This window comes from Oncorhynchus mykiss, chromosome 16 (genome assembly GCF_057628025.1).
Source record: "Oncorhynchus mykiss isolate SJ-2025 chromosome 16, ASM5762802v1, whole genome shotgun sequence".
NCBI lineage: Eukaryota > Metazoa > Chordata > Actinopteri > Salmoniformes > Salmonidae > Oncorhynchus > Oncorhynchus mykiss.
In genome coordinates, this window is record NC_143037.1 from 14,750,354 (window position 1) to 14,822,442 (window position 72,089).

At 42.8% G+C, this 72,089-nt stretch overlaps 2 protein-coding genes across 2 annotated transcripts; one reads left to right on the forward strand and one right to left on the reverse strand.

Annotated features, from left to right (window-relative positions):
- The first annotated feature begins 6,557 nt into the window (after positions 1-6,557).
- On the forward strand, positions 6,558-7,380 carry LOC110491418 (uncharacterized). The gene has a single exon (XM_021564849.3). The coding sequence runs from the start codon at positions 6,610-6,612 to the stop codon at positions 7,258-7,260; it is 651 nt and encodes a 216-aa protein (XP_021420524.1). The 5' UTR covers positions 6,558-6,609; the 3' UTR covers positions 7,261-7,380.
- A 151-nt stretch (positions 7,381-7,531) lies between these two features.
- Positions 7,532-55,671, reverse strand: LOC110491419 (wings apart-like protein homolog). Its single transcript, XM_036946263.2, has 20 exons — positions 55,135-55,671; positions 53,242-53,735; positions 43,016-43,724; positions 42,383-42,726; positions 39,423-39,547; positions 34,523-34,615; positions 33,398-33,568; positions 31,627-31,763; positions 31,345-31,456; positions 30,980-31,213; positions 27,035-27,146; positions 21,627-21,724; positions 21,117-21,193; positions 18,347-18,525; positions 17,924-18,039; positions 17,656-17,820; positions 13,934-14,153; positions 13,632-13,720; positions 10,462-10,557; positions 7,532-9,825 (listed from the first exon to the last, which is right to left on the reverse strand). The coding sequence occupies exons 2-20, from the start codon at positions 53,711-53,713 to the stop codon at positions 9,760-9,762; spliced, it is 3,615 nt and encodes a 1,204-aa protein (XP_036802158.1). The 5' UTR covers positions 53,714-53,735; positions 55,135-55,671; the 3' UTR covers positions 7,532-9,759.
- Between the last annotated feature and the right edge of the window lie 16,418 nt (positions 55,672-72,089).

Sequence of the window (72,089 nt, forward strand, 5' to 3'; positions counted from 1 at the left end):
AAACTAGCCTTGACTTCTTTGTGCATAAAAATATCAAAGTCTGGTTTTCAAACGTGAAATGTCTCTTAATCTTCTTCATTTGGTTTTCAAAGAAAACCTATTTTAGTATCAATAAAAGGTATTTGATAAATGCATGGAAGTGAAAACAAGAGCTAGTAACATAAGCATTTCACTGCACCTGCGATAAAATCTGCTAAATATCTGGACCTGACAAACATTTTTTTATTTGATTTGTGAAGACTCTACTGTGTAAGTAAGACCTTCAACTGGCAATGTCATTTTTATTTCTCTCTCTCTCTCTCTCTCTGAATTGTTCTCTCTTTCCCGAAAGGTTGTCATAACAGTTGAGGTTCATGATGTTCTGAGAGAGAACTGAGGTGCTTTTCTACCTTCAGAGTATTCTCATCCTCACCTCTACTGTTAAAATAATTATGCCCTTTCGAAAAGTGCATAAATAAAAATGTTTTCATGTAGGCCTACCAGATCTTGGAATTTTAACAGCAATGCTGAGAAAAATCTCCAGTATTCTGATTTGAAACCCTGTATCCAAGCCATTGGTTGCATCCCAAATGGCACTCCATTCCCTATTTAGTGCACTACGTTTGACCAGGGCCATTGGAACTGGTTAAAAGCAGTGAACTATATGGGGAATAGGGTCCCATTTGTGGCTAATCCATCTTTTAGAATATTCATGAGAGTCATCCCATTCAATCCCTATTTCTTTGGCACACTGATAGCTCAGTAGTTGATATTTGTTAGAGGCGTGTTTCACACATCAAGCTCACAGATAGCAACAGGAGGGAATCAGTGGAGGCCACTGAGGGAAGGACGGCTCATAGTAATCGCTGGACTGGAGTCCCTGAAATGGTATCAACCACATTTAAACCACAAGTCCATTGACTAAATTCCAGACATCATTATGAGCTGTCCTCTCCTCACCAGCCTCCACAGGAGGGAATGCTGTGCATGTGTGTCCTCTGCTTAGCCTAATGCCCTAAAATTCAACTCTGGACATCAAAGCTAGTTCCACTGTTTTTTTTATCGTTCCCCTCTAACCAGGGACTGATTTAGACCTGGGACACCAGGTGGGTGCAATTAATTATCAGGTAGAACAGAAAACCAACGGGCTCTGGACCTCGTAGGGTCAGAGTTGAATACCACTGGTCTATATATTCTAGTCACCCAAACCCTTCTGGCCTGCTATATTGAACACGGTAATGATAGAAAGAGATATTGACAAAATTTCAGAGAGAGGGAACTGTTAGATGTAATAAAAGGCTTCCATACAAAATGCATTTGCTTGGATCGCCTCCCATCTGTACCAGTCTGATTGGGCTTCATTCACTGCGGTGAAGATGGATAAAAACACATCTCATCTCCCAGCGCGGAGGACTTGGCCAAGGCCAGCCAAACTGTTTCTTAGAAGCTGTTTCAAAGTGTAAGTCCTGGCCTCTGCACACAATTTAGCGTCATTTAACTTTGATTTAGTTAGTTCAATTGATGGGCTTTGCCAAAACAGAGTCAGATACTGTATGTTCAAATATACTGGATGGAGGGATGGAGTGATATGGACTGGTAAAAAAGGAAGATTGCACATTAGATTGAACCTACTGACTGTGCAGTGCAGTTATAAAACACATGAACTCTGTAGCCAATATATAAACACTATTATAAACTGGATGGTTTGAGCCCTGAATGCTGATTGACTGACAGCCGTGGAATATCAGACCATATGCCACAGGTATGACAAATAATATTCATTTTATTATGTTGGTAATCAATTTATAATAGCAATAAGGCACCTTGGGGTTTGTGGTATATGGCCAATATACCACGGCTAATGGCTGTATCCAGGTACTCTGCGTTGCGTTGTGCATATGAACAATCCTTAGCTGTGGTATATTGGCCATATACCACACACCTCTGGCCTTATTGCTTAATTATAGTGTACCATAGACTCCACACAGACAGAGCACTGATTACTTGACATTACACATTCACTTGTTAAGAGGCTAACCTATTACCACTATTTTGGGGGCTTTTGTGGGATGTTGTGTCATGGTCCGCTGGAGAATTTTGTCTATTTACTGGTTTGTCCCAGGGACACCACCTGATGGTTGCAAAGAACCCCCCCCCCCCCCCATTTTTATTCTACCTAGGACTTACACACCCTAGTTTCATTACACAGCACCCCTAGTTACTGTTGCCAAGCCCATCATCAAGACCCGTATTGGTAAACCACTGATCCAGTCACAGCTCTTTGTCTTTTGGCAATGCTAGGGAAACCCACACGCAATGCTTTTAACATAGTGTTTTCAATTGACATATTTGACGTACATGATTACATTGTGTATGTTCATTCATACATAAACTGTTATTTTATAGTGTCCTCGCCTGGGATTTGAACTCACAACTTCTTTGTTGTCTGATCTTCCTGCTACGTATCAATTACTTATTTCACCTGTTGGCGTTGCACTTCAATGTAAATCTCAGATCTGTTAAAAAAATACCCTGAAGAAAAACTACTATATTTATCATAGTGATTTAGGAGTTTGATTAAAATCGAATAACATCCAACAACATTAGGAAACTATACTGAAAATCCAAACGCTGAAATAAGTCAATTAAATCAATAGAGAATAGTCAGATTAATTTATAATTAAAATAGCAGGGCAGATGGCACTATTTCGCTAAGTGCAGAGATATATTATAGGTAATGAACATGCAGGGGACTTCTGTAATTCGACACTACAGCCAAACTACACCGTCTTTACGCAACCGCAGAAGAATAAAAAACAGGAAGTAGTTGGTTGTTGTTAGCTAGCTACTATTTTTGACAATCCCTAATGTAACATCTTACATCCTTTGTCATCCCGTCTTTCATAGCCCTTATGCTGGCATTATCTGTTTAACTTTCCTTTATGTTTTATAACTACTTTGATGCTTAGCTGTTTACTATCCCCATTGAAATGTAGCTATAAAGCTTCTGTTTTTGTCATGTTAGCTAAAAGGTATATGTGCTTGTAGGATGTTCATAATGGTATACTTACCCATTCTACTTACCTCTTTTGACCTGTTGCCAAGGACTCCCTCGACTTAAGACTGAAAACTGGAGGCCATTGTTGGAAAGATTAACATTGTTTATCAAATGTTTTTCTGTGTTGTCTTATGTCAGCTCTGTTAGTAGAAGATTGATAATGGCTTTTAATTGGTTTTCTCTTGTGCTTGTCTTTATTTTCTAAAAGGTTACGTGGTGGAGAAATGTGGCTGCAACAAAAAAAGAGGATCTGAAGATCTGTGGAGGCTCCTCAGAGGAGGAAGGAAAGGACCATCCTCCTCAGTGAATTTAGGGGGGGGGGGGAATAGTGAAACATTAAAAAAGTGATGTTACTGAAACACATGGCTCAAACAGAGAGGGATGCTATGTTAGCTAGCTGGCTATGGCTACCCAACATTGGAACTCTTCCAAGTCCAGGTAAGCTTTTGGTTTGATTAATTTACTGCCACCGGGGCCCAGCGGTGTGAGTGCTAAACTGCTTGCTGACTGTACAATGTACTGCATGATTATAGCAGGTTTACTAACACTTTAGTTCTATTAGCTACTGCATGTTGACTATGACGTTAGCTAATATGGTGGCAACGGTGTAGGCTGTGTGTAGTGGTTAGCAGTTATGATATGAAGGTTTGGCTTGGAAAGGTTTTTTCACCTGGTCCCAGACAGCTGATGTGTTTTCCACAAGAGAAGGGAAATGGTGAGAGGAGGAGAGCGTGTAGATGCGAGAAGGAATTGTGTAGCCTCTGGAGGCACGCGAAGACTCAATTGAGCTCAGTACCGCATCACTGTGCTTCTCTTAGTATGTGTAACAATGTGGAGGGCTCCATATAGCTTGTATTGACATGACTGGTTGACGGTAGGTGGGGGCGCGAGGTCCTGTATCAACACAAATTAACTTCCTTGACAACAGCTCTGCACAACTAAGCGCAAGTATGAATGATTGCCCTGACCGCTGCAGAGGCCATATCACCGTAAATGCCGCACGGTCAATGCAGACGTCGGATTGACCACGCAGAGCCTTTTATGGTGGTGCACATCTGTCTGTGCCTAGAGGATGGTTTTGACTAGATGGGATGCTGCTAATGTCACAAGTGACTTTTCCTAGCATGTTTGGATAATTTACGCAGTAGGTTAGAGAATTAACGTAGCAGGTTAGAATAATTAGGTTAAGGTTAGGACAAGGGTTAAGGTTTGCTAAAATTATAGGTGACGTCTAGAAGGGTTGTTCCTAATGTGAAAGTGACGAGACCCTAGATGATGGCGAGGGCTTGCTACCGCAGCCAGCACGGTAGCCTCAAACAGGTGCAAGGTTAGAAATCAACTCGGCGCCGGATTATAGACGGAATGTAGTTTACAATATTTTTACACTATTTTATACAAAATTATCAAGCAATAGCCTGGCTAGCCAATATTTGAGGAATATACTATATAATGACCAGTGGTGGAAGAAGTACCCAATTGTCATACTTGAGTAAAAGTATAGATACGTTGATAGAAAATTACTCAAGTAAAAGTGAGTTACCCAGTAAAATACTACTTAAAGTAAAAGTTTAAAAGTATTTGGTTTTAAATATACTTAAGTATCAAATGGAAATGGAATTGATCAAATGTACTTAAGTATCAAAAGTAAAAGTATAAATCATTTCAAATTACTTATATTAAGCAAACCAGACGGCACCATTTCTTGTTTTTTTTTATTTATGGATAACCAGGGGCACGCTCCAACAGTCAGACATAATTTACAAACAAAGCATGTGTTTAGTGAGTCTGCCAGAACCGAGGCAGGAATGTACTCTTTACATGTGCTTGAATTTGACAATTTTCCTGTCCTTCTAAGCATTCAAAATGTAAGGAGTACTTTAAGGTGTCAGGGGAAATGTATGAAAAAAAGTACATTATTTTCTTTAGGAATGTAGCAAAGTAAATTGTCATGAAATAAAAATAGTAAAGTAAAGTATACCAAAAAAACTCCTTAAGTAGTACTTTAAAGTATTTTTACGTAAGTACTTTACATCACTGATGATGACCATGGGTTCTGTTTCCTCTGCTGTTATGAACTAAGTGTATTTCCAATAGGCCTAGATGAATGCCCTCTTTTTCTTCTCCCAGTAAAATGCTAATTAGGTTTCAAATTAGGCTAATTTGTGAAAATAACGGATATAGTGATGTTTTACTTCTTCGCTAAAAGCAATGGTTTATTAGCAATCTACCATGACACAATTATTTTTCAGATTTGATCCGTCTTAAATCAGATAGGCCTACTAATTTCATCAAGTGAATTGTTTTAGGCCTATTAAAATCCGCATATCAGGAATAACTCGAATAATTTGATTATAATTTCCAGGTAAATCCCTTTTCATTAGAATGCGCTTGTTTCATTACTTTACTCGATGCGCAGCCGAATTTAATGACTTCTGACAAGTGTGAGCCTCTCTCCAACACTTGGCTCGTGCGTCCGGTTTGCGTCTTTTGTTGGTGATGGCAAACACTGAAAAGAAGAAGCTTTTCCCCTTTTACCCTCCACGGCTAATCCCGTCAGTGAAATTTGGCCTCATTTCTTCTTGTCTTGCTCTGACAGACATGTATGCACTCCAATTTACCCTCGTCATGGGGGGGGGGGGGGGGGGGGGCTCTAATCTACTCGTCCGGCGGGGTTTGATCGCAGGCCTGCCTCCTCGGTTCAATGAGACGCTTCATTAAGTTTAATATGAGGAGTGTGCCAACAACTGTCAGGACCTCCTACCACGTGTTGCTGGAGCTCGCCAACTATCCAACTCTGAGACCACTCTACAATATGTGTGTATTATTCATTTACAGATTTTTGAAGAGGCAGATGCCAGAGTAGGGAAAGCGTGGGTTACCGCAGTGTTGATGTGCGCAGAGAAAATAGGGCCCACATCGCTTTAGTGGACAGCGCTAAATCGGATGAGATTATACACATTGCGTTTGTGTCTTGCCTGTCCGTTATCTTACTGTTCATTTATCTTTTTACATAAGTATAAATACATGTGACCCAAGGTTTTCCTCTCTCTCTTTTGTGAGCATAAGGCTACACCCTTGAATTAAATGATCCAGCCTAAAAAACAATTTGTGACTATGTAAATGAAGGCCTATGATATCTCTTAAAAGTCTATTTCATTTACGAAATTATGAAAACGTTGTTTTGGGAATTAGGGGGGGGGGGGGGGGAGAGAGAAGATATTAGCTATTAGCATATAGGATAAATCTTAATAAAATTATTAGACAACAAGCTCTAAAAAAGTGGCCTGATCGCACTTCTGCCCAGAGCCCAGCCAAGCCCCATGCGCAGAGTGATCACTCAGATGGACCTAATCCACTTTTGATGAACTTGGTTAATAAGACTTCCTGCTGACATTATCAAAGGGATCTAACTCTATTCATTACGCGCACACGACCCTTGCCACGCCCATAGCATCCTCACAAACTCTGGCGTTTGTCAATAAATTCTCCCCTCACACCAGAAACTTTTTTAAGCCACGGGTGTAGAAGTTCAGTTACGTCTGCACTGTTGAATCTATACCCTAGTCAGGACAATGCAACGCCGCAAAAGTCTATTTGCGCCATACATCTCCAGAAACGCAGACACTGTTGTGGATTTGAAAGTGCATCCTATAGACCTGCCACATGGAGCTCTTGTGCAGACCAGTTGGATAGAGGAGAGAGCAGAGCGCAGGAGCGAATGTGACACGTGCGCTATTGGGGAACTCAGATTGCCAGGGCTCGGATACATCGAACAGGACCAGAGCACCATCGACAGAGCGCAAAGGCGGCGGCGCATGGCTGCAAACGCCCGGGAGAGGAGGAGGATGCTCGGCCTCAATGTTGCCTTCGACCGGCTCAGGAGCGTTATCCCTAACCTGGAGAGCGACAAGAAGCTGTCCAAATCAGAGACTCTTCAGATGGCGCAGATATACATATCGACGCTCAGCGACTTGTTGCAGGACAGGCCCTCCGTAGCGGAATTCAGCACCACTGCATTTGAGAGCACGGCGAAGGTGGATACGGCCCCAACCGGAAGGTCAACAATGAACTCCACAGAAGACGCAACTGTAAAGCTACCTGGGCCAGGTACATTCAATATATGTAGAGACAGTGGAAACGTGATGCGCGCGCCTTTCGAAGAACAGAAGACAGAGCTGCGAGGGTTTATGAACCTGTGGGAGAGAACTAGTGGCACAAAATAACTGATTCTATTTGTTTGTGTTTACTAATGTTTTTTTTCTTCATACAAAACATGTTGATTCTTGTTTGAAACCTTATGTAGATTATCTGGCTGAAGTAAAAAAACATATTTACGCATCAATGTGAGCTTTATCTAAAGGCTTCGGCTTCTTTCGCATGCCTGAAAGTTATAGGGCCAGTTCATGCTCTGTAAAAACGGGCAATAGATTCTTCCAAAACATGATACAAACGTACAGAAGTGTACAAAAATACAAAAAGTATCAGACACCGGTATACTGAAAGTAGCAATTTTTATTCTAGTTAAAATTATATACAGGTAACCAAAGACATTCTTGAAATTGGTACAAAGATCATGTTCCTGCATTTGGCTTTGTATACCTTTTTAATCTGACTTTCAAATAACTGAGAAATGCTGTATAAAATAAAAATAGGGTTGGATTCAGAAAAGTAGTCTACAGTTTCTAATTTCCAATAGGCAATATTTACAAATGTATTTACATTATTCCATTCATTTCCAGATTTGTGAATAAAGCTCTTGTAAACTTTAGAAGTGTTGAAATAGCTTAGAAAGTACTGATGAGGGTGTGTGTCTTAGCACAGCCATGAGAAACAAAACAACACGGAAATACACACCAAATGAGAATAAATGCAACTTTAGAAAATTTAAATCTTAGCCTCAACAACCACAACATCCAAGGTAGGATAAAATGATATTAGTTTTATGGGAGAAATCTATGGGAAACAGCATATGACCAATGCAGTAGCTGACACTGTTCTAAAGCCGATAGCAGTCCTAATCTAGCCTGAAATTAACAAAATTGAGAGCCCCGGTTATGAAACTTAGATGGAGTATGGGTACAGCAACCACTAGAGGCTTGGTTCATGAATAGTCATCTTATCAGTTCTAGTGCTTCATTTTAAAAGTTTGAAATGCTACAAATATGGTAGGCTTCCAGTCCCGTTGATTTATTATGTTGAAATTAACTGAGAAACCTCAATAAAGCAATTGAAACATTGCAGAGAAAAGGGGACTGTTTTTTTATTTATTCAAAAACAGAAGTGTTGCTGGCGAGATTGGAAACCAACAATTTGTGAAATGTTCTACAGCCTTCAATTGGTAGGTGAAGCACTGTGGTCATTCAGACTAACAGAGGCTCTCCCATCCAAATTCAAAGGCACAAACATCCATACTTTCCTGTTGGCCATAACTAATAATGATGGGGGTAAGACTAAGTTAAATTATGCAGTTCTCGTACGTTAGTGAACACTACAGATGGGGACCATTTCAGGTCTGTCCTCGAAGAGCTAGAATCTCTGATAATATTGATTTGGACAGACCGAGAGGTGAGGGACTGACCAAACTAACAATTCTGTCTCACCCTCACCTCTTTGTGCACATTGAAAGAGAACTCAAATCTATTCGAACTGGACAAACACTGGTTGAATAAACGTCGTTGCCACATCATTTCAACAACAACAAAATGTATGTGATGACGATGAATCAACGTGGAAAACTGATTGGATTTGCAAAAACTCATCAACGTATTTAATCAAATTGTTCACCCAACTTTGAACCTAAATCCAATGACCTAGTGAAATCTTTTTGATTTCACATTAGTTGATAACTCAACCAAATGTAACAGATATCCATTAACGTCTGTGCCTGGTGGGTTCGACACCCCTCACTCAACTACAAAGAGGTTTTTAGAACACAAAAAAGCAGAACAGTCGTGAAAGCAATACAATGGCATCAGTGCAGCGGGTCAATGGGGCTCTGGAGGCTTTCAGCATTTCAAAGAAGGCTGAGAGCTCTGGCTCCTATTCCAGTTCTGTGGGTCACTGCCCAACTCTTTCTATGGATTCAGAGGGGGGAATTCAGGCACTTCGATGACAATTGAAAGTTAACAGAGGAAGAAGGCAGGGAAAGAGCCATCTTTTACAGCAGACAGAAAACAAAACCCAAAACAAAGGAGGAAATTATGTCACAGTCTGGCCCTTCCACAAAAACATGTCGAGGCAGATAGCTGTAATAAGGAGGGGAAATATTGATTTGGAATACAAGGAGTTTTTATATAAATGTACAACCTGAATAGAACAAGTGGGGAAATCAATTAAAGAAAAAAAATCATATTGAATGAATATCAATGAGTCAATCATAAATTATATTTTCACGAGGGAACAGAACAACCCAACGTTGAGAACAAAGTCAAGAATTTAACGGGAGTTTTATTGGATTTACTTCTCTGGTTATTCCAAGCAGACGTCATAATAATAGGAGTGGTGGAATGCTGAAACAGTGCTTCAGGCCTCACGTGTGTGAGGGGAGACCATCACAGTTTGTATAGTGAACGTGGGGATGACAATGATGGGTGGTCGTTATTAGCAGGCTGTGTGGGTGGTCTCTGGGGTAGGGTCCACCCAACTGTCCTGGTCTCTATGTGAGGCGAGCAGTAAGTCCCCAGTGTGACCAGTGTGGGCCCTTTCTGCAGAGCCAGGCCTCTCTAACAGTGCTCTAGATAGTCAATGACCCGAGAGATGGACTTCTGCCCTGCGGTGCCCACATCACACTATGGAGAGAGAGGGGGGGGGGGGTGAAAGAGAGAGAGAGAAAGCAGAGGTCAGTTACCACACACTGAAGCACTCTCCACACAACATCCCTATTTAAACATAAGGCTACAGGAACCAGAGAGGGATACTACTCATGAGCCTATACAAGCTCAATGACACAATGAAGAAGCCACAATAAAGACATTTAAAAACAGACATTTTGCCTCCCGAGTGGCACAGTGGTTTAAGGCACTGCATCGCAGTGCTTGAGGCATCACTACAGACCCGTTACGTCCGGGTTAGGGGAGGGTTTGGCTGGCCGAGATTTCCTTGTCCCATCGCACTCTAGCGGCTCCCTGTGGCAAGCTGGGCACATGCAAGTCGACTTTGGTCGCCAGCTGGATGGCGTTTCCTCCGACACATTGGTGCGGCTGGCTTCCGGGTGAAACAAGCAGTGTGTCAAGAAGCAGTGTGGCTTGGCAGGGTCGTGTTTCGGAGGACGCATGGCTCTCGATCTTCGCATCTCCCGAGTGCGTAGGGGAGTTGCAGCAATGGGACAAGACTAACTACAAATTGGATATCACGAAATTGGGGAGAAAAAGTAGTTTTAAAAAAAGTTATAAAAACTGACATTTTTTTTATGTGAGAGAACTTACTGTAAGATTCATGAAATTGAGGAACTTCTTGAGCATTTCTGTCATTATTGAGAAATCTCCTTTGGGCAGGCTTTCCCTCACAGTAGTCACATTCATCTGAAAGAGAAGACTATGAATCAGCATTGAAACCATTGTTAGTTCTACTCATGTCCAATCTCTGATGATATTCAATCACAACAGGCAGATATAGAATGTCAGCGAACAGTAATTCTAGTGATAAACTAATCTCCATGTCCAAATCATCTCTTCGAGGGAAGACGCACCAGAACTGTAGCCACCATAACCAAGGTTAGTCATGCGCAGTGGATTACATGCTGGGTGTCAACGAACGGTGGTGATACAACATGTAGAATCGTCGAGAAAAGAAAATGATGGCCGATGTTCTGTGGTCAGAGGCGCTAGAATGGCCGGTCCACTCAGCCATCCATCTCTCTGATGCGATTCCTCCATTAAAAGCCGTATTCAGTTAGTTTAGGCTAAAACTTAGGAATTCAGTCATTGGAACTTGTCCAGTCCTTCTAGTGTACCCAACTAGTTATTTTGTTTGATATATGTTTTTGTTTTATTACAGATGACAGAGGTAGCGAGTAAAAGTTGGAGGGCGCTGAAAGAACAATGAGCCGGGTTTGGAACCATTCTGGCAGCAGTATGTATTCTACAGGCCGCTAGACCAGCCAGGCCACAGTCATTTTGTTTTAAGACAAAAGTCTTGTTTAAAGTCTGAGGCGTGACCTTTATGAGATAGAACACAGAGCCCTGTCCAGATAAAAGCCACAGCCTGGGACTGGTACAGGTTTATCAGAGAGGGATAACGTCCATGGCACATCAATCACAACCTAGCTGCCCTATGGGAGACTCAGCGAGAGAGAGTCCATTACTGCAGATGTACTGAGCTCTCAAGGCATCATTGGATCACTAATAACATCTTCAAAAGATTAAAGCCAGAATAACATTATCACAGCTTTTATTTTCCTTTTCCACAGTCGGGCCGTGAAACTTTTAAGATGGCAATTTTGAAGGAAACCATTGATGGTCCCTGAGAGAGGCTTTAAAATGACACAGATGACGGATGTTTATTGCAGCCGTTCGAACGAGCCATCGCAGACGAGTCAACTTGTCTAAATGGTGATGTGGGTATTTGAAGTGAACGTTGGGTACATGAGGAAACGACAGTCTAGTTTAACATGCATAATGGGGTGACCTCGGCACTAGCTATGCTGTACACAATGGATTAGTTCGCCTTACCTACGTTAAGATAAATGGCCAAAATGTAATGTACAGTGCATTCAGAAAGTGTTCAGACCCCTTGACTTTTTATTTTCCACATTTCGTGACATTACAGCATTATTCTAAAATTGATTATTTCCACCCTCAATCTACACAATACCCCATAATGACAAAGCAAAAACCGGTTCTAGAAATTTTGGCTAATGTATTACAAGAAAATAAAAATATCACAAGTATTCAGACCCTTTACTCAGTACTTTGTTTAAGCACCTTTGGCAGCGATTATAGCATTGTAGCAAGTCTTCTTGGGTATGACGCTACAAGCTTGGTAAACCTGTATTTGGGGAGTTGGTCCCATTCTTCTCTGCCAATCCTCTCAGGCTCTGTCAGGTTGGATGGGGAGCATCGCTGCACAGCTATTTTCAGGTCTCTCCAGAGATGTTCAATCGGGTTCAAGTCCAGGACACTCTAGGACCTTGAGACTCGTCCTGAAGCAACTCCTGCGTTGTCTTAGCTGTGTGCTCAAGATCGTTGTCCTGTTGGAAGGTGAACTTTCGCCTTAGTCTGAGGTCCTGAGCAGTCTCAAGCAGGTTTTCATCAAGGATATGTGTACTTTGCTCCGTTCATCTTTCCCTCAATCCTGACAAGTCTCCCAGTCCCTGCCACTAAAAAATATCCCCACAGCATGATGCCGTCACCACCATGCTTCACTTTAGGGATGCTGCCAGGTTTCCTCCAGACATGACGCTTGGCATTCAGGCAAAAGAGTTCAATCTTGGTTTCATCAGACCAGAGAATCTTGTTTCTTATGGTCCGAGTCCTTTAGGTGCATTTTGGAAAACTCCAAGCGGGCTGTCATGTGCTTTTTACTGAGGAGTGGCTTCCGTCTGGTCACTCTACCATAAAGGCCTGGTTGGTGGAGTGCTGCAGAGATGGTTGTCCTTCTGGAAGGTTCTCCCATCTCCACAAAGGAACTCTGTCAGTGACCACCAGGTTCTTGGTCACCTCCCTGACCAAGACCCTTCTCCCCCGATTGCTCAGTTTAGCCGGGTGGCCAGCTCTAAGAATAGTCTTGGTGGTTCCAAACTTCTTCCATTTAAGAATGATAGACACCACTATGTTCTTGGGACCTTCAATGCTGCAGACATGTCTTGGTACCCTTCCCCAGATCTGTGCATCGACACAATCCTGTCTGGGACCTCTACGGACAATTCCTTCAACCTCATGGCTTGGTTTTTGCTCTGATATGACCTATATAGACAGGTGTGTCTTTCCAAATCATGTCCAATCAATAGAATTTATCACTGGTAGACTCCAATCAAGTTGTAGAAACATCAGAAGGATGACCACCGGAAACAGGATGCTCACTCATAGCAAAGGGTCTGAATACTTATGTAATTAAGTTTTGTTTTGAATTTTGTATAAATGTATAAAAATGTATACAAACCTGTTTTCAATGTCATTATGGGGTATTGCGTGTAGATTGATGAGGAAAACAAATCATTAAATCCATTTTAGAATAAGGCTCTAAACTTAAAATGTGCAAAAAGGGAAGGGGTCTGAATACTTCCCGAATGCACTGTAAACTGTAGCCTAAAGTCTGCATGTCTAATGAACAAGGCCAAACTAGGTCTATACAACCCATTATGTGATGTGACCTTGTCTCATTGCTTCAACATGAAGTTGCTGCATCGGTTCAGGGTTAAACAGTTGTGTCGAGAACGGATCAATGATTTCACTGTTATTATCGACATTCGTTATGTTTCTTTATTCATCTCTCATCTCGCCTATTGCTTGTGTTTTTATCATTTAAATGATTTTCTGTAAAGTGTGTTCCGGATTTGAACTGCAATTTAAATAACAGTTTATTTGATTATGTAGAGCAGCCATGCCACTCAGAGCTGGCAGTGTGAGTGTCAGGAGTGCAAGGAGAGTGTCCTTACCGGACTCCCCTGACAGAGACAGCCCAGTAGCAGTGCTGTGTAGGAGGCCACTATGCTGTCCTCCATGTGCTTCCCAGCATGCTGAAGAGCTGCAGCAGGAAGGGATGGAGGGAGAAGGGAGAAAGTGTCAGTCACCAAAATATTAATAGAATAACCAATACAGCTCCTAACCTATATTCCAAACATGGGTTCCTCCGAATCTCTTTTCAGAGTTACCTAGATGCCATTATGCATCTATTACATTACACTCGGTTATATTTTATTGACTTATTTTGCGTTTATTTAACCAAGTAGGTCATTACCTTTGGTAAGGTCTATCTCCTCATTCTCTTCCTCTTTCTTGGCCTTCTCTTTCTCGCTGACGGCATTGGCGTTGTTGTTCTCTGAGGCCACCCATTGGATCTCGCCACCAGACTCCTGCCACTCGCCGCTCTGGTCCAGCTTGGGCTTGGGCACATCATTGATGAAGTCATCAGTCTCCGCCTCTGCCGCTATGGCCGCTTGCTCCCGCTGGAGGAAGAGCTGAGGGCACAAACACAAATCGGGTCAGAAAAGGTCGCACGTACATGTAAATCAGTAATCAACCCACCCATAAAAAAAATCCAATCAAACGTTATTTGTCACATGCACCAAATACAACAGGTGTAGACTTCACCACAAAATACTTACTTACGAGCACTTTCCCAAAAATGCAGAGTTAAATAGTTTTTAAAAATGTAGAAAAGGGAAATAGTAACAATAATGAGGCTATATACAGTGGGGCAAAAAAGTATTTAGTCAGCCACCATTTGTGCAAGTTCTCCCACTTAAAAACATGAGAGAGGCCTGTAATTTTCAAAGGTACACTTCAACTATGACAGACAAAATGAGAAAAAAAATCCAGAAAATCACATTGTAGGATTTTTTATGAATTTATTTGCAAATTATGGTGGAAAATAAGCATTTGGTCACCTACAAACAAGCAAGATTTCTGGCTCTCAGACCTGTAACTTCTTCTTTAAGAGGCTCCTCTGTCCTCCACTCGTTACCTGTATTAATGGCACCTGTTTGAACTTGTTATCAGTATAAAAGACTCCCGTCCACAACCTCAAACAGTCACACTCCAAACTCTACTATGGCCAAGACCAAAGAGCTGTCAAAGGACACCAGAAACAAAATTGTAGACCTACACCAGGCTGGGAAGACAATCTGCAATAGGTAAGCAGCTTGGTTTGAAGAAATCAACTGTGGGAGCAATTATTAGGAAATGGAAGACATACAAGACCACTGATAATCTCCCTCGATCTGGGGCTCCACGCAAGATCTCACCCCGTGGGGTCAAGATGATCACAAGAACGGTGAGCAAAAATCCCAGAACCACACGTGGGGACCTAGTGAATGACCTGCAGAAAGCTGGGACCAAAGTAACAAAGCCTACCATCAGTAACACACTACGCCGCCAGGGACTCAAATCCTGCAGTGCCAGACGTGTCCCCCTGCTTAAGCCAGTACATGTCCAGGCCCGTCTGAAGTTGGCTAGAGAGCATTTGGATGATCCAGAAGAAGATTGGGAGAATGTCATATGGTCAGATGAAACCAAAATATAACTTTTTGGTAAAAACTAAACTCGTCGTGTTTGGAGGACAAAGAATGTTGAGTTTTATCCAAAGAACACCATACCTACTGTGAAGCATGGGGGTGAAAACATCATGCTTTGGGGCTGTTTTTCTGCAAAGGGACCAGGACGACTGATCCGTGTAAAGGAAAGAATGAATGGGGCCATGTATCGTGAGATTTTGAGTGAAAACCTCCTTCCATCAGCAAGGGCATTGAAGATGAAACGTGGCTGGGTCTTTCAGCATGACAATGATCCCAAACACACATCCCGGTCAACAAAGGAGTGGCTTCGTAAGAAGCATTTCAAGGTCCTGGAGTGGCCTAGCCTGTCTCCAGATCTCAACTCCATAGAAAATCTTTGGAGAGTGTTGAAAGTCTGTGTTGCCCAGCAACAGCCCCAAAACACCACTGCTCTAGAGGAGATTTGCATGGAGGAATGGGCCAAAATACCAGCAACAGTGTGTGAAAACCTTGTGAAGACTTACAGAAAACATTTGACCTCTGTCATTGCCAACAAAGGGTATATAACAAAGTATTGAGAAACTTTTGTTATTGACCAAATACTTATTTTCCACCGTAATTTGCAAATAAATTCATAAAAAAATCCTACAATGTGATTTTCTGAATTTTTTTCCCTCATTTTGTCTGTCATAGTTGAAGTGTACCTATGATGAAAATTACAGGCCTCGCCTTTTTAAGTGGAAGAACTTGCACAATTGGTGGCTGACTAAATACTTTTTTGCCCCACTGTACAAGGAGCACCGGTACCAATGTGCAGGGGTACGAGGTAGTTGAGTTAATATGTACATGCGGGTAGGGGTAAAAGTGACTAGGCAATCAGGATAGATAATAAAACAGTAGCAGCAGTGTAATGTGAAGAGTGAAATAGTGTGAAAGTGTGTTTGGCGTCAACATGCATGTGTGTGTGAGCGGAAGTAGTCTGTGTGTGTTGGAGTGTCAGTGTAGTATCTGAGCGTGGGTAGAGTTCAGTGAGTGTGCATAGAGCCATTGCAAGAAAGATAAAAAGGGGGTCAAAGCAAATAGTCTATGTAAGGGATAATCAACGAGGGGCTAGGAGTTCTCTGGAAAATAATGAACGGCGTGGAAGGTGTGTTCCACGACGAGCTAGCGGAGTGGAACTGACCTCCCACAGAGATGCATTATTTTCCAGACAACGCAGAGCCCCAAGCTGATTGTCCCTTTTATACCATGGCTATAATTTAACACATTTACTGCTGTTAATGTGTTTATTTTGCAGGTAGACGTGTTCAACATCCACTGAAGTAGCTAGCAAGTTTACTAGATAGCGACAGTAGTTGCCTAGACAACCAAAACCAGCACTAGCTATTATGAAAATCTAACTCAACAATGTTTTCAATTTGACTTTTGCTTTTCAAAAGCAGCTCAAAGAGCATAGCCATTGAATTCTACCGTGCAAATAAACCATGTGTTATAGAAATAATGCACGCTCTAGAATGCACATCAAGCCAATCAATATTCAACAATGCCATGGTATAAATCCATTTATAAACTGGGTAGGTCGAGCCCTGAAGGCTGATTGGCTTACAGCCGTGGTATATCAGGGGTATGACAAAACAATATTTGCGTATGTAACCAGTTTATAATAGTAATAAGGCACTCTGGATCTTCCTGTGGCGGTCCTCATGAGAGCCAGTTTCATCGTAGCACAGTTGGTTTTGGCGACTGCACTTAAAGACACTTGAAATGTTCCGGGTAGGGGTAAAAGTGACTAGGCAATCAGGATAGATAATAAAACAGAGTAGCAGCAGTGTAATGTGAAGAGTGAAATAGTGTGAAAGTGTGTTTGGCTGACCATGTCTTAAAGTAATGATGAACCGTCGTTTCTCTTTGCTTATTTGAGCTATTCTTGCCCTAATATGGACTTGGGTCTTTTACCAAATAGGGCTATCTTCAGTATACCACCCCTACCTTGTCACAACACAACTGATTGGCTCAAATGTATTAAGGAAAGAAATTCCACAAATTAACTTTTAACAAGGCACAACTGTTAATTGAAAAGCATTCCAGTTGACTAACGCATGATGCTGGTTGAGAGAATTCCAAGAGTGTGCAAAGCTGTCATCAAGGCCAAGGGTGGCTACTTTGAAGAATCTCAAATATAAAATATATTTTGACTTGTTAACTACATAATTCCAAATGTGTTATTTCATAGTTGTCATGTCTTCACTATTATTCTACAATGTAAGAAAACAGTACAAATAAAGAAAAACCCTTGAATGAGTAGGTGTGTCCAAACTTTTGACTGGTACTGAATATATAACTCCAATAAAATATATTATTCTATATCTATGCCTATGAGATCGCATTATTGCTCATTGAAGTGTATGAGACCTCAATACGACCTATGAGCCCACAAACACACACACCCTTCAGTTCTCTAACCCACCTGCACCAGGGCAGCGATGGCAGTGAGCGATCCTTCTGTCTTGAGCTCCTCTTTGTCAGCCACCAGGACAGAGTTGAAGGGAGCTCCTCCATCCATCGCCATCTCCACCAGGCAGTAGCGGTTCCTGGCACTGTACTCCACCAGGTTGATCAGCAGGCCCAGCCCCTGGAGAATCATCACACGTCAAATTGAAGAAATACACCCCCCCCCCCTCACACGCAAACCGAGCTATACAAACCCCTACAAATTCACACTACACCCCCCTCACCAGTACTCGGATGTCGAACCTCCTCTCCTGAGGAAGGTACTGTGGGACCCGGAGCACACAGTTCAACGATGTCATCATCATGTCCTCCTGCTCGCCTGTCTTGGTGCTTCCCCATTCTACACACACAGGGTAGAACACAGTCACTATGGGGCCTCATCAACAGTTATGTGCATAACACATTTTGGAAGCCGAATTTCTTTAGGGGTCAAATTAAAAAGCATTAACGCACTTCTGTGAATGAGAGGCGAGTGCTGCCCAGTGCCCAAGATGGTGTAGGTATGCTTATGTCCTCAATAACCATAATCATATACGACCACCACAGTGGCATTGGCACCATCTGCTCATTCTGTGTCCAGATGATACTTTGTGAGCCATGGAGTGTGTGTGTCTCTATATTCAAGTGTGTGTGTGCGCACGCCTCACCATTGTCGTGGGTGAGGTTTAGCAGCACGCCGATGATGGCCCTCATGCAGTCCTCCACGGCTTTGCCCACATTGCTGTGGCTGGTGTAGGGCAGGGCGGTGCCCGCCAAACACAGGGCGCTGTTCACTCCCATCTCCCGGCTATAGCGCTGGATCATCTCCTCACAGTGCCACAGAGCCCTGTCAATACCCCCACACAGGGAAAATTGATTATTCATTAGTTTATGTACCAAGGACCAAGGAAGCACAACAGTATTGAACCAGAGGTAGTCAGCTATATAGCGCACTTCCATTTACGGCCCCTTACGTCCACTCAAGTTTGAAGATTCTCATATTTCAGCATTGAACTTTTAGCCTTCTGATGTTGTGCTGGGAGATAATAGTCTTAATATTTGATGGGAGGATTGTTTGGCTGACAGACTGGACTGAAAGGGTCTGGAAGACAGCTCTGGAGGGACTTGATACTGAATTAAACACTACCACAACGGCAGTGTGTGTCTGGCAAATAAGCTTCAACGATTTCTTCAGGGCAACAATTCTTCCTATTGGGTTTTTGTATTATTCAGACAACGCGGGAAAAGCTAGTGCTTGTAAACCAATGAAAAACTGGTATGAAATTATTTGAATGCAGTAACACACGTTTACATTGTGTCTCTTTACATATACAGTGGGGTCCGAAATGATAGATTAAGATGATTGATTAAGATGATTAAGATGAGCCATAATGACAAATCAAATAATGAGCTATATTACATGCAAAAAAAGGGGGACATTTTGTATACTAATACAATTGCCTAGATAGAGTTGAGAGAATTAAAAAAAATGTTTTTTAATTTTTTTTTAAAGGTATTGGGTCAAAATTAGACACCCCTACATATTCTCATCAACTAGTCAAATGTTTTGTATTTGATGTCATATTCCTAGCACCCAATGACTGCATCAAGCTTGTGACTCCACAAACTTGTTGGATGCATTTGCAGTTAGTTTTGGTTGTGTGTCAGATTATTTTGTGCCAAATAGAAATGGTAAATTTGTCATTTTTGAGTAACTTATTGTAAATAAGAATAGAATCTTTCTTGTGGATGCTGCCATGATTACAGATAATCCTGAACGATTGGTGAATAATGATGATTGAGCAAGAGGGTCAAAGACCATTACCCGCCAGAAACGCTAACCTCTCACCATTACCAATAACGGGACGGTTAGCATGACTTGGTGGTATCATCTTTCACCCTCTAATTTCCTCATGCATAATTCTTCACGATTCATTCAGGATTATCCGTAATGGTAGCATTCACATTAAATGTAGAAGAGTTTAGAAACATTCCATTCTTATTTACAATAAAAGTGACTACAAAATGACAATACAAAATGTATAACCAAAATTAACTGCAAATGCATCCAACAAGTTTGTAGAGTCACAAGATTGATGTATTCAATGCATGCTGGGAATATGGCATCAAATACTAAAAATGTTTGAGAACTTTAACAAATCTGAACAATTGTATTAGCATACAATATAGCTCAGTATATTTGGGGGTATATATTTATTTTCAATAGTCATTATTGCTCATCTTTATTAAGGGTGTCAATTTCGGACTCCACTTTAGACATACGCCTACACCATTAGGAAGACAGCATCCCCGACAATACATTTTAAAAAAGGCAGTGCGAAGCGGGAGAGAACGAAGGGTGAATTTAACCATAACAAAAGGTTAGCAACAGACGTGCATGACTGCAGCATGGCTAACCAGCAGCAAAACAGCTTCATGCAAAATAAAAACAATAATGAGATTTGAAATAATGGGGGATCATCCGTTAAGGCAGAGAGGAGAGCAAAGGCAGAGTTAATATATTATCTGGCGGAGGGGGCTGTTAATGAGGGCCTCTGCGCTGCTGTGTACTGCTGTGTGGCTCGACCCCTCCGATTTCTCCCCCCGTAATAGAATTAGCGCGGCCGGCTGAATGCGGCTAATCAAGCTGCTGTGTGCGATGTCAGAGCGGCTCTTTGTTGACCCAGTCGGAGAAGCCTCCTGGCTGGGGGTGCAAGGGGTGACGCAGGGGTTAGGAACCTGAGCAGAGCGACCAAGGCCCTGGCTGCAGGCAACGAACCCTGCCCGGGACAGGGCTAATTCAGGTATAAAGACAGAACAGTGGCTGTGGTGGGACGAGGGGTGGAGGGGTTGGGGCACTGGAACGATTGGGGGGTGGCTGAACCATACAAGGGGAGAGTGGGGGTATTGAAAGGGAGATGGTAGGTAAGGCAAACGTATACGGGGCAGAGTTAGCTTTACAGACCGGCATAGGAGCAGGATGAGGGGGGAATGCCGTGATTGACTATGTCAAAACAGAACCCAACACACAGCATAATGAAAACTGACATTTCCCAATACAGCTGCATACAGACACTTTTGTACATTAATTACTCTTGTAACACAATGTAGTGTCAGTGAGGAGTCCGGTGCATTTCTGTAGCCAAAGAAGACTGAATTGTGTGGGTGTTAGTGGCCCACTATATGGCATGCATCCAAAATGGCACCCTATTCCTTATAATGCTTATCAACTTTTGACCAGGGCCCCTATGTAGGGAACAAGATGACCCCTCAACCTCATGACCAGGGGCCCTATGTAGGGAACAGGATGACCCCTCAACCTCAATGAGATGCTGTCTGGCGATACAGGTGATAAATGCAATACACAGTCTGGAGCTTAATGCACAACACACAATGTGTGTGTGTGTGTGTGTGTGCGCATCCATACAGGCCACTTACTTGGCTGAAGAGCAGATAAGCTGGGAGTCCTTATAAGCGATCAGGTAGCCCTGGTTCTCTGGGTTGTGAACAGTTACCTGCACAGAGCAACAACAGAGTTACAGAGTAAATACAACACTTTATCTCAAATCAAGTGAATGCATTACTGCACACAGAGTCCCTTCTAGAAGACTCCCACTGGATTCACTGACTGAGTTGATCAATAAGCGCAGGCTTAGTGCCAGGTTTGCACGCACACACACACACACACACACACACACACACACACTAATCTAGCCTCAGCAGACCTGCAATCTAAACCTTCACTCTGTACTCGGGCTGAGATTGAAACCGAGCACAACTGTAGGCTTAGGAGGCATGAGCAGCTGTTACTAAGATCAATATTTTCCATGGATACTTTATAAATGACATTAAATAAGATCTAGGAAGCGCTATGAGCGGGGCCCCGATTAGGAATCCAGCCTTCTGGTGGCCAGAAGTGTTGTCCAAGACATTAGTATGTGTACTCACGCTCTCCAACACCCGTAGACACCTCTCAGCTCCCCACAGTGACGCCATCAGCTTCTCCTCATCATCCTCGTGGCGCAGGTTCTCCACACATTCTTTTACTGCAGAAACAAGGAAAGTTGGTTCAACCACAACCACCTAAATCAGGTAAGAGTTGGACCAAAACAATGGAAACGCCACGTCATGCCCACGTCCGCCCTTGGAGGACAGATCCAACATCTCCTCATTGCCTGCCATCAAAATGTGCCTACATTTAGGCTATCCTTTATTAGTGATTTAAAAAAAAAACATCAATATTATTTGATGATATCATAGCAATACCGTAACTCAATGTTAAAAAATTTGCTAAGTTGCAAGTTGTAGCTAGTGCCAGTCGGTTGTGCCTGCGCCAAAACACCGGTATTTATCATCCTATAGCTTGTTCTCCATCTTTTTAAATAGTGAGCCAACATGTTTTCAGCACTTTTATTTCCATGACTGACCAAAATGAAATTTCTCCTGCCCTCTCATCTCTGCAGCATACACAGTGAGCAATATGTTTGGAACATTGAATCGCAGTATCGAATCGCAACACATAGAGAATCGTGTGAATCTCAATACATATCGGCATCGAAGTATGGTAATAATATATTGTGAAGTCCTTGTCAACTCCCGGCTCCATTGTTTATATGTGTAATTCACATTACGTTGGGGTAAAAATCTGACTATAATGCTGGTATGGATGGCTCAGTCTCCATAGCAACGGCTCCGCTTGGGCTGCTCTGTTCAATGAAGAGACATAAGAGAGCAGTTAACGACTTGTCACTCAAAACTCAATGAACATTTTCTGTGAAATAATCTCCCTCTACATTTCACAAGGTTGAAGCACTTCTTGCATCATGTTCTGATCTTAATGAGACATGAAGATATCACTTAACCAGAGCAACTTGAACAGACCCTACCCGGCCCTAACCTGCTGTATAATGTCGGGGTCCGTTGGGCTCGGGGAGCAGAGCTCTAATGTCAACCCCAATACGTTCATGTCATCGCCACCAATCAACTGCATTACACCTAAGAAGGACTTCAAATACCACCAACGATTTCCAGTGGTGTAAAGTACTTAAGTAAAAAATGACTACTTAAGTCGTTTTTTGGGGTACCTGTACTTTATATTTGAAAATTTTACTTCACCAAATTCCTAAAGAAAATAATATACATTTTACTCCATACATTTTCCCGACACCCAAAAGTATGTTACATTTTGAATGCTTAGCAGGACAGGAAAATGGTTCAATCCACGCATTTATCAAGAGAACGTCCCTGGTCATCCCTTCTGCCTCTAATCTGACAGACAAGATTTTGGAGTGCGCCCCTGGCTATCCCAAAAAATTAAATTGCTTAATGTAAGAAATTTGAAATGATGTACAATTTTATTTTTGATACTTAAGAATAATTAAACACAAATCATTTCACTTTAGTAATATTGAGTCATTTTCTAATAAAAGGTATCTTTACTTTAAGTATGATAATTGGGTACTTTTTCCACCACTGCCGATGTCTATATTATAGCTATGCCACCAGCTTATCCGAAGAGGAGTTAGCATTTAGCAAAAAATGCTAAATCTGAAAATTACAACTTAGAAATATTATGGAGTGAAAACAGCCAAATAGGATTTTAACCAGACTGTGGGCCTCTAAAAATACAAATACAGTGGCTTGCGAAAGTATTCACCCCTTTGCCATTTTTCAGATTTTGTTGCCTTACAACCTGGAATTGAAATAGATTTTTGGGGGTTTGTATCATTTGATTTACACAACATGCCTACTACTTTAAAGACGCTAAATATTTTTTTATTGTGAAACAAACAAGAAGTAAGACACCAAAACAGAACTTGAGCATGCATAACTATTCACACCCGCAAAGTCAATACTGTAGAGCCACCTTTTGCAGCTGAAAATCTCTTGGGGTATGTCTCTATAAGCTTGGCACATCTAGCCACTGGGACTTTTGCCCATTCTTCATGGCAAAACTGCTCCAGCCCCTTCAAGTTGGATGGGTTCCGCTGGTTACAGCAATATTTAAGTCATGCCACAGATTCTCAATTGGATTGAGGTCTGGGCTTTGACTTGGCCATTCCAAGACATTTCAATGTTGACCCTTAAACCACTTGAGTGATGCTTGAGCAGTATGCTTAGGGTCATTGGCCTGCTGGAAGGTGAATGTTCATCCCAGTCTCAATTCTCTGGAAGACTGAAACAGGTTTACCTCAAGAAATTCCATGTATAAAGCGCCATTCATCATTGCTTAAATTCTGACCAGTTTCCCAGTCCCAACCGATTAAAAACATCCCCACCGCATGATGCTGCCACCACCATGCTTCACTGTGGGGATGCTATTCTTGGGCTGATGAGGTGTTGGGTTTACGCCAGACATAGCGTTTTCCATGATGGCCATAAAGCTCAATTTTAGTCTCATCTGACCAGAGTACCTTCTTCCATGTGTTTGGGGAGTCTCCCACATGCTTTTTGGCGAACACCAAATGTGTTTGCTTATTTTCTTTCTTTAAGCAATGGCGTTTTTTCTGGCCACTCTGTGGAGTGTACGGCTCAGTGGTCTTATGGACAGCTACTCCAATCTCCGCTCTGGAGCTTTGCAGCTCCTTCAGGGTTATCTTTGGTCTGTTGCCTCTCTGAATAATGCCCTCCTTGCCCGGTAAATGCGTTTTTGTGGGCGGCCCTCTCTTGGCAGGTTTGTTGTGGTGCCATATTCTTTCCATTTTTTAATAACGTATTTAATGGTGCTCCGTGGGACGTTCAAAGATTCAGATATTTCTTTTTATAACCCAACCCTGATATGTACTTCTCCACAACTTTGTCCCTGACCTGTTTGGAGAGCTCCTTGGTCTTCATGGTGCCGCTTGCTTGGTGGTACCACTTGCTTATTGGTGTTGTAGACCCTGGGGCTTTTCAGAACAGGTGTATATATACTGAGATCATGTGACAGAATGCACACAGGTGGACTAACTAATTATGTGTCTTCTGAAGGTAATTGGTTGCACCAGATCTAATTTAGGGGCTTCATAGCAAAGGGGTGAATACATATGCATGCACCACTTTTCCGTTTTTAAATTGAAATTTTAAAACAAGTTACTTTTTCATTTCACTTCGCCAATTGACTATTTTGTGTATGTCCATTACATGAAATCCAAATAAAAATCTAATTACAGATTGTTATGCAATAAAATAGGAAAAACGAAAAGGGGGATGAATACTTTGGCAAAGCACTGTAGCGACAGATTTGATTAATATCCACCTCATTTGACCGGCTTTGTTTTGAATAGGCACCAATCACTGCGTCCGTGTTCTATCCCCCAACAGTCTGTGTTCCATTGATCTCTTATCCCCATCCATTCTGGTATCGCTGAGCCAAAATGTCAACCCAGCTACAACTCCTTTTAAGAACATTGTTTCATTGTGTTATGGAATAGGTTAGGTAGATGGCAGACCACAGCTTACTACCACTTCCACACTCCATTTCCCCTGGTGGCAGCAGCAACCATGTCCAGACGTTGAGCCTGGTTGATAAGCACTTTAGGTGCTGCCAATTAGGGTGATCGTGACTAAGTGTCCAAGCTGTGGGTTTGTTTGGTGGCCATTTCATTCGATGTTCAGTCATGCATTGCTCTGATGCCGGAAAATGAAGGAAATTCACATGAGCACCACAATGTCTACTCCACCCATGCTCTACCAAGGTTTCCCAGCACACAGCTTTGACCCACTACAGTAGCTATGTTAGTCTATTGTACTTCAAACGATGTGTAGGCAGGTTGCGTAAGATAAAGTCTCAAACCATTGGTCTCTCAAGTCTCCACCGTTCTCTTCTCCGTAGAAGCAAGACGTGCACACTCGTACACACACACACCACACTCCCCGTCTATAGCCACTCAACAAAGCTCTTTTAAGAGCAATGTAATAAGTGAAAATAAGCACAGACCGTGTGTGCACTGGGGCTGGGAGCAGGGTGTCAAAAAAGGCAAACCCAGGACCTTCAGATCTCTGTGACACACACAAAAACAGTCACACAGCCAACCAGGTTACCATGCATGGCATCATCCTTTGAATCCTCAAAGGTCACGCAAGCAAGCAATGTTTGTGTTGTTTAACCTGGGTGCACAACCACCCCAAGGATACTTTTCACTTAGATGGCAACTTCAGGTTTTAGAGAACACATTGAAAAGTAACTTGACACTGATAGTCAGCGCAACACATGGATTACAATGACATTAAGAAAATTGCATTGACAGAGGGAGTGTACTGAATCAATGCATAAGGTAAGGGCTGTATAACATTAGCTAGCTACATGGCTAAGCAAGCCAAATTGACCAGTGTATGGAGTAACGTTAGCTAACATAAGATGAACAACACCCATTGCGTGTTTTATACATTAGCAGCGTGGCAGTTTCCCAAAGTTTGGTGTTGACTATGAACTTTACATACTTTAGCTAGCTGGGCTTTGTGGAAGAATGTCAAAATACAGCACGTGTTAGAGCCTTGTTGGTTTCTAGCTAGCTAACGTTCCTGGCTAATGTTAGTTGGCTACCTTACTGGCAATATAGCGAATATCCTTGGCTGCTCTTATTTGTGTTCGTGCTTTGATTACATGCAAGTGTCAAGGTCAACAGTTTAAACAGATGACTTCAGCCATGTGAAAAACCTTCCATAGCAAAATAAAGCTAGCTTCCTTTGCTTGTTGCTTGCCTCTCATCCAAATGGTGTTAGCTAGCTAATAGCACTGTTGCTGCGTAACCCAACTGCTTTCGTCCGGTTTTCGAACTCAGTTTCGGCTGAAAAGACCTTAGCATTGTCAGAAATGCTTTAGCATTGTCAGAAATGCTAAACAAAGGTAGCACCTCCTTGGTTCTTAAAGACAGAAATGAGCAAAGTTTGAGCTAAGCAGAGCGCAGAAAATACTAAATCGCTCAAAGTCTGATGTGTGGTTGTTGGTAACAGCAAGACTGCTCATGACGAGAGGCGTGTTGCGTCACTCCAATTCAATTGATTAGCAAATATTCAACATTGTGTCATATTGGCTTAGATATGATGGTAGGGAGATTTGAATTTAACATTGAGCTTCAACCAATGCCATATTGAACATTAGTATACTGCCACAGTGATTCCACCATTTGGGATCTCCTTGATTTCCCCACAGGTAGTCATGAGTGAGCTTCAACAGGGCTGTCTGTATCCAGACAAACACAATGAAAAAGTAACACATAAAATACTAATAACATTCAATACGAATACATTTTTTGTCATACCAACAATGCATTTTGAATTGTCAACTCCTAGGATCAGGGGAACCGCCCTTCGGGGTGTTTAGCCTAGACACAGAACACACAGTTTCAGGGTAACGTGGTGTAGGTCTAGCTCACCTTTATCCACTATGTGGTCCAGGCCTCCAAGAAGCCTTAGCTCCTCTTTAAACCAGTCCCCGGCCCGCTTGGAGGTCAGCGATAACAAGGTCTCCATGGCTAAATGCCCCGTCTGCGTTCGCAACAGATACACAGGGAGTAATGAAAACACATTTACATCACACATACAGGGTATAAAATGGACATTACTGACCGTGTACTGTGATTCAAAGAGGCCAACTATGACAGACAATAACAGGAGGAAAAACAGGAACAAAAATATGACTTCCGTCCTTCCAGTGAAGGAGGGTGCCAGGAGAAGCTAGTTTGCATGCAGGTGGCGTTTGAATCCAACCAAAACAATACTGCCGTCTCTAATTACATTGTCGATAAAAATAAGCTTTCTAACACTATTAAATATTTTAAAGCAAACTGTTGAGCTCAAACGATAAGAGAATCTAATGATTCATTCAACATGGAAGCTAACAGTCTAACAGTCAGAAATATTAAGAGTGCTTAAACGAATGAAAATAAGTTGGAGGCATTGAGGTGAATGGTCAGTCTGCTCTCTGAAGAATAGGGGCTGCATCCCAAATGGCACCCTACTTTTGACCGGAGCCCTATGGGCCCTTGTCAAAAGTAGTGCACTACATAGGGATTAGGTTGCCATGTAGGACACCGACTACAACATCAGCAGAGAGGATATTTATAGAGGATGGGAGTGAAAAAAGACAAACATCAAAAGGCCCTGTCATTACGTCATCAGACGTTCAAATTAATCAGATCAAACTGTTTAAACTCTGCAGTTTGCCAGACCCAATTCAAATACATGATTTCCATTGGCTCTACCGTGCAAAGCCATAGTGTCAGAGTCGACTGTTCATCCATTTCTACAAGGGGATAGGTCACCATTTTTTAAAAAATTTATACATACAGTATCAGTCAAAAGTTTGGACACCTACTCATTCAAGAGTTGTTTTTTTACCATTTTCTATATTGTAGAATAATAGTGAAGACATCAAAACTATGAAATAACACATATGGAATAATGTAGTAACCAAAAAAAGTGTTAAATCAAAATATATTTTAGATTGTTCAAAGTAGCCACACTTTGCCTTGACGACAGCTTTGCACTCTCTTGGCATTCTCTCAATCATCTTCACCTGGAGTTCCCACATATGCTGAGCACTTGTTGGCGGCTTTTCCTTCACTCTGCGATCCAACTCATCTCAATTGGGTTGAGTTTGGGTGGTTGTGGAGGCTAGGTCATCTGATGCAGCACTCCATCCCTCTCAATCTTGGTCAAATATCCCTTACACAGCCTGGAGGTATGCTTTGGGTCATTGTCCTGTTGAAAAACAAATTACATCCAATCTGGTTTGCGCTTAGTCGGACTGGTGTGTCGCTGCAGAATGCTGTGGTAGGCATGCTGGTTAAGTGTGTCTGGAATTCTAAATAAGTCACAGACAGTGTCACCAGCAAATCACCCCCATACCATCACACCACCTCCATGCTTCACGGTGAGAACCACATGCGGAGATCATCCGTTCACCTACTCTGTATCTCAAAGACACGGTGGTTGGAACCCAATAACTCAAATTTGGACTCATCAGAACAAAGGACAGATTTCCACCGGTCCAATGTCCATTGCTTGTGTTTCTTGGCCTAAACAAGTCTCTTCTTATTATTGGTGTCCTTTAGTAGTGGTTTCTTAGCAGCAATTCAACCATGAAGGCCTGATTCATGCTGAACACTTGATGTTGAGATGTGTCTGTTACTTGAACTCAGTGAAACACTTATTTGGGCTGCAATTTCTGAGGCTGGTAACTCCAATGAACTTATCCTCTGTGGCACAGGTAACTCTGGGTCTTCCTTTCCTGTAGCAGTCCTCATAAGAGCCTGTTTCATCATAGCGATTGATGGTGTTTGCGACAGCACTTGAAGAAACTTGAAATGTTCCGGATTGACTGACCTTCATGTCTTAACGTAATGATGGATTGACATTTCTCTTTGCTTATTTGAGCTGTTCTTGGCATAATATGGACTTGGTCTTTCACCAAATACACTACCGTTCAAAAGTTTGGGGTCACTTAGAAATGTCCTTGTTTTTTAAAAAAGCACATTTTTGGTCCATTAAAATAGCATCAAATTGATCAGAAATACAGTGTAGACATTGTTAACGTTGTAAATAATGACTATTGTAGCTGGAAACGGTTGATTTGTAACTGAATATCTACAGAGGCCCATTATCAGCAACCATCAGTCCTGTGTTCAAATAACACATTGTGTTAGCTAATCGAAGTTTAGCATTTTAAAAGGCTAATTGATCATTATAAAACCCTTTCACAATTATGTTACCACAGCTGAAAACAGTTGTTTTGATAAAATAAGCAATAAAACGGGCCTTCTTTAGACTAGTTGAATATCTGGAGCATCAGCATTTGTGGGTTCGATTACAGGTTCAAAATGGCCAGAAACAAAGAACTTTCTTCTGAAACTCGTCAGTCTATTCTTGTTCAGAGAAATGAAGGCTATTCCATGTGAGAAATTGCCAAGAAACTGAAGATCTCGTACAACGCTGTGTACTACTCTCTTCACAAAACAGAGCATACTGGCTCTAACCAGAATAGAAAGAGGTGCACAACTGAGCAAGAGGACAAGTACATTAGAGTGTCTAGTTTGAGAAACAGACACCTCACAAGTCCTCAACTGACAGCTCCATTAAACAGTACCCGCAAAACACCAGTCTCAAAGTCAACTCTGAAGAAGCGACTCCGGGATGCTGGCCTTCTAGGCAGAGTACCTCTGTCCAGTATCTGTTATTTTGCCCATCTTAATCTTTTATTGACCAGTCTGAGATATGGCATTTTCTTTGCAACTCTGCCTAGAAGGCCAGCATCCCGGAGTCGGCTCTTCACACCTATGTGAATAATCCAATAAAAATCCTTTGTTTCCAGCTACAATAGTCATTTACAATATTAACAATGTCTACACTGTATTTCTGATCAATTTCAAGACTCTTGAAATGTTCCGGATTGACTGACCATGTCTTAAAGTAATGATGAACCGTCGTTTCTCTTTGCTTATTTGAGCTATTCTTGCCCTAATATGGACTTGGTCTTTTACCAAATAGGACTATCTTCAGTATACCACCCCTACCTTGTCACAACACAACTGATTGGCTGAAACGCATTAAGGAAAGAAATTCCACAAATTAACTTTTAACAAGGTATACCTGTTAATTGAAAAGCATTCCAGGTGACTAAGCTGGTTGAGAGAATGCCAAGAGTGTGCAAAGCTGTCATCAAGGCAAAGGGTGGCTACTACAAATATATTTTGATTAGTTTAACACTTTTTTGGTTACAACATGTTTTAATATATGCTTCTTCATAGTTTTGATGTCTTCGCTATTATTCTACAATGTAGAAAGTAGTAAAAATAAAAATACTTGAATGAGTAGGTGTCCAAACATTTGACTGGTACTATCTATATAAAAATGTTATTATAAGTCATGTTTTTTTGTTAACGGTTACAGATACCTGACTGAGGGTTTTTCCACCCAACAACGCAGTGGTGGTTAGAGCGTTGGGCCAGTAACCGAAAGGTTGCTAGATCAAATCCCCGAGCTTACAAGTTAAAAATCTATCATTCTGCCCCTGAACAAGGCAGAATGACAGCGTAGACACTGTTCCTAGGCGGTCAAATAAGAATTTGTTCTTAACTGACTTGCTTAGTTAAATAAAGGTTAAACAAAAAGACAGGAGGACAGAGGGTTGCAGCTAGCCTCCATCCTCTAAGCAAAAACCAGGGTCGTATTCATTAGGGAACCAAATGGAAAAGAACAGACAAACCGAGAAGGACCACCTGAACTTGTCCAATAGGAAACAAAAAAAGTGTGTTTTCCTTTACATAACATTTGTAGTTGAATATGACCCAAGGAGGACTATCTCTACAGGAGACCCGTACCGTGATGTTCTCCAGGTCCAGGTGCTTGTTGTGCACCGTGTCGCACAGCTTGCGGATCTTCTCCTTGACCTTTGACATCTCCTTGGTGGTGAGCTGGTCGTCCTTGGCCACTGAGTGGTCCCCATCCAGCTCCAGCAGGCGGATCATCAGGTCTAGACTGGCCCGGTCCAGGTCCATGTTGAGTCTGTCTCGGCTCAGTATGTACATCAAGCTAGCTGTGCACAGGGACAGGTTCTAGAGGGGGGGAGGACAGAGAAAGGATATGTGAACCTGATATCCTGACTTTTTAAAGTGGTGTCCACAGATCTGACAGAAACCAAGTCAAGTCAGCCACCATCTCTGAAGAGGCAGGGGGCTTCACTTACCGGGTGCTGTGGGGCGTCGTTGAGTGTCTTGAAGACCTGGGCCACCTTCCCCCTGGCCCTCAGATGCATCCTGAAGCTGGGCATGGCACACCTGGTGGCCAGGCTAATGACACTGCAGGAGAGGACAGATAAATACTATTTTATTGAATTGAACAGAGAGGGGGGGGTCACTGCCTCTGCAAGATCATCAAGCTCTTTACTGCCATGAATCATTACCTTAACCATAATGAATATGCCAAAGAATGTGACCCTGTATCAGCAGTTAGTGGAAACTAGTCTTACCTAAGGCAGCGTGTGTTGAGGGGCTGGCCACTCTTCAGGCCGGTGGCCAGGTACTCGAAGTCGTCGGTGAACTCCTGGTTCTCTCCAAACTCCACCACGTCGTTGAAGTGCTTGACATGCTGGACTACCGTGTATAGCTGGGACAAAGAGTTGTTGGGTTCATCAAATCACATAACGTAGGTACTAGATCGAGCTTAGAGCCCAGTCCTGCTATTCCCAGCATCAGAGCTATGCACCCACCAACCGCCTGCCTTGTTGGTCAGGAGCCAAGACCACAAACACAAGACAGCAAATGAAACTGCAGATGGAATTTAAAGATGTGAGATACTCATTACACTGCTCCTGCCTATGGAACTGCCCACACTGCAGTTCCTAGAGGGGCTCACACTGCTTAGCATGCAAGACACCTCTGTAATAAGATAAATAACTACAGATGGTTACATTAACCACTGTTTAGCGATTCAAGGATCCTGCAGTACTGTCTTATAGGAGGTATGGAGTAATCGATACACAGCCTCAGAATTCACTGATTCGTTTCAAGAGGCTATTTCTAAATAAGATGAATTACACCTGACCAAACAAGATATGTCTGATCATTATCCTTTCAGTTGAATTGGTGCTTTTGTTTAACTACATTTTCAACATTGTAAACCAGGTCCCATATTCATTAGGTGATCAAGGATCAGGTCCCCCTGTCCAAATAAAACGTATTCATTATGATCTGGAAGGCAAAACTGATCATAGATCAGCATGTTTAATCCAAGATGATTGATACATACAGCCCCAGGACAATCGCTTGTGTTTTTATAGGCTGTACTTCATAGATACTGAGATCCAGACACAACCTGTGTTCGAATACCCATACTGACATACTACATACTTAATGAGCATATATACACACACACACACACACACACACACACACACAATGTACTAATTAGTTAATTTTAGTATACTGTAAACGAACGGTATTGTTTCAGTTGAGTGTACTAGCGCTACACCTCCCAGAAGTTGATGCTGTCGCTATGCAACCTCTTGTTAGCATAACAAATTACTAGCTAGACATTTTACAACTTCGGGTGCATTCTTCAATTCAATCTGGAGTGCCAGAGTGCGCTCTGGGCGTTAGTAAATTCATCAGTTATTCTGAGCTCTGGTACACTCGAGAGTGACGAGAGTGCTTTGAAATCAGAGTAGCTAGCCAGAGCGAATTTACGAACGCACACAAATGTCCATTGAGAACACACAACTATACCACTTAAGAATGACTGGAATAATCAATAAACGTTGGGTAGTAAGTTAGATAGCATATAGTTAATATACTGGCAAGTTAAATGCATTAATAGCAAACTAACGTTAGGTAGCTAGCTAAAATACCGGTACATACTGCTGTAATGATATGCTATGTGGCTAGTAACGATAGCCTAGCTAACAGATTGTTAGCAAACATAACGTGTAAGGTAATTTACTTGAAAAGTCATTCTTTTATTTGTCAATTATTGACAGCAAAGAATTTGTATCGGCTCTCGTTGGACTTCAGCTGCATATTTTACGCCGTTTTCTGAAGAATTACATTACAGGCACTAAAAACATGGAAATAGTGTCCACTGTTAGTATTTAATACGACATCCCGGAGCTTTTGGCATTCTAACTATATCCATTCTATGACCAATAAGCATACTACATACTAAATTTACCTCAAATAGTACGGTTAGTATGAGTATTCGAACACAGCTACAGTGATGGGCTGCCAGGTAGAACAGAAGCTCACCTCCTTGTGCTCTTTCCTACATTTCAGTGCAGTGACGATGTCCTGGTAGGGCTCAGTGGGGAACGACACAGACTTGATAACTTTGGGAGGCGGGCATGGCGGTGCCTTGAACAGGCCATCGTCTTTGTGAGAGTTAGTAGAGTCCTTGCTGCCCCCGCTTGACTGGCTAGCCTGGTAGATAGAACGAGAAAGAAACGAGAGAGAGAGAAACAAGAGAGGATAAGGAAGGTGTGTGTGTGTGTGAGAGAGAGTGAGAAGGGCAGAAGTAGAGAGTGGGTCAGAGGGAGACAAGCAGAACCACACAGCCACCTGCTCTCAGCTCAGTACACGGCGCTGCTGCTGATTCATGCTGTTGAATACCAGCCAACAGCCTCCTGCCCCTTACATAAGGCCAGATAAGGCCCAGTAAAAACACTCAGTTTCACACCACACACAGGCTCTGAGTCTCTTCTAGCAGTTTGAGGGAAGGCAAGGGATGAGGGAGTTAAAAGGACCTGTAATATATGGCTAACATTACGGATAAGGAGGAGCGTTCAGAGCGGTACTAACATCATTGGTAAGACGGAGGAGCGTTCAGAGCCGTCCTAACATTATCGGTAAAGAGCGTTCAGAGCTGTGATGCATTTTTAAAAGGATAATGAATTCCAGGAAATGGCACGGTGCCACACATGCATCTAATGACATATGGAAAATGAATCAGACGCAGGGTGCATCCTAAAATAGCACCCGAGTGCACTATAAAAAGGGAATAGGTGCCAATTGGGACACACCATAAAGTAGAGTGGCCTTAAGGTGGTAAACCACAGTGAAGAGGCCAACTGGAGCATCGTTTGTGGTGGAGGGAGGGTGAGAGTGAGGGTGGAAAGGGAGTGTCACATGGAAGTTATGGGTTGAGGGCATGGAAAATTGCATTAGTGTTCACCATGTTGCTGGTCCTTGAACAGAGAGAGCAAGAGAGAATGAGACAGAAAATGAGAGTTTGTGGTGCAGTGTTCACCAACTGCAGAAATCTCATACCTCTAGCTAGCTGGATAGGCAGGCTGATGGGAGTGCCAGGTCTAGTATTTGGCGTGGGGTTGGTGGGTGACACCCGTAACTAGGGTGGTGATTGGGGGGGTTACTCACGGGTGCAGTGGTTGAACGGAGTAAAGGTGGCGGGGGCAGCTCCTCTGGCTCTCTGTTCCAGTGTCTGGCATTGTACACAGCTTTAGTGGGAGACTACAGGTGAAACAGAAAAACACGAGGTAAGTCCATCAGGTTACTTCACATTCCATCACAGTTCAGCCCTTCCTGCTAGAACAGTGTTAGGTAGAATACATCAAATGAGAATCATTGATCACCACACACACTACATCCCAACTGCAACAGTATGCTGTGTTTAAAAACAACTAAGCTTATTCAAAGTATAGTCAATATCTCCTAATTCGAGGTGATTTCTGATACTAGACGTGATCTCAATGTCTTGGAACATAGCACCTCAATTCACTCGTCAAAGTAGAGCAGGGGTTCCCAAACTGTGTTGTGCAGTTTTAAAAAAAATACGGATAAGAAAGTATGTACGTTTTCATTAGAGTTTTATCTTTAAAAATATTTTGTAGCATAAACCGTTCAAAAGAGAGCCATATTTGTAGGAAGAAAACAGAAACCGCTGTTCACTATAACCGCATCTAGCGGCTACCGGAGGTGACTGATGTAACCCCGGTTCTATGAACCAAGGACAACTTTTCCCTCGCACCCCCATTTAGAGAGAGACGATAGAGAGAGAATATACAGAGAGCGGATTGGATACAAGACATCAGCCTTTGTTGGTTCCTATAACAAAGAAGCCCCAGGGAGAGAGAGAAACTAAATGAATGCCTATTAAACCACCAGAGGCAGTCAGGACTGCTCAAACAGCAGGACTGACTGGAGACAACAGCCAGCGCTGTGTACACACACACACAGGCATGGGTATGCACACAGTCACGTAAACCTCCTCTCTGCTTAAAGGGAGCCTATTGGCTCAGCCTGTTGCTGGGATATTAATAATGAATCAAAGAAAAAGGAGAAATAAAACAGACATTGTTGTCTGAGGACAGAGCACTGCAGGAAACAATGAACGGAGACGTTCATTTAGGCCCTCTACTCTTAACAATGATCCTAATCAAGAGGACACAGACAGGAAGATTCAACGCCCACCCCGCACCCCACCCCCATGGGAGTGTGAGCTCATGACAAAAGGCATTTTCTGTAAACATGGGCACTTATCGGTCACGCGCGCGCGCGCACACACACACACAAAAACACGAGAAGGTCAGATACAAGGAAATGAACACTTGAGCCCTCCCCAACACTGCCAAATTAAGTCATGTTTGACCAAAGCCCTCTGAGACTAGTGCAAGTAAACACAGACACAGACACTTAGCAGAAGACTGAGGAGCTGTCATTTACAGCTGTAGGTGGGGTTCAATTAAACCATTCAACCAGCCATCAGCTGTTGTGCTCCAGGACCACTCAAGACAGTAACAGCAGCCCTGCTCTGGTCTTATGAGAGATGGGCAATTCCATGATAACGGAAATACGCCGAGACTCCGATTTGTCACGTAAAAAAAAAAAATGTATACCAATCAAAAAACATTTAAATCAAAGTTTAACCATAGAACAAGGACTACTTTTAACAACTTCCACCACTGAATATTTTACAAAAACATTTACAGGAAGAACTGTGCAGATACAACGTTTGTCAATTGTCCAAAGTAGTCTTTGTGCATATAGTTGTATGCTTTGTTAAACTGAAATCAATCGTTTTTGTTTGGCATACATTGAAGTGAAAAATCGGAATCCCGGCTTAGTGATTCCGATTCCGTGGAACACACCACATGCAAACATACTTGTATGACTCATGACCACACCGTCTCACACACACGCCAATGCCGTTAAACCTCAAATGAGCCTCAGATTTAAAAGCTGTCGTTATAACACCAAAACAAATCTGTGAAAGAAAATAGAAAAAAATCCACTTAATGTTCCTGCCAGCCATCAGCCAACCCAACCCTGGAAACCAGTTGGTTTTGTTAAAGACAATCACAGAACGTGTGGAAACAGACAGAGGGCATTACTATGTATGAATCCAACATGACAACCTACACCACACATACTTGTGACCAGGGCCCCTAAAGTACTTCATATATAAGGGAATAGAGTGCCATTTGGAATGTACACTACCACCAGCAAGGTATCTGACGAGATTATTGCCTCGTTCTCTACCGTATTCAGCCCAGTCTTCTACGCCATGCTGTCGGTGAGCCACTGAAGTCATTAAGCCAGAGTGAGAATGATTATGATGAGGAGTGGGGGGAATGCTGGGACTTTAAACACCTGTGCATCTCTACCGAGGAGAGAATTGGGCTTGACACTATAAATAACCTGTGGCGCATTCTTAGGGCTCTGCAGGATATTTTAACAAGGTGATATGTCGAGAACGGCGTAACTGCCATATCCTGCAATATAGAGCAAAAAGGCCTTAAAAAGACAAAAAATATATATATTATTTGGGAAGAACCCTGATTCTAATTGAATTACTTTTAACTGTCTGAAATGAGTCACTACCAACCATCATTAACACCCACAACAATAAACCCCGTGAGGAGAATAGCACTCAAGGTAGGTTAAAAATGTTCTGAGTCTTCCTGCAATCCAATGCTGCTGTTTTAAATCGGGCCAGCACCACCCACCCAACCAACATGCATCCTGTTACCGATGCCTGGCCTGCAGAAATCATTTTCACGGCGCAATGAGAGCACACAAGCTCTCAGGTTCAACTGTTGCATGTATAAAAATGCCCAACATCCATCTTGTGCACAAACATTGGAGCTCAAAGCCAATCCAAGAGAAGGCAGGAGCCATAAGCCTCTCCTTAGGCAACAGGCACACAAACAGGAAGAGAGGTTGGTTCAGCAGAACCAGACACAATAACAGATTGAAAACAGGAAGAGGAATCCTAGAAAAATCTATAAAGCAATAATAGCAAGACTTTTAGGAGAGATATGGGCCAAATCACTGCCTGGGGACAACCACCAGGGAGATAGAGAAAAAACAGCCAAGTTAACTAGAGGACTGAGAGTGAGGAAGATGGACAGACAAAGAGAGTTGAAAAGAGTGTGGGCAAAATGAGAGAGACAGTAGATGTATTATATCCATGATTAATGTAGGAGAGCCAACCTGGCTCAGAGTCTAGAAGTGTGCTGTGAACAGAGGGGAGGGAAGGGCAGCCTTGGAAGGTCCATAAGCAGCAGACAGAGCCCTAACCAGCCTGACAGAGAGCTACTCAATAAACACAACACACTCGCTGTTCAGCCACATCCACTCATCCAGACTGGAGCAGTGCTAGGTGCCCATATACAGAACTGACATGAATTAGTCAGAGACCACATGATAATGATGGTGGCCATTAAATCAACCTCGAACATCTGACAGCCGACATCAACAGATTGGCATACGGGCAACTCTACGGTAACAGAATGATGCGGACTCCGATGTTTCGCTTTAAAATGTACGTCAAACCAAACTCCATGCACAAGGCACACCGAAAATTAGACAAAAACACATTTACTTTAAGCACAGTGCAGATGAAAAGCTTGGTAACAGAATGAAGGCACAAACAGAGAAAACCGTCATTCTGTTACCAAACTTTGCGTCTGCACTGTTCTTCAAGTAAATGTGTTTATTTTCAAATTCAGTGGAAATTGTTATAAATTGTCCTTGTGCATAGCATGTTAAACTTTACAATCATTGGTTGTTGTTTGGCATACATTTTAAAGAGACAAATACAGAGGCCCAAAATGTCCATACACAAATAATGCATCAAGCACAACTGGTTATGCAGAATGAAAGAGGGAATTGTTGGATTATTATGCAAAACAGCAGCATTTTTTCTGTCATTTGTAAGCAAACCGCATGAGAAGAAGATAGATTGTTATGCATCCAATTCAAATCGTTTTTTTGTAAGGGTTCTTTAGTTACAGGCTATGCCCCAAATGGCAGCCTATTACCTACATAGTGCACAACGGGGCCCTGGTCAAAAATAGTGCACTATATAGGGAAGCGTACGCAATTCAGGACATGTCCATGTAAACTGCATGCGCCAGAGTGCCACTTCACTACCCCTGCAGTTGGGCCAGTCGCAATAGAAAACGCTGCCTTTTGATGACTCATGAATAGCCAGGTCCTTTTGGAGGGCTATTGTTTTTCAAACGAGTTCAGCGCTTTTATTATTTTACTTGCATGGAGTACCTCACAGGGCTATGTATGAGGAATCTCTGAGCAGAAAACACCTCCAAAGACTTGGAAGGCACCGTGGCACTCCACAGGTTTGTAGTAGCCCGAATGCAAAGACAGATTTATGAGAATACACCTAAAATGTGCAAGTTGCCTTCACAAATAATGACTATATGAACCATTGTATGACCTAAAACCTGTACTTAACCTCAACACATAAAATGTGCCGGATTTTTCCACAAAATGATTTCACATTCCATTCTAAACATGGCCTTGGTCTTAAAGATCAATAGTGGAGCACTTACAGATGAAGTCCATCTAAGCGAGATTGGAGAACGGGCATTACTGGTTCTCTGGATGAATAAAACATTAAATAAATGACCGTTGCTAGGTATGGAACTTCAGCTAAATGAGTGGAGTCCCTTAGGTGGGGGCGCTTCACACCTATTAGTACCTAGGACCAGAGATCTTCAGTGACAGCTCTCATCGCTCCATTCATCCACATACAAATAATCCAACAAGCTGTTTTGGCCTGGCATCTCAGCAGCGCATACCGAGTATAGTCTACTCATTCTCTGATGAACGTTCTGGGTCTAGTTCATTGGGCACCAAACAGACTGAAACAGGGAGGGAACTACCTGACCATGTCCAATAAAAAGAGCTTTTTTGTTTTCCGTTGGAAAACGTTTCACTGAGATGTGTCGCTGTGGCCTGATGAACGCGATCCTGGACTTGAGTACAGGGAGAGTTGCCATAGAACACTTCTTACCTTTTTGGGGCCACTGAAGATCTTCCTATTGGTCTCCTTGGATTTCTCCACCTGTTTTGCCTGAGGTCTCCTGGGCATCTCTAGGCCCACAGAGGCAGAGTTGTCCTCTGGGAAGTCCATCACATCTACAGGGGACATGCCAAAAGGTGTGTTAGAATAGGACGGGAACATCACAGTTCATTACCAAGTCCATAGAACTACATAAACAGAATCCTATCATGAATTATAAGATCTGTGACGCAGACATTACTAGCCTAAATTGTTTGAGTATAGTAGATTTACATTTTAGTCATTTAGCAGATGCTCTTATCCAGAGCGACTTACAGGAGCAATTAGGGTTAACTCTCAAGAGTCGATGTTCGTGCCCCGCGGAAATCTAATTAGCGTCATTAAAAAAATCCACATCAAAATCCGTCAGGTTAAGCTAGACGTGTGTTTTTTATTTTTTTAACATGGGCTGCGTCTCAATCCACTGCACTCGCCTGACGTCGGTACAGATGATTTGCCAACTTCTGTCTGTAGCGCCCCAACAGTTTGGGCTACACACTAATCTCTCTATGGAAAGGTGAGTCTCTCACGAACATGTCGGTTGTTTTGCTCTAGGATGCCCACAAGCCTCTGAAGACAAGTCTAAAAGGTAGCCAGGTATCCGTTTTAAAAAATGAATGGAAGTATATATGGAGATGCTTTAGGCACTAAACTAAGGGGTCAATACCTGTAATAAATAAATGAAGTATTTCCCTCAGATATAAGACAAACACTCCCGGACGAACTTCCTTTTGCTTTTTTTGTGACCGTTTATCCATGTACAAAGCTGTTATTCAATGCATGTCTATGAGCTAATAGCAGTAAAGCCAAATTCAAGGGTTCAAAATATTTTGACAATTTTGTATACTTACAGCAGCCCTAAAATTCCAAATCAAATCACTAAATGATTGTTGGTAACACAATTCCTTGTTGGCTTAGTAGAAACCCATATGTTAGCTTTAGCAAGGTGTACACTACACGATTTAGGCCACAATTTATACTGAACTAAATATAATAACGCAACAAAGTTAGGAGTTCATACGGAAATCAGTCAATTGAAATAAATTCATTAGGACCTAATCATTGCATTTCACAACTGGTAATACAGATATGGATCGATTGGTCACAAATACCTTAAAGGTAGGGGAGTGGATCAGAAAAACAGTATCTGGTGTGACCACCATTTGCCTCATAAATCGAAGCGCGACATCTCCTTCACATAGAGTTATTCAGGCTGTTGATTGTGGCCTGTGGAATGTTGTCCCACTCCTCTTCAATGGCTGTGCCAAGGTGCTGGACATCAGAGGGAACTGGAACACGCTGCTGAACACGGCAATCCAGATCATTCCAAACATGATCAATGGGTGACATGTCTGGTGAGCATGCAGGAAATGGAACTGAGACATCTTCAGCTTCCAGGACTTGTGTACAGCAACATGGGGTTGTGCATTATCATGCTGAACGTAACGTGATGGCGGCAGATGAATGATACGACAATGGGCCTCAGGATCTCGTCAAGGCATCTTTGTGCATTCAAATTGCCATTGATAAAATGCAATTGTGTTCATTGTCTGTAGCTTATGCCTGCCCATAACACCACACCACCATGGGACAGTCTATTCACAACGTTGACATCAGCAAACCGCTGATGCACATAACGCTATAAACATGGTGTGCGGTTGTGAGGCGGGTTGGACATACTGCTAAATGATCTAAAACAAGGTTGGAGGTGGCTTATGGTAAATAAATAAACATTAAATTATCTGGCAGCAGCTCTGGTGGACATTCCTGCAGTCAGCATGCCAATTGCACACTCCCTCAAAACATGAGACATCTGTGGCATTGTGTTGTGACAAAACTGCACATTTTAGTAGTCTTGTCCCCACCACAAGGTGCACCTGTGTAATGAGCATGCTGTTTAAACAGCTTCTTGATATGCCACACCTGTCAGGTGAATGGATTATCTTGGCAAATAAGAAATGCTCACTAACAGGGATGTAAACAAATTTGTGCACAAAATCAGAGAGAAAGCTTTTTGTGCTTATGGAACTTTTCAGGGATTTTTTTAATTTCAGCTCATGAAACATGGGACCAACACTTGGTGCGTTGATATTTTTGTTCAGTGTAGCTGTCCCAGACAAGTGGGATGCTTGTTTAATGCGAGAGGTTCAGAGACGCAATCTGAGGGATACCAATCTCGTCTTCGAGCAGTTCCAGACGTCCCGATATTATCAAACATTTGATTTTATCAGCACAAAATCTGCAATGCTCCTGTAGTGTGATATGAGCAACAACAAGTTTTGAGAACGGTGATCAGCAATAGCCAATGAGAGCTCACCAAAAAAAGCCAGTGAGATGACATTGTTTCGCATCAACCAGAATGTGTAGACTCGAGCTAGAGTGATGACTAGTACAAGTATGCGTTTGTACTTGCCTTTAACCAAAGCCAAAGGGTAAAATCTTTACAGTTCTTAAATGTACAAGCAATGTTATTCAATTCAAAATGTTTGCTAGATATTTCAACTCCGTATGGCAAGCGTGAATGTCTGACAATGCTTATGCTACTTTACTGCACAGCTAGTAGCTACGTTAAATCTAAGCACATCCTTGTTTTTGTGAGACAACTTGGTATCTTGAATCCTCACAACCAAATGAAGAATCGTGCAGTGTGATCCGTCTGTGCCACATCGTTTAGTGCGCACCACTATGTTAGCAAGACAACTACAGGAAAGACGCGAGGAGCTCAGCGACGTTAGGATTTTGAAAGTTGTGTAGTGTCCACCAGGCTTTAGAAGTGTGTGTGTGTGTGTAGAGAAATCCATGTTCTTGAAATTGACCTTGACTGAGTCTGCCCTGTACCGATGCTGGTCTGAGTGTGTGTGTGTGTGTGTGTGTGTGTTACTACTGGCCTCGCCTGAGGCCCTGTGCCTGACCTGAGTGGCTGCTGGTCCGACTGTCCAGCTCCTCGCTGGCGGACAAGGGGCTGTCCACACTCATCTCCATGGCAGCAGCGGAGGCAGCATAAGCTGTGGCTGCAGCCGCGGCAGCCCTTTTAGCCTTCCTCCTCTCTTTGGCCTGGGAGCCCTCGTCTTCGTCGCTGTCGCTGCCGCTCATATCGTCAAAGCCAAAATACTTGATCTTGTAGTTGGAGCTGCCGGATGCCACAGGGTCGGAACTGGCTTCCTCCTGGGTGGCACCACGGCCCGCTTCGTTTTCCTCAAAGCCAAAAAAGTCCAACTTGGTGTCTTTCTTGGTCTTGCTCTGTGTGGGTCTGAACCTGGTAGAGAGAAGCAGAGAGAGAAGTTAGAACAACCTACACATATCCAATGTCTGAGCAGGTGCGAGATATTGAAGGATGCATGTTTATCAGGAAAATAGAAAAATCCAAACACACATTTGAGAGCATAGCCTATACTGCAGTGTGCAGATTATTCCCACAGGGGGAGAGAAACATACCTCATTGTTATGACTCAGTGAAGGGAGCAGAAATAGCCCAAACATCATAATCTAACAACAACAGTGATTATCCCAGTCTAGCGGTAAGTAGGTAGGTAGCAGTAGATCACCTGGTGGGTTTAGCTGGTGCTGGTTCGGTCTTCTTTCTCAGGCGGCCAGTCTCTCCCTGGTCTGTCAGGGGGGCAGCCACGGCGGCAGCGGGGGTGTATTCCTCCATGACCCTGTCCTGAATGGTGACGTTAAACACCGACAAGCAGGACGGGTGAAGCACTGTGAAGTCTCTCGTCCGCCCGCGGCCCGCCTGCTTGCTGCTGTTCTCTGTATTGTTGGTCTTGAGAGGGCCAGATCCGGGCCCACTACTGAAGGCTGTACTGGTCCTAGTACTACTGGTACTGTCAGAGTCCCCGGCCTGCTTGCCTTTGTTGGGCCGGCGGTATGTCCGGCAGTGGGTGCTGACCCTGAGCAGAGACTGGGAGTAGTCATGGGACTCGGAGGGCTCGATCGGGATCTCGAAGTCCCCCAGGCCCACAACGTCACTGGGAGTGGGCTCTGTGGAGGTCTTGTCCTGCCTGGCCAGACTGAGACCATATCCCCACTCGCCACTCCACATTGACGAAGGGGGGCTTCTGGGGGGCTCTGGGGTGGGCCCCAGACCCATCACTGCGTCCCAGTTGTCGTAAGAGTCCTTGGCCTCGCTCTTTAGGGTGGTGGTCTGCGCAATAGGCTTCTTGTCACTTTCCGAGGCATTGCAGTACCATGAATAGCTGTGTTTTTCCACAGTCGCACCCTCGCTGGACCAGCAGGGTTGGCTTGGCTTGGCTGGGGGGGAAAGGCAATCTATTAACACAGTGTATTAGCACCACATTTTAAAAGTGCAATATGCCGAAATCGCTCCGGCATTTCCTGGTTACTAAAATTCTAATAATAAGACTAATTTCAGTTTGTGACACAAAACAAGTGTTTAGAACCATTGTACCATCTAAAACGCTGTGAAATATATATTCTTATTATTTAAAAATAAATATAATTCAGATGTCTGAAGCTGGCGTACAAAAACAAAAGTAAAAGACGCAAAAACTAAACATAGGAGAATAATAAAAATAGCACACATACAGTGCATTCAGAAAGTATTCAGACCCCTAGACTTTTTCCACATTTTGTTACGTTACAGCCTTATCCTAAAATTTTTTTTTTTTAAATACCTACACACAATACCCCATGAAGAAAAAGCAAAAACAGGTTTATAAATCTGCACAAATTAGTTAAAAATAAATTAATGACATATACATAAGTATTCAGACCCTTTGTTGACCCTCAGTACTTTGTTTAAGCACATTTGGCAGCGATTACAGCCGAGTCTTGTGTACGACGCTACAAGCAGGAATTTCACCCATTATTTTCGTCAGATCCTCTAAAGCTCTGTCAGGTTGGATGGGGAGCATCGCTGCACAGCTATTTTCAGGTCTCTCCAGAGATGTTCGATCGGGTTCAAGTCCGGACGACTCTAGAACATTCAGAGACGTCCTGAAGCCACTCCTGCTTCTTGCCTGTGTGCTTAGGGTCGTTGTCCTGTTGGAACCGCTCTGGAGCAGGTTTTCATCAAGGATGTCTCTGTACTTTGCTCCGTTCATCTTTCCCTCGATCCTCACTACTCTCGCCCAATCCCTGCCGCTGAAAAACATCCCCACAGCACGATGCTGCCACCACCATGCATCACCATAGGGATGGTGCTAGGTTTCCTCCAGACGTGACGCTTGGAATTCAGGCCAAGAGTTCAATCTTAGTGTCATCAGACATGGTCTGGTAAGAAGGGCGGGGGTGTATGCTTCATGATTAACAACTCATGGTGTAATCGTAACATACAGGAACTCAAGAGCTTTTGTTCACATGACCTAGACTTCCTCACAATCAAAAGCCACCCATATCTCCCAAGAGAATTCTCGTCGGTTATTGTCACAGCCGTATATATCCCCCCTCAAGCCGATACCACGACGGCCCTCAAGGAACTTCACTGGACACCATGCAAACTGAAAGGCAACATTTATTAGAGCTAGGGATTTTAATAAAGCAGACGTGCGGGCAATAGACTGGATCACTGCTACAATAACTTCCGCGATGCATACAAGACCCTATCCCGCCCTCCCATCAGCAATTCTGACCACGACTCCATTTTGCTCCTCCGGTCCTATAGGCAGACACTCAAACAGGATGTACCTGTGACGAGAACTACTCAACGCTGGTCTGACCAATCGGAATCCACGCTTCAATGTTGTTTTGATCACGCGGACTGGGAAATGTTCCGGGCAGAGAATAATATCTATTTAGACTGTGTGAGTGAGCTTATAAGGAAGTGCATTGGAGATGTTGTACCCACTGTGACTATTAAAACCACTCCTATCCAGAAACAGTGGATAGATGGCGGCATTTGCGCAAAACTGAACGCACAAGCCACCGCATTTAGCCATGGAAAGAGGACTGGGAATATGTCCGAATACAAACACTGTAGTTATTCCCTCCACAAGGCAATCAAACAAGCAAAATATCCATATCGGGACAAAGTGGAGTCGCAATTCAATGGCTCAGACACGAGACGTATGTGGCAGTGTCTACAGGCAAATACGGACTACAAATAGAAAACCAGCCGCGTCAATGACACCAACATGACACTTCCAGACAAACTAAACATCGTTGCCCGCTTTGAGGAAAATACAGTGGCCCCGACACGGTCCGCTACCAAGGAGTGGGCTCTCATTCTCCGACGTGAGTAAGACATTTAAACGTGTTAACCCTCGCAAGGCTGCCATCCCAGACGGCATCCCTAGCCACATCCTCAGAGCATGTGCAGACCAGCTGGCTGGTGTGTTTATGGACATATTCAATCTGTCTCTATCCCAGTCTGCTGTCCCCACATGCTTCAAGATGGCCACCATTGTTCCTGTACCCATGAAGGCAAAGGTAACTGAACTAAATGACCATCGCCCCGTAGCACCCACTTATGTCATGAAGTGTTTTGTGAGACTAAGAATCATATCACCTCCACCTTACCTGCCACCCTAGACCCACGTCAATTTGCATACCGCCCCAATAGGTCCACAGATGATGCAATCACCATCACACTGCCCTATCTCATCTGGACAAGAGGAATACCCATCTAATAATACTGTTCATTGACAACAGCTCAGCAATCAACGTCATAGTACCCTCCAAGCTCATCACTAAGCTTGAGGCCCTGGGTCTCAACCCCGCCCTGCGCAATTGGGTCCTGGACTTCCTGATAGGCCACCCCCAGGTGGTGAAGGCAGAAAACAACATATCCACTTCGCCGATCCTCAACACTGGGGCCCCACAAGGGTGCATGCTCAGCCCCCTCCTGTACTCCCTGTTCACCCATGACTTCGTGGTCATGCACGCCTCCAACTCAATCATCATGTTTGCAGACGACAACAGTAGTGGGCTTGAATATCAACAACGAGACAGACTACAGGGAGGAGGTGAGGGCACTCGGAGTGTGATGTCAGGAAAACAACCTCTCACTCAACAACAACAAAACAAATGAGATGATCTTAGACTTCTGGAAACCGCAGAGGCAGCACCCCCCTATCCACATCGACAGCACAGGAGAAGGTGGAAAGTTTTAAGTTCCTTGGTGTACACATCACGGACAAACTGAAATGGTCCACCCACACAGATAGTGTGGTGAAGGCGCAACATCGCCTCTTCAACCTCAGGAGGCTGAAGAAATTTGGCTTGTCACCTAAAACCATCACAAACTTCCACAGATGCACAACTGAGAGCATCCTGTTGATCTGTATCACCGCCTTGTCCGGCAACTGCACCGCCCACAACCGCAAAGCTCTCCAGAGGGTGGTGCGGTGTGCACAAAGCATCATTTGGGGAAAACTACCTGCCCTCCATGACACCGACAGCACCCGATGTCACAGGAAGGCCAAAAAGATCATCAAGGAAAATAACCACCCAAGCCACCATCTGTTCACCCCACCAGAAGGAGAAGTCTGTACATGTGCATCAAAGTTGGGACACGGAGACTGAAAAACAGCTTCCATCTCAAGGCCATCTGACTGTTACACAGCCACTAACACAGAGCGGCTGCTGCCTTCATACAGACTTGAAATCATTGGCCACTTTAAAAAATTGATCACCTGTAAACATTATTAAAGTGGCATTATGAAAGTGACATATCCTACATTACTCATATGTATATATTGTACTTTATACCATCTATTACATCTTGCCTATGTCGCTCGGTCATCGCTCATCCATTTATTTACATATTTTTATTTATCCGTTATTTTACCAGGTAAGTTGACTGAGAACACGTTCTCATTTGCAGCAACGACCTGGGGAATAGTTACAGGGGAGAGGAGGGGGATGAATGAGCCAACTGTAAACTGGGGATTATTAGGTGACTGATGGTTTGAGGGCCAGATTGGGAATTTATATATATGTACATATACTTACTCCACCCCTTTACTTAGATTTGTGTGTATTAGGTAGTTGTTGTGGAATTGTTAGATTACTTGTTAAATATTACTACACTGTCGGAACTAGAAGCACAAGCATTTTGCTAAACTCACAATAACATCTGCTAACCATGTGCATGTGACCAATAGAATGTAAATTTTATTGGATTTTGGTGCCTTTTGGCAAACTCAAAGCAGGGCTGTCATGTGCCTTTTACTAAGGAGTGGCTTCTGTCTGGCCACTCTACCATAAAGGCCTGGTTGGTGGAATGCTGCACAGATGGTTGTCCTTCTGGAAGGTCCTTGCATCTCCACAGAGAAACTCTGGAGCTCTGCCAGTGACCATTGGGTTCTTGGTCACCTCCCCGACCAAGGCCCTTCTCCCCCGATTGCTCAGTTTGGCCAGGCAGCCAGCTCAAGGTAAAGTCTTGGTGGTTCCAAACTTCTTCCATTTAAAAAATGGAGGCCACTGTGTATTTGGGGACCTTCAATGCTGCAGAAAGGTTTTGGTACCCTCCTCAGATCAGTGCCGCGACACAATCCTGTCTCGGAGCTCTACACACAATTCCTTCGACCTCATGACTTGGTTTTTTCTCTGACATGCACTGTCAAAGGTGGGACCTTATATAACCAGGCGTGCCTTTCCAAAGCATGTCCAATTTATTGAATTTACCACAGGTGAACTTCAATCAAGTTGTAGAAACATCAAGGATGATCAATGAAAACAGGATGCAACTGAGCTCAATTACGAGTCTCTGAATAGTTATGTAAATAAGGTATCAGTTTTTTTTTTATACATTCAAAAAAAGGTCTAAAAACCTGTTTTTGCGTAATCGTTATGGGTTATTGTGTGTAGATTGATAAGAAAATGATTTAATCCATTTGAGAATACGGCTGTAACAAAATGTGAATACTTTCCTAATACACTGTAGAACAGATCTATCTTTTTAAACTTGCTACCAATGAGAATGACCGATCGATAACTCACTTTTTTTTGTGAATTTGGTCAAGTTGCCCAAAAGTTACATATTGCTGTTTCAAGCATTAAGCAGTTAATGTCTCTGACAGTTGTAGCATACAGCAGCATACAGCAGATAAATTCAAGCCATCTTGACGCCTGCCACACTACGACATGGGTGCCATTATTACATTGGAAGGTGGTTTCAACCATGTATGAGTGTTGTAGCATACAGCAGATACAGCAGATAAATTCAAGCCATCTTGACGCCTGCCACACTACGACATGGGTGCCATTATTACATTGGAAGGTGGTTTCAACCATGTATGAGTGTTAACTAAGTGCTAGGGCTGTGAGAGGACCAGCACACCCTGGTAAAGCTTTTGGCACAACGCTGAAAAAATGCTGAGTCAGAAAATGTCTCCAACTCTGTTGGTCTAAGTCACCACAACATCAGGAGACCGGGTTAGCCTACCTGTGATAGTGTGGACATTGACTACACTGGCTCTTGTAATTATTTACGTGCATTTTAAAACCTACTGGGTGGGACAATAATGGCTTGCTAAACAACTATACTGGCAGTTGAGTTCCAATAGGCTGCTACATACCACTTGCATTCAGATTCTGGTATATACCCCTCCCTAAGGAATGTTTAGGCTCGCTAGGCTATATGACTAGGGTAATAGCGCACAGAATATACCTTAGGACTAGGTTCCCCAACTGGCGGCCCGCGGCTGAATCTGGCTGATGATCCTTGCCTTAGTCTCCTCCCTAGGATAATTTTTGACAAGTCCCAAACTAATCCTTCCAAGGCTCGGAATCCCAAAATCAGTCACAGAAGATAGACGGTTCATCACTGACAAGAGCTGACACCTCAGTCCAAAATGTCCATAGAATTCAAAGTTCTTCAACCAAGGGAATTAAAGAGATTCTCCTGCACTTCTGTATACTTTTTAGCCAGAAGTTCTGAAAGTAGCACCCACGAGGCAAAAGTACTCCTCAAAAATTGCGTACTACATTACATATGTGCACCACATGCAAACAAAATTGAAAAGCTGTCTAACAAAAAAATCCTGAAAAGAGATACTTTGGCAATGAGGCCATATACAGTGCCGTGCAAAAGTATTCGGCCCCCTTGAACTTTGCGACCTTTTGCCACATTTCAGGCTTCAAACATAAAGATATAAAACTGTATTTTTTTGTGAAGAATCAACAACAAGTGGGACACAATCATGAAGTGGAACAACATTTATTGGATATTTCAAACTTTTTTAACAAATCAAAAACTGAAAAATTGGGCGTGCAAAATTATTCAGCCCCTTTACTTTCAGTGCAGCAAACTCTCTCCAGAAGTTCAGTGAGGATCTCTGAATGATCCAATGTTGACCTAAATGACTAATGATGATAAATACAATCCACCTGTGTGTAATCAAGTCTCCGTATAAATGCACCTGCACTGTGATAGTCTCAGAGGTCCGTTAAAAGCGCAGAGAGCATCATGAAGAACAAGGAACACACCAGGCAGGTCCGAGATACTGTTGTGAAGAAGTTTAAAGCCGGATTTGGATACAAAAAGATTTCCCAAGCTTTAAACATCCCAAGGAGCACTGTGCAAGCGATAATATTGAAATGGAAGGAGTATCAGACCACTGCAAATCTACCAAGACCTGGCCGTCCCTCTAAACTTTCAGCTCATACAAGGAGAAGACTGATCAGAGATGCAGCCAAGAGGCCCATGATCACTCTGGATGAACTGCAGAGATCTACAGCTGAGGTGGGAGACTCTGTCCATAGGACAACAATCAGTCATATATTGCACAAATCTGGCCTTTATGGAAGAGTGGCAAGAAGAAAGCCATTTATTAAAGATATCCATAAAAAGTGTTGTTTAAAGTTTGCCACAAGCCACCTGGGAGACACACCAAACATGTGGAAGAAGGTGCTCTAGTCAGATGAAACCAAAATTGAACTTTTTGGCAACAATGCAAAACGTTATGTTTGGCGTAAAAGCAACACAGCTGAACACACCATCCCCACTGTCAAACATGGTGGTGGCAGCATCATGGTTTGGGCCTGCTTTTCTTCAGCAGGGACAGGGAAGATGGTTAAAATTGATGGGAAGATGGATGGAGCCAAATACAGGACCATTCTGGAAGAAAACCTGATGGAGTCTGCAAAAGACCTGAGACTGGGACGGAGATTTGTCTTCCAACAAGACAATGATCCAAAACATAAAGCAAAATCTACAATGGAATGGTTCAAAAATAAACATATCCAGGTGTTAGAAAGGCCAAGTCAAAGTCCAGACCTGAATCCAATCGAGAATATGTGGAAAGAACTGAAAACTGCTGTTCACAAATGCTCTCCATCCAACCTCACTGAGCTCGAGCTGTTTTGCAAGGAAGAATGGGAAAAAATGTCAGTCTCTCGATGTGCAAAACTGATAGAGACATACCCCAAGCGACTTACAGCTGTAATCACAGCAAAAGGTGGCGCTGCAAAGTATTAACTTATGGGGGCTGAATAATTGTGCATGCCCAATTTTTCAGTTTTTGATTTGTTAAAAAAGTTTGAAATATCCAATAAATGTCGTTCCACTTCATGATTGTGTCCCACTTGTTGTTGATTCTTCACAAAAAAATACAGTTTTATATCTTTATGTTTGAAGCCTGAAATGTGGCAAAAGGTCGCAAAGTTCAAGGGGGCCGAATACTTTCGCAAGGCACTGTATCTACTTCCCCAGATTCAGATGAAAATGTGGATACCACAGTGTCCAGTATGAAGAAAGTTAGAGGTAGTTTCACGAGCCAATGCTAACTAGTGTTAATACAATTTATTCCAACCATTGCGCTAATGCTAGTTAGCAAATGCGCTAGTTAGCAACTTCTTAGTCCTAGCGCAATTATCCACGAGTTAATCTGACTCTGGGGAAGTAGATAAATGGCATTACCAAAATCCCAAGTACCTCTTTAACTGAGCTTGGCATATCAATGAGAAATATCCTATCACAAGAAAGATAGTAAGTAGACATCCTACATCCTCAATCTACATTTTACTTCAAAATAACTTGGGTTTTGTCATTAATTCAGGGTGGTGTGGTTTTTGCTGAGCATGCCAAGACATTTGATGAAGAGGTTGTGTTTTGAATTACCCTTCCACCTCTGTAAATCTAAATATTTTTTTAATGGGAATGTTTTATTGTTAGAATCTTTTGCACTAAAAAAAATCATTGGACTGAGAAAATGTCTGATTAGATTTCAATCAGAGCCGTAACAGGCCTGGTTTATTATGCAGTTGGTACTTGAGGGATCGCTGTCTGGACACACTCTGAATGCAAAGACAATCACGCCATTGTCGCTAAAGACTGAGCACCTCGGAGTTAAAAAGTTTTCTAGATCCAACTAAGCTTTTCAATAATTAGCCACATAAAAAAAGGGCCGGAATGCTTTGCTTGATGAATCCTTAAACGAGGTTCAATAAGTATTAACATCAGTCTGACCGCAAGTCCCAGCTGTGAAAAGTTTCCTTTAACCCCAGATCTGCTCATATTGATTTCTCCGCAAGACAAACAAGTAGAGAGTTTCTATGGGTGGACAAGTGAACACTGGGCCTTGGAGGATATCCTGGGTTTGTGTAGGAATGTGGCAGTGCAGTTGCTAAATGTGCCAATGAGTAATACTTTCAGTTCAGTTTACAGACTGACATAACTTTTACTCATCATGTGACTAGCGCTAACTTGCATGACAAAGGATATGCTTGTGGCTATTGTTCCATACCTGAGCCTGCAACTTCAATGCCTACAGAAATGTGTCAAACAAGCCCATTCTCTAAGTGACTCAAAGCCTAGACAACTTTCAGGGCCACTGATTTGAATGACAGAGTCACAGAGGGCATGCAGCCATATGGAGGAGTGACAAATGATGTGATAGTGTTTTTGCAGTGGACAAGGGCACACAACAGCAGGCAGCATTGCATTGAAACGGGCCCGTAACTAGAGCAATAAGTTGCTGCCTCTGGCAGTAAATAACATTCAGCGTGTCTGCTTAGCAATGCGGAATACAATCAGAACCACCTGCCATAGAGGAGATGGCCTCCTAAAACGAGGCTGTACCCGTCAAGTGGACCGGTTTCGTATTAGAGAAGAGCATCAACATAATGCAGACTGTAAATTTTGATGGGTTTGCTTCTCCCCAGCGAGTGCTTTGGGTGTAATCCACAAGAGCCACCTGCTAGGCTGACAGTTGGTGCCCATTATTCCAGTCCAGAGGGTAAGCTAAACTCACTCCTGGCAGCCTGTTGAAGCCTGCTCTAAAAACACACTGCCAGATTAGATGTTTTTCTGTTCCAAGATTTGGGCTATCAAAGTTTTCCCAAAGTCAAAAGCTTACAACGATGATTGTAAAGAGTTAAATTGCTGTTCAATTTAAATGACTACTTGTCTGAATCCTAAGGTCAGCTACCAATCTGCTGTCTAAATCAAATGGCTGGATGACATCATATGGTCCGAAATTAACAAGACGAATTGCAAGTGCATCCTAACTTAATTTAGCATTTTCCTTTTGTAGACTCACTAGCACAACTAATTCATTCTTTACAAATCTTTTACTATATTGGATTACTAATATTGGATCACTAAAGACCATCAAAATATTTGGTACTCAGTCCTATAACTACCTTAAAAATAAATGTGCTTGAAATCAATGACAGGAAATAACCGTTTCAATAATTATAACCGAAGTTGGCTGACACGGCACACAACATTTGATCTTAACAAATGAGTCCGCCATATTGCAAGCAATTTATCCCTTACACCCCCTGGAAGCAAAGGTCTTCTGGCCCAAGATTTGATTCTACATTGGATTAGTAGTCCTACTTTGCAACACGAGGCTCCTCCTACCTGTTGTGGTGGTGGTGTTGAAGAACCTGGCTGTGTCCTCTGTGACCGTCAATTGGCTTCTGTCACTACCCATGCTAGAGGTAGCTTTACTGGGAACAAGGCTGCTCTGCTGGCTGCTCCTGGACTCCAGGCAGAAGCCTGGCCTCCCTGCCTGAGGCGGCTCTGCTGATGCCGGCTTGGCTGGGGAGGCCTTGGCGTGTGGGAAGCGAGAGGTGACCGTCTTGGACTCATCATCGCTGTCAAAGCCAAAGGGGTCCTCAGAGATCTCATCTGAGAGTTTGGGCCTCTTGGGCTGCTCTGCCACCTCACTCCTCTGGCCCGGGCGCTTGGAGCTCACCTTGGCCTTGTATGTCGTCTCGCCCCATTTGGTGCTGAGCGTTGCTCTCTTGTTGGACAGGACCTCATCAAACTTGGATGATGATGATCCATCGCCGCCCTTACGGCTGTAGGTTTTACCAAATCTCGATGTCATTGTGGCATCTGTTTCATATTCTCTGGGACGGACACAAAATATAAAATGCATTAGTTGCCGTCATCATAGGCCATTTCTCATCAACGCAATAACAATATTGTGGTTGAAATGTACTTTTACTGTAATGGAGGGCTAGAAGGGAGCACTCTTTCCTCTTGTCTAAAACAAATATCCTCATGCTCCAAGGTAGTGATTGGGGACATTGCCCTGTGTAGGGTGCCCTCTTTCAGACGGGACGTTAAACAGGTGTCCTGCCTGTGGTCACTAAAGTGCCCATGGCACTTATGGTAAGAGTAGGGGTGTTAAACCCAGTGTCCTGGCTAAATTCCCAATCTGTCCACCTAATCATCCCCAGCTTCCAATTGTCTCATTCATCTTCAAATGGGCATAGAATACAACCTTTGTGTCAACTAAGGACCCCTTACACTTCATGTCATTGTGTTGAGACAGCCTGCGGGACCAAAAATTGTGTGAATAATAACACACAGCTTTAACTAGGGAATCAAATGTTTCCAAGTGAGGTATGCTGCATTTTCTAGTTTAAATATGTAGTTGTGCAGTAAAAGTTAGGGAACCCTTGCGTTAGTGGGATCTTTATTATCAGCTTGAGTAAACTGAGACTACTGCCGCGTTAGCATACTAACCGGAACTAGAAAACTCGGAAATGTCCGACTTTCTGAATCGTTGAACGCAGCACGTGTATGACTACAACCAGTTAACAAGTCGCAGTTTCCTCGTTCCGATTATCACTTTAATGCAGCATCAACTGCTCTGGATGTGGCTAACGCAATGTGTGTACAACTAGCTAACGTTAGCAACAATACACCACAATTAGCTTAGCCACTATACAGTTAGCTAGCTAAATCAATCAGCTGACGTTATTGAAGAAAATATAGGGTGTCTAGCAGCAGTACATAGAAGCAAAGTTAACGTTAACTAGCCTCGATAATATCATGATATTGACCTAGGGAGTTGTAGTATTAATTTAGTGTTGATACCAAAACAGACCCATATGGCGAGCTAGCTAGTTGCGACGTTAGCTAGCTAACCAACTTAGCCATTAACGTCGTGTGATAGTGCGCTGGCTAGCTACCGTTAGCTAAATAACGCCAACGCCATCTGCAAAAAGTTAAACGTCCTGTGCGTTGTTCATGAATATAATAATAGTTGGCTAACACTAACATAATTTAGTCATCACATTATCGTTGTGGCTAGAAAGTGAGGAAAAAAACAATTTAGCTAGCTAAGTATAGTAACGAAATAGCTACTTGGCTAGTTAGCTATCAGGTTAGTATCAACAGACGAAACATGATTGACGAACATCCACTTTTCACATTGATTTGAAGGTTTAAAGTAGTTTGAAAATCACTGTATATTTCATAAAACGTAAGTGAATACAACCATACATCAGCCTCACTTACTAGGTGCGCGAAAAGACCGAACCACTCAACAACACTCCGAAGGCGTCCGCTTCCCGCAGCAGATTGGGCCTCCCTTACAATATAAACAAGGCTAAATTGGCTGTAGAAATGAAAGCTAGAGGACAGTCAACAACTGCACAAAGTCTTGTGTTTTTTGTGTAACAAAGTTATTTTGATAATGTTGGTTTTACGTCTGATATATTCCTTTTTTGAAGCTATCTCAAACTCAATTGTCTCCTCTTGTGTTACACCGATGGCTTGCATTCGGGTTCCCCCTCCCTTTCGCTTCCAACCGCACTGTCAACTAGCCGCTAGTACACTGTGGTCCAATCAGGAAGCTACATATTTGGATGTGACAGTGAACTAGCGCTGTGAAGCAGTATTCTTCGTTGTGATTGGTTCAAAAGCCGACAAGACCAAACACCTTCGCATTTCATTGGACTGTTGGTGAGAGGCGTCCTCTTTGGGGGTGTCGAAGCCGTTCATATATCGCTCATTCAGTGGTTGAAGCTCCTGGAATGTAAATAAATGTGCAAACTGAAGGCAAATTGTGTGCTGAAATTAATAAGAAATCAATCAATAAAATTGCATTTATATTGTACATTTGATTAGGTGCTGGCCAATATCCCAAAGGAACAATTAGCCTAGAAAAACAAAAGTTGAAGACCCTATCAATTGCCAAAATTGGCCCAAACTCAACATGCAACAATTTCATTGATTTTACAGAGTTAAAGTTCATTAGAGGATATCAGTAAATTGAAATAAATAAATTAGGCACAAATCTATGGATTTCACATGACTGGGAATGCAGTCTGGATGCAGTTTATCACAGTGCCATCCACTTTGTTACTAAAGCACCTTATACCACCCATCACTGCGACCTGTATGCTCTAGTCGGCTGGCCCTCGCTACATATTAGTCGCCAGACCCACTGGCTCCAGGTCATCTACAAGTCCATGCTAGGTAAAGCTCCGCCTTATCTCAGTTCACTGGTCACGATGGCAACACCCACCCATAGCACGCGCTCCAGCAGGTGTATCTCACTGATCATCCCTAAAGCCAACACCTCATTTGGCCGCCTTTCCTTCCAGTTCTCTGCTGCCTGTGACTAGAACGAATTCGTTGAAGTTGTAGACTTTTATCTCCCTCACCAATTTTAAACATCTGCTATCTGAGCAGCTAACAGATCGCTGCAGCTGTACATAGTCCATCGGTAAATAGCCCACCCAATTTACCTACCTCATCCCCATACTGTTTTTATTTATTTACTTTTCTGCTCTTTTGCACACCAGTATCTCTACCTGCACATGACCATCTGATCATTTATCACTCCAGTGTTAATCTGCTAAATTGTAATTATTCACCTATCTCCTCATGCCTTTTGCACACAATGTATATAGACTCTTTAAAAAAAAAATCTGTGTTATTGACTTGTTTATTGTTTACTCCATGTGTAACTCTGTGTTGCTGTCTGTTCACACTGCTATGCTTTATCTTGGCCAGGTCGCAGTTGTAAATGAGAACTTGTTCTCAACTAGCCTACCTGGTTAAATAAAGGTGAAATAAAAAAAATAAAAAATAAACAGATATACCTCAGTTGGTCACAGATACCTTAAAAAAAATGACCTCACAATGGGCCTCAGGATCTCATCATGGTATTTTTGTGCATTCAAATTGCCACCGATAAAATGCAATTGTGTTCATTGTCCATAGCTAATGCCTGCCCATACCATAACCCCACCACCACCATGGGGCACTCTGTTCAAAATGTTGACATCCGCAAACTGCTCACCTACACAACGCCATACGTGTGGTCTGCAGTTGTGAGGCTGGTTTGGACATACTGCCAAATTCTCTAACTCAACATGGTAGAGAAATTAACATTCAATTCTCTTACAACAGCTCTGGTGTTGTCAGAGCTCTCCATCAAAACTTGAGATATCTGTAAGTGCTGTTATTGTAAAGTGTAAACGTCTAGGAGCAACAACAGCTCAGCCGCAAAGTGGTAGGCCACACAAGCTCACAGAACGAAATGACAGAGTGCTTCTACATCTGCATTGCTTGCTGTTTGGGGTTTTAGGCTGGGTTTCTGTATGGCACTTTGTGACATCGGCTGATGTAAAAATGGCTTTATAAATCTGTGGCATTATGTTGTGTGACAAAACTGCTAATTTTCGAGTGCCTTTTATTGGCCCCAGCACATGATGCACCTATGTAATGATCATGCTGTTTATTCAGCTTCTTGATATGTCACACCTGTCAGGTGGATGGATTCTCTTGGCAAAGGAGAAAAGCTCACAGACAGTGAGCACATTTGTGCACAAAATTTGAAAGAAAATATGTTTTTGTGCAAATTAAACATTTCTGGAATTTTTTATTTCAGCTCATGTTTACATGTTGCGTTTGTATTTTTGCTCAGTGTAAAATGAAAGCCACTGGGATTGTTTGAGTGGTAAGGTGAAAGCAAACGACTGTAGATGAAAGTCGGGGGAGGTGCATCTGCGACAGGCGAAAGTTGGACACTAATGCCGTTTTCCAACAGCAAGGCTTAGGTCAACATGGCAATATTGCCATTGTTCATACAAGTTGTTCTTTATAATGTCTAATTAAAAATGTCTCTAACCTGCATATCACACACTCATGAACTGAAATCATACGTGTGTTCATTGTACAATCAACTACTGGGAGAGAGACTCAAATATTACATTCATTTGTATATAGGCTTTTAACTGTATGAATTACGTAGGTTCCTGTTTCAGTCATGTCTTTGGTGACATTCCATTGGGTCAAACAAAAACACCCTAACGACTGATTAACAATAGAGCCTCCGAACAATGCAAGCAAGGCTGCAGGCGGAAGTTGGTGAAGAGCAACTGCAGAAACTTGGAGTCGACTGCAGTCTAAACTTGATGATCTTTGATCACATAATTTCTGTAAAGTTCATGCGGTCGTCATACAAGTCAGACAATTTTTATCCCCATAATGCAACACGCGTTGAAAGACGGTGACCATCTTGAATAACGTGATATGCACGAATGTGCTCAAAATAGGGAAGACCATAGCCCAAGACCCCTAGAGGGCGGCGTTCTTCCTGATGTGGTATACAGCCCCACAGTGGAGGTGTCATAATACGCATAAAACCTAGCAGTCAAACAGGGAAATAGTTCCAATTGTTTTTCCACCATTCATTTTTCCCATAGAGAGATTTATGAAAGACTTAAAATAAGGGCTGTGTTTCTGTAGGCTTACCCTGGCGTGATGTGTTGATAACCATTTTTACTTTCACCTCCAAAACACATAAATTCCCCTTACCTCAACGTTATGTCATGCTGACATGAATTGACTAGGTGGATGAGTTCTTTCAAATAATTCACAAATGTTAAAGCTTGAAAATTCTACACAGCACCACTTACGATTGGGAATAATTAGCACTGTGACAACCAACCCTTAAGACAACCAAGCTGGTCCCCCCTAGCCTGAGCATCTGCTAGTGTGCATTATGGATCCTCACTATCATCTGGTATTAATCTGGGATTAATGCGCTCCCGGTGACCAGTTCATACATAAAGCGCCCTCCATTCAGGCTGCAAAGGCGCTGATTTCCTCCTTAACTCAATTTCAATCCGATGGCTTGTCGGTGGAAAATAAATTGGGGAAATATGCATACTGTCTTAATAGAACACAATTTTCCACCACTATTTTGGGATTTTCTGACAATTTACAGATGTTGCACACCGCATGAGTCTGTTGTTTACCTCTTGCTGGATGTGGTGGGCACCATCAGGAAGTAGCATTAGCCCCCCTAGCACGGTGGTGGAAAATAGTGTTTTATTAAGACAGTACGCATATTTTCCACTTTTATTTTCCACTGACAAGCCAGTAAATCGAGTTAACAAACCGACGCCTTCGCAGCCTTCCTTCTTCTTCGTCTTCATCTTCTTCTATGAGGTTTAACGGAGGTTAGCATCCAATTTGTTGCACCACCTACAAGACTGGTATACAACTCCCTTATACTTTGCTTGAAAAGACATCTAACATCTAACACTAATATAAAATGAAATTAACAAAACAAATGAACACTACTCCACTAATTACATGTATTTATTCCTACCTCATGCCATCATCCTGAAAGGATGGGACATCACCACTTAACACATCCTGTAACTCTTCTGATGTCAAGTCTCACACACCCAAATGCCTCTCTGCAGCTTCCACCACAGCCTCAATTTTCTGGGACTTTCGTTCCATCCCTGCAGTACAGTTGATAACTATTGCTATAAAAGCTAAAAATCCAATCTTACTGAAACTTATATAACTTTTTGGCCTATCCCTCTACACTGGGATATCTCTACTACTCTCACCACTCTTCCCCCTTAACCCATCGTCCTCTACTTTCCTCACTGCCTCAGCATATGACAACTTCTGCACTACTCAACCTGCCTCTCTCACACGGGACATTTCTGATCCCCAGCTCCATGGGCACCCCTACAATTAACACATTCCACTACTTTCCCAAATACTACACATTCCTTTGTCTCATGCCCTTCTGCACACTTTTCACACCTTAGACCCTCCCTCCTACACACTGCTGCCACAGGCCCATAAGCTTGACACCTGTCATGTATTCAGCACATACGCTAGTACAGGATAACTTATATAACCAAACTTCACTTTGTCGGGCAAAGACTCTTCAAAACTCAAAAGAACAGACAATGACTCTTCTGTTTCCCTACTCTCGCCACCCTGTTTGCCTCACATCAAACGACGACCACCACATACACAGGGAATCTTTCCCCTCAGCTGGTCAACTTTTAAATTTACTACTACCCCAGTTATCACTCCTTCCATTGGTGCCCTTTTCTTGAGTGCAAAACAATAAACTTTTCTTGCCCCCGTTTGTTTTACTCCGAGCGCCTTCTCCCTCTGACCAACAGAAACACAAACAATTATCACTAGACCACTTCTGGTTACCCTCACCGATTCCACATTACCCAATTGTTGCAGAGGGCACACTGCCGGTCGGTGCCAGGTTGGTTCCTCTGGGAGTCGAGGCAGCAGGCAGGGCACTCTGGCGTCACCCCAGGTGAGTCTGCACCACTCCTGTCCAGAGTCCTCTGTTGTCCAACTGTTTGTACCTGTTTGTTTTCCTGATTTTTATTGATTTATTTATTTTCCCAGCATAAGGCGCTCGTCGATTCAGGCGCAACTGGGAATTTTATTGTCAGAGCGCTCACTCTTTTTTTTTTTTTTTTAGGGGGTGGATCAGCTTAATATTGTGGAAAGAATGTTGCTTCCAATGTAATTGTCTGCATCATTTCCAATCCCCCATTTTTTTGTAAATATATTTTTCCATACACGCACACATACATGTACATATACAGTGGGGAGAACAAGTATTTGATACACTGTCGATTTTGCAGGTTTTCCTACTTACAAAGCATGTAGTACACTTCAGCATAGGTACACTTCAACTGTGAGAGACGGAATCTAAAACAAAATTCCAGGAAATCACATTGCATGATTTTTAAGTCATTCATTTGCATTTTATTGCATGACATAAGTATTTGATCACTCACTAACAATGTAAGAATTCCGGCTCTCACAGACCTGTTTTTCTTTAAGAAGTTCTTTAAGAAGTTATCCTGTTCTCCACTCATTACCTGTATTAACTGCACGTGTTTGAACTCGTTACCTGAATAAAAGACATCTGTCCAAACACTCAATCAAACAGACTCCAACCTCTCCACAATGGCCAAACCAGAGAGCTGTGTAAGGACATCAGGGATAAAATTGTAGACCTGCACAAGGCTGGGATGGGCTACAGGACAATAGGCAAGCAGCTTGGTGAGAAGGCAACAACTGTTGGCGCAATTATTAGAAAATGGAAGAAGTTCAAGATGACGGTCAATCACCCTCGGTCTGGGGCTCCATGCAAGATCTTACCTCGTGGGGCATCAATGATCATGAGGGAGGTGAGGGATCAGCCAAAAACTACACGGCAGGACCTGGTAAATGACCTGAAGTGAGCTGGGACCACAGTCTCAAAGAAAACCATTAGTAACACACTACGCCATCATGGATTAAAATCCTGCATCACAAGCAAGGTCCGCCTGCTCTAGGCAGCGCATGTCCAGGCCCGTCTGAAGTTTGCCAATGACCATCTGGATGATCCAGAGGAGGAATGGGAGAAGGTCATGTGGTCTGATGAGACTCCACTCGCCGTGTCTGGAGAAAGAAGAAGGATGAGTACAACCCCAAGAACACCATCCCAACCGTGAAGCATGGAGGTGGAAACATCATTCTTTGGGAAGGCTTTTCTGCAAAGGGGACAGGACGACTGCACCGTATTGAAGGGAGGATGGATGGGGCCATGTATCGCGAGATCTTGGCCAATAACTTCCTTCCCTCAGTAAGAGCATTGAAGATCGGTCGTGGCTGGGTCTTCCATCATGACAACGACCCAAAACACACAGCCAGGGCAACCAAGGAGTGGCTCCATAAGAAGCATCTCAAGGTCCTGGAGTGGCCTAGCCAGTCTCCAGACCTGAACCTAATAGAAAATCTTTGGAGGGAGCTGAAAATCCATATTGCCCAGCGACAGCCCCGAAACCTGACGGATCTGGAGAAGGTCTGTATGGAGGAGTGGGCCAAAATCCCTGCTCTAGTGTGTGCAAACCTGGTCAAGAACTACAGGGAACGTATGATCTCTGTAATTCCAGACAAAGGTTTCTGTACCAAATATTAAGTTCTGCTTTAAAATGCAAATTCATTTCTTAAAAATCATACAATGTGATTTTCTGGATTTTTGTTTTAGATTCCGTCTCTCACAGTTGAAGTGTACCTATGATAAAAATGACAGACCTCTACAAGCATTGTAAGTAGGAAACACTGATGATTTTGCAGGTTATCAAATACTTATTCTCCCCACTGTATATACTGTACATACACATACCTATATAGACATACATACTTTAAAAAAATAATATACCTTTATTATTATTCCTCGCAAACCCTACTGCCGATCCCCCAATTGGAGTAAACTAATAAACACTTCTGCTTTTACCTTCAATTTATGCATCTTATACACATTTTACAGACACAGTCTACTTTACAATAGTTCTCTCTTGTTTGTTTTTAGTCCTACCTCTATTTATGATGTCCATCCAGTTTGATTTCTATTTGTAACTGTGCTATTTCACAAAAGTTCCGAACCTATATACATTTTACAGATCCCATGTACTTTACATTGTTTATCTTGTTATTAGTTCCACCCTTCAGCTCCACACAACCCCTCCCATCTATCTCTCAACATCATCCATTTCGGATTTCTATTTGCCATATATTTTTCAACTGTGCTGTGATGCTTCACAAAACAATTGAAACTTCCTATTCTCATAGCTTCTCCAGATTATTTTTAATTTACAAACATTTTTGCTAAAATAATGATTATATTATTGATTGATTATGGCTTTTCACATCACCCAGTATTGCTATCTGTAGCGTTAGTTCTAGGCAAATGTTGCAATTCTTCAGCCATTCCTGGACCTGTGACCAAAAACGAGCTACATATGGACAATACCAAAATAAATGATCTAATGACTCTGCCTCCTCACAGCAGAATCTGCAGAGCTGAGAAGATTGTATCCCCCATACTGTATATATAACATTCTATTAGTTGCAAGAATTTTGTATAGTAATTTAAATTGAAAAATTGAAAGTTGTGAATCCGGTGTTGTTGTGAGTATCAATTCATAAACCAGGTGCCATGGAATGGGTACATCGCAAATCTATTCCCAACTATTTTGCAATTTATATGGCACAGCTGTCAGTTTTTTGGTCCTTAAATGAAATTGGTATATGTTTTTATTTATCACACTTTTCTTTAACCATTTACGGTCTTTAATGCCAGGCCGACAGACAAGTTCTTTACTTTTTCCCCCTTCTACTTGCCTCTTCCATTTTTGTGGTAATGCTGCAATTAATTGGTTGTAATTTTGGGTAGAGCAGACATTTCCATATGTCTGTGTTAGCTGCATGTGTGACATAACTCCACCAGTCCTATTTATGATATCATTCACTAAAATTATAAATGTAAAAAAAAAATATTCGATAAAGTTTATTTTTAATCAATTAGTATATTTTAATTTAACCACAATATTTGTTGTACTATTTGTTCCATCCTTTCAGGTGGATTAAACTGATATTGCAACCAACTTTCTAAGGCTTGTTTAAAAAATAAAGATATTTTGGAGATTAGTTCCTTTTCAAACAACCGAAAGTGAGCAGGTGTAATCTGAATAAAGGGGAAAAGGCCCTTCCTGAATATAGGATGAGACATTCGTACCAATTGACTAGAGAACCAGTTTGGATTTAGGGTATAACTTTTGTATGACTGATGCCTTTAGTGAGAGGTCTAATGCTTTAATGTTTAATAATTTCTGCCCACCGAATTCATATTCGTTATATAAATAGGCCCTTTTAATTTTATCTGGCTTGCCGTTCCAAATAATATTGAATATTTTTTTGTTCATATAATTTAAAAAGCAGGTCACTAGGGGTAGGCAAAACCATAAGCAAATGGGTAAACTGTGATATAACTAAAGAGTTAATCAGGGTGATTTTTCCACAAATAGACAGGTATTTTCCTTTCCATGGTAGCAAGATCTTATCGATTTTTGCCAACTTTCTATACAAATGTATTGGAGTGAGATCATTTCTTTCTTTTGGGATTTGTATACCGAGTATATCCACATCTCCATCAGACCATTTAATTGGTAAACTCCATGGTAATGTAAAATGTGCATTTTTTTAGTGATCCAATACGTAATATGGTACATTTATCATAATTTGGTTTTAATCCAGAGAGGATAGCAAAAGTATCTAGATCCTCTAAGAGGCCGTGGAGAGACTCTAATTGTGGTAAAAATAAAAAAAAACATGAATCATCAGCGTACAATGACACCTTCGTTTTTAAGCCACGGATTTCTAATCCCTTAATATTATTGTTTGATCTAATCTTGGCAGCTAACATTTCGATGGCAATAATAAATAGATATGCCGACAGTGGACAACCTTGTTTTACTCCTCTAGATAGTTTAAAACCTTCTGAGATGTAGCCATTATTTACTATTTTACACCTAGGGTTACTATACATAACCTTGACCCATTTTATAAGAGATTCCCCAAAATGTAAATGTTCTAGGCATTTATATATAAACTCCAGTCGTATTTTATCAAAAGCCTTTTCAAAATCAGCTATGAAAACCAGGCCTGGTGTCCCCGATATTTCACAGTGTTCTATTGTTTCCAGTACTTGTCTTATATTATCTCCAATGTATCGTCCATGTAAAAAACCTGTCTGATTAGGATGAATAATATCTGACAATACTTTTTTAATTCTATGTGCCAAGCATTTTGCTAGGATTTTTGCATCATAACACTGAAGTGTAAGAGGTCTCCAATTGTTTTAAATGGACTGGATCTTTATATATACCGCTTGGGTCCTGTTTCAGTAATAATGATATCAGACCTTCTTGCTGCGTGTCTGATAATCTACCATTTATATAGGAGGGGTTAAAACATGCCAATAATGGTCCTTTGAGTATATCAAAAAAGTTTTGTATACTTCCACTGGTATGCCATCCAGCCCTGGAGTTTTCCCATCCTTAAAGGCCCCAATTGCCTCAAGCAGTTCCTTCTCTGTAATTTGGCCTTCACATGAGTCTTTCTGTACAGATATTAATTTTACATTATTATTAGGAAAAAAATCCATACAATTAGTTTCAGTTAGTGGAGATGGAGGAGCCTGAAATTACAACAGATTCTTAAAGTACTTCCTCTTTCAAAATATAATTTGGTGAATCATGCGTGACTCCATCATTTGTAACAAGCTTTAATACTTTTTTTTTTGTGGTAGCATTTCTATATTGAAGATTGAAAAATAATTTGGTGCATTTTCCCCATATTCCATCCAGTTCGCTTTATTATTATAATATATTACACTGGATCTTTCTTGAATAAGTTCCTCCATTTCTTTTTGTTTTTCCTCTAACTTATTCTGTGCCTCTATGGTACAGTTTTTATTGCTATCTAACTGTACTGTTAGTCCTTCAATTTCCTTTGTTAATATGGACTCTTTTGATCTAAATTGCTTTTGTTTTATAGATGAGTACTGAATTGCATTGCCTCTAAAGGCACATTTAAGTGTCCCATACAGTAAGGGGATCTGCTGTACCTATGTTATGTCTGAAAAAGTCAGTTATAAATTCTTCTGTCCTAGTTCTAAACAATTTATCATCTAGTACACTTTTTAAACTTTTGGTGCCAGAGAGAATGGTATAAGGAAGTAGTCAAGGCGACTAGCCACGTATATCTCACTAGGTCAGGGTATTTAAGTCTCCATATATCCACTAATTCCAATATATCCATGACATTCATGATTTCCTTAAGTGTCTGAGGGTGATAGTTTGTAGTGTGATTTCCTTTCCGGTCCATAGAGGTATTTAAGACCATATTAAAATCTCCCACCATAATAATAGAGTCTAGTGTTGCTTGTAGAGTTGATAAATTCTTATATATATTTTCAAAGAAGCTTGGATCATCATTATTCAGACCGTATAGGTTAATAAGCCATCTGTTTATTGTCCAATAACATATTTAAAATAATCCATCTACCTTGAGGATCTGTTTGGACAATTTGCACATTTGGATCAAAATGATTGTTAATTAAAACCATCACACCTTTTGAATTTATTTGCCCATGGGAGAAGTATATTTTGTCCCCCCAGTTCTTGTCCACAAAACTTCATCTACAACTGTTGAATGGGTTTCCTGTAAACAATAGATGTTATATTCCTTCTCTTTTAGCCAGGTAAATACTGATTGTCTTTTCTTATTATCTGCTAGGCCATTACAATTGTAACTGGCTATACTTGTTTCACCACAACTTTCAATTATTTTTATCAAAATATATGTTTGTAAACGTACCATTAAAAAGTAACATGATGATTGAGTGTCTATATAGCTGTACCATTATCTTTGCCTTTCTACTAAGTAAACCTCCAATTGGTCCCTACTATTCCACCCGCTAAAAGCCCTCCTCATCCCAAGTTGGGTTGTCATCCCAATGCCCGGCAGACCACCCTCGACCCCCTGTATCCCATAACCGACTGGGATCCATCCTTTGAAAGGATCTCACAGTGCCATTTACCAAATTGAAGTAGATTAACTGCCAAATGCATTTCCATCGCCCTCACCTCGATTTGTATTATATATAGCTGTGGATCATCCTCTATTGTCCCTAACATCTTTTACTCCTTCGCAACAGTTGTGGGATACACACATACACCCACCCACACACACTCAACCCATACCCCCACACAACCATAAGCTTACTTACTCAACAATTGAACCACTCCAGAGCTCAACTTAAGATAGGTCTTGATTTACAAATGCACTTGCAGTTGCAGCTGCATGAGAAGACCTGCAAGACCGCACAAAAAATAGGCAAAAATTGAGAGATTTTATTTACCATTGTCACATCCTAGATGATGGAGGTCAAATGTACACCTTTCCCTGAAACACCCACAATACGGTCACCCGTATTGACCATATTCCCAAGCATTTCCATGCAGTCCGACTTTGATTCTGTGCCACTAGGGTCACAATAATATACCCCCTCTCTGCATGTCCGAGCGTGACCCCCTCCCCATGGGTTACTGCAGCTAGTGTTACCAGCACTGCCACTGCCTGGGTGGGGGAACCCCACCGGAATCCCCACCGGCTAGGTACAAGGTCATCAAGGTTCTCATTAGCAGCTTTGAGAATTTCCTTGTGTAGTATGCTCTCCCTTTAGGGGGCTTTGGCTTTGCAGGACCAACCCTGCCAAGCAGGCTCAGAATCTTGAGGGGGCAGTGCTGCTCTTGGTCTCTGTCCATCATTTTGGCTGCATACAGACCGCTTACAGCATGCACATAAAACAGTTAGGGACTTCTCCTGAGTCTCTGGGTCATTCAGGTGGGTGTCTAGGGTATGGGGTCATGGGACCGTACCATTAAAATAGGATCATAAATAAATAATTAGATATAATTTATTTTAAAAATGTAGTTCCTTATGATAGGACAATAACAAATCAAATGTGTCATCTATTTTAAAACTGTTCCACCATGATAGGATAATAACTAAAGACATAATTCATTATAAAAGTATATCCATTATCTGAACAACATTGAGAGCTCTCTCATACCCCGGCCCACAGCAATACATTGTCTCTGGGATATGCAGCCATTTCATTACTCACTCACTCAACTTTCCAAACATAACAAATCAAAATAAACACACACCACACCATCCACACATACTGTGCCTTCTGTTTACATAGTTTTTATCTTCACTATGTTGAATTAGTGCTTGTGTGTTCAATTAGTTATATGTGAAGATATACAGAACAGCTATATTGTTTATTGTATTGTTACAATCCATAACCGGGCTAGAATTGTGTTTATTTTCCTCATCTATGAGAACTTTGTAATTTTTAAAACAACCATGGAGTAGTCTTTGTGTCTCTGAACAACTGGTTATCAATATATAGTTTATCAACGACGACAGCTACTCGTTTCCCTTTTCATCTATTTTCTTTGAAAATTGGATACAGAACTTTGCGCCGTTCTGCAATTTCTTTCAGAAACTGATCATTCATGCCAATTTTGGTCCCAGCAAGTCTTTTACCCAGGCTTTTAACCATTATTTTATCTTTAAATGAAGCAAATTTGGCAACAATTGGGCGTTCATACCTTTGGACTCTCTGTCCGAAGCGGTGTACACGTTCAAGATGGATTTTGTCGACAACTTTGCGTGGGATCTGAAGCGCTGAATCTCTAACTACAGATTCAGGAACTTCCCCTTCTTTCTCCTGGATACCTGTAAGTACCAGATTCTCTCTCATTGATCTAGTTTGTATGTCCAGTAAGGCTTCCCTCAGAACGGTGTTCTCCTTTTTAATTTAATTCATTTCGGTTTCAATCTTATTGACTGTCCCTTTTAGCTTGTGTGTTTCCTTCTCCAATGTCGCAGCTTTTTCATCACTCATCTCGAGGCTTGCCTTCAACTCTTTTACATCCTTACTAACAAATTCAAGTATACCCAGCTTGTCATTTATTGAGTTTAACAGATCGGTTTCGACCTTTACCATCCCCGGTGGTGAAAATATGAAATCGTCTGTGTCTGTAGAAGAGTCACGTTTTCGTTTTGAAATCGGTTCCCCTGTCTTAATCTCCGTCATGTCTAGGTGTTTCTTGTTTTCGTAATATTTGTCGATACATGTCTCTAGTCTTAAAATTTGTTATGTGTTATTATCCAGATTGAAGGTTATGACACACACTCCCTGTGCTGGTGGACTGTTGACCTTTCTAAGAGCGCTCGCTCTTAGTTTAGCGATCCCCATTATTCCTGTGGTTAGACAGTTCCCCGTACACGCTCTGGATAGTCGACCATTGGGGACCGGGCTAATCAGGGAAACCACTATCTCCCTGGCCATAGTGACGCAGGGGAGTCACGAGGAGAGAATCAGTCTCTTTCTCATTGACTCTCCTGCGTTTCCCGTGGTACTGGGTATTCCCTGGTTGGCTCGTCATGACCCCACAATTTCATGGCAACAGAGGGCTCTTGCAGGGTGGTCGCAAGAGTGCTCGGGGAGGTGTGTAGGGGTTTCCGTTGGTGCTACTACGGTGGAAAATCCAGACCAGGTCTCCACTGTGCGATCACCCCCGATTATGGCGATTTGGCTCTTACCTTCTGTAAAAAGAAGGCGACTCAATTGGGGGGTTTGTGCGATAAATTTCCTGGTGACTCCTGAGAAGTGCAGCGTCTACGTGTATCCTCTTTCACAGGAGGAGACGGTGGCTATGGAGACATATGTCTCCAAATCCCTGCGTCAGGGGTACATTCGGTCCTCCACATCACCTGTCTCCTCAAGTTTATTTTTTGTGAAGAAGGATGGAGGTCTGCGCCCGTGCATTGATTATCGAGGTCTCAATCAAATCACAGTGAGGTACAGTTACTCGCTACCCCTTATCGCCATGGCGATTGAGTCAATTCACAGGGCGTGCTTCTTCACAAAACTGGAACTCAGGAGCGCATACCACCTGGTGCGTATCCGGGAGGGAGACGAGTGAAAGACGACGTTTAGTACCACCTCAGGGCATTATGAGTACCTCGTCATGCCGTACGGGTTGATGAATGCTCTATCAGTCTTCCAATCCTTTGTAGATTAAATTTTCAGATACCTGCAGGGTGTAGTGGTGTATATTGATGACATTCTGATATACTCCGCTACACGCGCCGTACATGTGTCTTTGGCGCGCAGGGTACATGGATGACTGTTGGAGCATGACCTGTACGTCAAGGCTGAGAAATGCCTATTCTTTCAGTAAGCCGTCTCCTTCCTAGGGTATCACATTTCCACATCAGGGGTGGAGATGGAGAGTGAACGCATTTGAGCCGTGCGTAATTGGCCGACAGCGATTTTTAGGGTTTGCCAATTACTACCGGAGATGTATCTGGTGTTTTGGTCAGGTGGCTGCTCCCATTACCTCACTGCTGAAGGGGGGTACTGTACGTCTGCAGTGGTCAGTTGAGGCGTGCAGGGCTTTTGGGCAACTAAGGGCTCTGTTTACATCCGCACCCGTGCTGGCCCATCCGGATCCCTCTTTGGCGTTCATAGTGGAGGTGGACCGTCCAAGGCTGGGATAGGAGCGGTGCTCTCTCAGCGCTCGGGTACGCCACCGAATCTCCGCCCCTGTGCCTTCTTCTTGAAGAAGCTCAGCCCGGCAAAGCAAAATTATGATGTGGGAGACCGGGAGCTGTTGGCTGTCGTCAAGGCCTTGAAGACATGGAGACATTGGCTAGAGGGGGCTAAACACCCTTTTCTCATCTGGACTGACCACAGCAATCTGGAGTACATCCTGGCAGCAAGGAGACTGAACCCTCGCCAGGCAAGGTGGGCCATGTTTTCACCTGTTTTGTTTTTGCCCTTTCGTACAGACCAGGTTCCCAGAACGTTAAGGCAGACGCACTGTCCCGGCAGTATGACAGAGGAGCGGCCCATGGATCCTACTCCCATACTCCCTGCCTCTTGCTTGGTGGTGCCGGTAGTGTGGGAGCTGGACACAGACATTGAGCGGGCGTCACGTGCAGAGCCCGCTCCCCCTCAGTGTCCAGCTGGGCGTCTGTACGTTCCGTCTGCTGTACGCGACCGGCTGATCTATTGGGCCCACATGTCATCCTGGGATCGGTCGGACGGTGCGCTGTCTTAGTGGGAAGTACTGGTGGCCCACTTTGGCTCAGGATGTGAGGGTTTATGTTTCCTTCTGCTCGGTGTGCACCCAGTGTAAGGCTCCTGGGCACCAGCCCAGAGGTAAGTTACAACCCTTACCCATTCCACAACGGCAGTGGTCACACCTGTCGGTGGATTTCATAACCGATCTTCCACCTTCACAGGGTAACACCACGATCCTGGTCGTTGTGGATCGTTTATCTAAGTCCTGTCGTCTCCTCCCTTTTCCCGGTCTCCCTACGGCCCTACAGACTGCGGAGGCCCTGTTTACTCACGTCTTCCGGCACTATGGGGTTCCTAAGGATATAGTGTCTGATCGGGCTCACCAGTTCACGTCGAGGGTCTGGAGGGCGTTCATGGAACATCTGGGGGTCTCGGTCAGCCTTACCTCAGGTTTTCACCCTGAGAGTAACGGGCAGGTGGAGAGAGTTAACCAGGATGTGGGTAGGTTTCTGAGGTTTTACTGCCAGGACCGGCCAGGGGAGTGGGCAGTGTTCGTGCCCTGGTCAGAGATGGCCCAGAACTCACTCCGCCACTCCTCCACTAACCTCTCTCCTTTCCTGTGTGCATTGGGGTATCAGCCGGTTCTGGCTCCTTGGCATCAGAGTCAGACGGAGGCTCCTGCGGTGGATGACTGGTTCCGGCGCGCGGAGGAAACATGGGACGCCGCCCTTGTCCATCTTCAGCGTCACCGCAGTAAGGCCCCGATGTTCGCACCGGGGGACCGGGTCTGGCTCTCGACCCGAAACCTGCCTCATCGCCTGCCCTGCCGGAAGCTGGGTCCACGGTTTGTGGGGCCATTTAAATTCCTGAGGAGAGTGAACGAGGTATGTTATAGGTTACAGCTTCCCCTTGATTACCGCATTAACCCCTCATTCCATGTGTCTCTCCTCAGGCCGGTGGTGGCTGGCCCGCTCCAGGAATCGATGCGAGAGGTTCCTCCGCCCCCTCTGGACATTGAGGGGGAACCAACGTACTCCGTTCGATCCATCCTGGATTCGAGACGTCGGGCGAGGGGCCTTCAGTACCTCATGGACTGGGAGGGGTACGGTCCGGAAGAGAGATGCTGGGTTCCGGAGGAGGACGTGTTGAACCTTCTATGCTGCGGGATTTCCACCGTCTCCTTCCGGATCACCCTGCACCTCGCCCTCTGGGTCGTCACCGAGACCGGTGTCGGCGCGCGGCTGGATCCGCGCGTCAAGAGGGGGTACTGTCACGACTTCTGCCAAAGTTGGTCCCTCTCCTTGTTCGGGCGGTGTTCGAAGGTTGATCACCGGTCTTCTAGCCATCTCCGATCCATTTTTCATGTTCCATTTGTTTTGTCTTGTTTTCACACACACCTGGTTTCAATTCCCTAATTACATGTTGTATATTTTCCCTCTGTTTCTCCCGATGTCCTTGTCGGGAATTGTTTATTTGTAAGTACTCATGCTATGCGCTACGGGTTTTGTACCCATGTGTTTGTTGTTTTGTATGCTGTTAGTTTTATATATTAAACTGCTCTGGCTATTCACCAAGTTCTGCTCTCCTGCGTTTGACTTCCCTGCCATCAGTTACGCACCCCTTACACACTTTCATTTCTCCTCCTGTCTTCCGCTCCCTCTTCTTACACTTTCTACCATTC

Coding starts and splice junctions, on each gene's coding strand:
- LOC110491418 (XM_021564849.3), top strand. CDS start 6,610: ATGCAACGCCGCAAAAGTCTATTTGCGCCATACATCTCCAGAAACGCA.
- LOC110491419 (XM_036946263.2), bottom strand. CDS start 53,713: ATGACATCGAGATTTGGTAAAACCTACAGCCGTAAGGGCGGCGATGGA. Junction 13,721..13,933: donor GGAGATAGACCTTACCAAAG/GTAATGACCTAC, acceptor TTCCTGCTGCAG/CTCTTCAGCATGCTGGGAAG. Junction 10,558..13,631: donor GTCTCTGTCAGGGGAGTCCG/GTAAGGACACTC, acceptor CTTCTCTTTCAG/ATGAATGTGACTACTGTGAG.